The sequence below is a fragment of the Phanerochaete carnosa genome (genome assembly GCF_000300595.1).
Source record: "Phanerochaete carnosa HHB-10118-sp unplaced genomic scaffold PHACAscaffold_4, whole genome shotgun sequence".
Lineage (NCBI taxonomy): Eukaryota > Fungi > Basidiomycota > Agaricomycetes > Polyporales > Phanerochaetaceae > Phanerochaete > Phanerochaete carnosa.
The window spans coordinates 469,114-536,564 of NW_006767631.1; the positions used below are offsets into that span (position 1 = coordinate 469,114).

The 67,451-nt window shown below is 51.0% G+C and overlaps 14 protein-coding genes across 14 annotated transcripts; 7 read left to right on the forward strand and 7 right to left on the reverse strand.

Moving 5' to 3' along the window:
- Positions 1-594: 594 nt before the first annotated feature.
- On the reverse strand, positions 595-1,330 carry PHACADRAFT_253417 (uncharacterized protein). Its single transcript, XM_007394140.1, has one exon. It carries the CDS (start codon positions 1,317-1,319, stop codon positions 831-833), a length of 489 nt encoding a protein of 162 aa, XP_007394202.1. The 5' UTR covers positions 1,320-1,330; the 3' UTR covers positions 595-830.
- Positions 1,331-15,317: 13,987 nt separating this feature from the next.
- Positions 15,318-16,497, forward strand: PHACADRAFT_183060 (uncharacterized protein; the record flags this gene model as incomplete). The annotated part of the gene is made up of 2 exons (XM_007394141.1): positions 15,318-16,010; positions 16,135-16,497. 2 exons carry the CDS (start codon positions 15,318-15,320, stop codon positions 16,495-16,497), a joined length of 1,056 nt encoding a protein of 351 aa, XP_007394203.1.
- A 351-nt stretch (positions 16,498-16,848) lies between these two features.
- On the forward strand, positions 16,849-18,952 carry PHACADRAFT_183061 (uncharacterized protein; the record flags this gene model as incomplete). The annotated part of the gene is made up of 6 exons (XM_007394142.1): positions 16,849-17,314; positions 17,486-17,928; positions 18,001-18,078; positions 18,131-18,311; positions 18,345-18,560; positions 18,621-18,952. 6 exons carry the CDS (start codon positions 16,849-16,851, stop codon positions 18,950-18,952), a joined length of 1,716 nt encoding a protein of 571 aa, XP_007394204.1.
- A 627-nt stretch (positions 18,953-19,579) lies between these two features.
- On the reverse strand, positions 19,580-22,000 carry PHACADRAFT_193970 (uncharacterized protein; the record flags this gene model as incomplete). The annotated part of the gene is made up of 3 exons (XM_007394143.1): positions 19,580-21,215; positions 21,474-21,556; positions 21,614-22,000. 3 exons carry the CDS (start codon positions 21,998-22,000, stop codon positions 19,580-19,582), a joined length of 2,106 nt encoding a protein of 701 aa, XP_007394205.1.
- Positions 22,001-24,429: 2,429 nt separating this feature from the next.
- PHACADRAFT_193971 (uncharacterized protein) lies at positions 24,430-26,079 on the reverse strand (the record flags this gene model as incomplete). Its single annotated transcript, XM_007394144.1, has 1 exon — positions 24,430-26,079. One exon carries the CDS (start codon positions 26,077-26,079, stop codon positions 24,430-24,432), a length of 1,650 nt encoding a protein of 549 aa, XP_007394206.1.
- Positions 26,080-29,172: 3,093 nt separating this feature from the next.
- On the reverse strand, positions 29,173-32,310 carry PHACADRAFT_27236 (uncharacterized protein; the record flags this gene model as incomplete). Its single annotated transcript, XM_007393981.1, has 4 exons — positions 29,173-30,987; positions 31,020-31,770; positions 31,827-32,251; positions 32,308-32,310. 4 exons carry the CDS (start codon positions 32,308-32,310, stop codon positions 29,173-29,175), a joined length of 2,994 nt encoding a protein of 997 aa, XP_007394043.1.
- A 4,972-nt stretch (positions 32,311-37,282) lies between these two features.
- On the forward strand, positions 37,283-38,252 carry PHACADRAFT_91681 (uncharacterized protein; the record flags this gene model as incomplete). The annotated part of the gene is made up of 3 exons (XM_007394145.1): positions 37,283-37,448; positions 37,644-37,777; positions 37,983-38,252. Coding segments are annotated over 3 exons (570 nt in total), but the record flags the coding sequence as incomplete, so codon positions are not given.
- A 5,027-nt stretch (positions 38,253-43,279) lies between these two features.
- Positions 43,280-43,627, forward strand: PHACADRAFT_140967 (uncharacterized protein; the record flags this gene model as incomplete). Its single annotated transcript, XM_007394146.1, has 3 exons — positions 43,280-43,346; positions 43,409-43,443; positions 43,501-43,627. Coding segments are annotated over exons 1-3 (207 nt in total), but the record flags the coding sequence as incomplete, so codon positions are not given.
- Positions 43,628-45,629: 2,002 nt separating this feature from the next.
- Positions 45,630-46,884, reverse strand: PHACADRAFT_253426 (uncharacterized protein). The gene is made up of 5 exons (XM_007394147.1): positions 46,792-46,884; positions 46,693-46,735; positions 46,426-46,633; positions 45,954-46,371; positions 45,630-45,906 (listed from the first exon to the last, which is right to left on the reverse strand). The coding sequence occupies exons 4-5, from the start codon at positions 46,237-46,239 to the stop codon at positions 45,710-45,712; spliced, it is 483 nt and encodes a 160-aa protein (XP_007394209.1). The 5' UTR covers positions 46,240-46,371; positions 46,426-46,633; positions 46,693-46,735; positions 46,792-46,884; the 3' UTR covers positions 45,630-45,709.
- A 2,941-nt stretch (positions 46,885-49,825) lies between these two features.
- Positions 49,826-50,209, forward strand: PHACADRAFT_207613 (uncharacterized protein; the record flags this gene model as incomplete). The annotated part of the gene is made up of 1 exon (XM_007394148.1): positions 49,826-50,209. One exon carries the CDS (start codon positions 49,826-49,828, stop codon positions 50,207-50,209), a length of 384 nt encoding a protein of 127 aa, XP_007394210.1.
- A 1,957-nt stretch (positions 50,210-52,166) lies between these two features.
- On the reverse strand, positions 52,167-53,710 carry PHACADRAFT_207614 (uncharacterized protein; the record flags this gene model as incomplete). The annotated part of the gene is made up of 9 exons (XM_007394149.1): positions 52,167-52,562; positions 52,624-52,656; positions 52,714-52,771; positions 52,828-52,843; positions 52,903-53,021; positions 53,176-53,270; positions 53,322-53,428; positions 53,477-53,538; positions 53,655-53,710. The coding sequence occupies 9 exons, from the start codon at positions 53,708-53,710 to the stop codon at positions 52,206-52,208; spliced, it is 903 nt and encodes a 300-aa protein (XP_007394211.1). The 3' UTR covers positions 52,167-52,205.
- Positions 53,711-59,202: 5,492 nt separating this feature from the next.
- PHACADRAFT_253429 (uncharacterized protein) lies at positions 59,203-60,137 on the forward strand. The gene is made up of 5 exons (XM_007394150.1): positions 59,203-59,440; positions 59,495-59,547; positions 59,604-59,619; positions 59,744-59,913; positions 59,969-60,137. The coding sequence occupies exons 1-5, from the start codon at positions 59,361-59,363 to the stop codon at positions 59,989-59,991; spliced, it is 342 nt and encodes a 113-aa protein (XP_007394212.1). The 5' UTR covers positions 59,203-59,360; the 3' UTR covers positions 59,992-60,137.
- A 432-nt stretch (positions 60,138-60,569) lies between these two features.
- On the reverse strand, positions 60,570-64,848 carry PHACADRAFT_172085 (uncharacterized protein). The gene is made up of 12 exons (XM_007394151.1): positions 63,890-64,848; positions 63,566-63,829; positions 63,271-63,507; positions 63,127-63,222; positions 62,688-63,074; positions 62,535-62,626; positions 62,271-62,470; positions 61,864-62,217; positions 61,355-61,810; positions 61,204-61,303; positions 61,126-61,149; positions 60,570-61,065 (listed from the first exon to the last, which is right to left on the reverse strand). The coding sequence occupies exons 1-12, from the start codon at positions 64,433-64,435 to the stop codon at positions 60,777-60,779; spliced, it is 3,045 nt and encodes a 1,014-aa protein (XP_007394213.1). The 5' UTR covers positions 64,436-64,848; the 3' UTR covers positions 60,570-60,776.
- Positions 64,849-65,916: 1,068 nt separating this feature from the next.
- On the forward strand, positions 65,917-66,889 carry PHACADRAFT_253434 (uncharacterized protein). Its single transcript, XM_007394152.1, has 5 exons — positions 65,917-66,097; positions 66,150-66,174; positions 66,231-66,316; positions 66,374-66,472; positions 66,554-66,889. The coding sequence occupies exons 1-5, from the start codon at positions 66,087-66,089 to the stop codon at positions 66,687-66,689; spliced, it is 357 nt and encodes a 118-aa protein (XP_007394214.1). The 5' UTR covers positions 65,917-66,086; the 3' UTR covers positions 66,690-66,889.
- The last annotated feature ends 562 nt before the right edge of the window (positions 66,890-67,451 follow it).

The window sequence follows — 67,451 nt, forward strand, 5'->3', positions numbered from 1 at the left end:
CCGTGAGGTGTCTGGGGTACTGTACTTTTACAACTGTACTGGATGTCACATGTCACACTGCTTTTCCGTGGACACTGCCAATAATATTCTCTCGATTTATGGCGATTTTGGTGAGTTGTCTGAAAAACTCATTTTGGGCACTTTCATCTGGTATAGTCATAAAAGTACAGTACGCTTTCGTATATAGCACACTATAGAGTACTTGCAGTATATAAGACTCACTATGCCCATAGGCATCAGGAAAACTGCAAGCGCCCTGAGGTGGATTAACTTTAACCAGGGAGTCTCAGGCCTAAGGCTTTCAGGCTGTCCAGTGTCAGCCGGCTTCACAAGCATTCTCACATCAGGGAAAAATGACTTTGCTACATAGTATTATGAAGCCGGTGTAGAGGTCGAAGTAGTCGAAGAATGGTCCCCCTTTCAGTAGCAAGCACCAAACATGTCCCTGCCCCAGAAGCACTCTTGTAATAACCCCTAGCCTCAGGAGCACTTTCATAGCAACTCTGAGGTATAATTGTAGCTTGCCCCATGTAAGCAATATTGTACTTGGTATGGTAGCATTGATCACCAATCACTTGTCTCATCCTACAAGTATCATCAGAGCATTAATATTGAATGGCATATTGACTATTTTACAGAGCTGTATTTACACAGAATGTCTTGTACTACCACTTGAATGAGCATGGGCAAACATTACATTAGTATGTATCACCTTGGGCACACAGCTGGATGTGGCACGCTGAAGTAGCGCACGAGGACAGCGCTGGACTGCGGTACTCCAGGGAAGAGTGCCGCAGACAACACAAAGTCAGTGCCGGTGGCAGACACGTTCATGTAGTTGAAAAGTACGAGCGCACGCACATGCGCCATTGCCTGGTCATGAATGGTGCAGCCACATGCACGGCACTGTAGTTGCTTTGCAAGCTGTCTATGTCAAGGTTAAGGATACGGCTCCCATTCGCGCTCACGGGTGCCCCCACTACAGTGAGCACCGCATAGAAATTCGTATTCATGTTTGCGCTAGCCACACTCGCACTGCCCGCGACACCCACCAGCAGCTTGAGCAGGTTGTACAATACACCCAGCTTGTGCGTGCGCAGGTACACACCCAAGTAGCCGACACTTGCCATCTGCAGCACATAATCCACCATCCAAAGGCTGACAGCAAGCCTATTGGACCCGGAGATTTCACCGCAAGAGGCAGGATCAAACTCGTCCATCAGTAGGGGCTGCGCTGGTTGGACGGCATTGAGACGATGGCCTATAGGTCTCAGTGCCAACTCCGGTGAGCCTTTGTACATAGTACCTGTGCGAGCCATGCTTACCACTTGCTCTCCTGCCACTCACGGGCCCGTTTTCACCACTCAATGATGCGCCACTGAGCCTCTTGCTAGTATTCATGCTTGCTGTTTGACGACAGGCACACCCACATATTTCCCAAGCAGCCACACAGGATGCTGGTCATTGTGCCTGCCAACCTGCCCACCAGCCTGGCACCTCCACTGTTACCTCCACTGGATGACTACCTACCCATTTTGCATGGCCACCTACCTGGTATCTGCCACTCTTCCTTCACCTCTGTCCCAGTGCTGCACAGCCTCCCACTTCTGTTGTGACTGCTCAACCGCTCCACCACATTGTGGCAACAATGAAGAGCTGTGTGGCTGCAGTGCGTCACATCAAAAGTAGTCAGTGATAGAGCCCATCTTCAATCTCAGAACACTTACTTTGCTCATAGTATATCACCCGCTCATCATCGCAGGGCAGAGTTAAGAAGGGGAGAAGAACTGAGATGCAACGAACTGATAGCGCCATCAGTTTAGGGCTGGTGTTGACAGACTTGGACAGTCGTGCATCGCTCCAAGTGCCCGCACAAAGTAGTGTCTCATTCTCATGTGCAAACTTTCTAAATGACTGTAGTACTAGCTAGTCGGTTATAGGAATCATTATATTACTAGAAAATGAGTAATTGTGGCTATAATGAAAACAGAAGGTGAGCCTCTACTCCGAGGCCACTACTGCAACTTCTTGTGCTATGCAGTGGGCAGCTCTGTGTGCCGCTAGCTTCGGATGCTTCAGAGGCTTTGGTAGTGAAGCTCCCACTACGGCACCAAACAGTGTTTCCTGATGCAGTGGTGAGACCTAAAAATCGATGGCCACAGCCAAACTTCAAGCCACCCATTTATAACAAAATTTCTTGGCCATTCTGTGCATTCAGAGATGCGCTCTTAGCTGATACAAGATTGAAAAAGCCAAAATTGCATAAAATGTGTTGGTCGTGACTCGAACCCTTGCCCAGATGTGCCGAAGAGCCCTAGGGGCCCTGATTAGCTTAATCAGGGCTCTCAGCACTTTCAGTGCATGTCGATGGGGCAAATTAGATCTCTCTTTACTTGCCGCCCCACTTGTTAGTATGCCAAACCAACTTACAGGCAAATACTGAACGCTAGCATTCTCCACAGCAATATCAATGTTAGAGTGAATAGGTCGTGTCATAGGCAGCATGTCTCTGTCAAATATAAACCTTCTGCCAGTGCCTGAGACTGTACTGGTATCTTTTTATAGATTTTCTCTCCCTAAACCCACCTACTTTGCAACTGACATTTGCCATACATATTTAGATTGGAGGACAGCTATGTGCTGACATTGCTAGTGTGTAAGTTGCAAAATTGCTGAGTCTCGTAGTATTAGGCTGAGTAAACTCTTCCACTCCAGGTTTTGTAATATATGAATTTGTCATGATGTTCAGTTAAGAGATCGTTGTGGTGTGGAGAAGAGAGTTTATGATCACCTTGCTGCTGCTACTGAGCACTTGATGGTTCACGGTTCTGGGCCCAATCTTGGCAGCTGTACTTGGAGATCAACCACAGTGAGTCTGTTGACGCTATAGAGACTTACAAAGCATTGGAGCAAGCTTTCACAATCTTATTCTGCAGGTAGTAATGTGCGAGCCCAAGCCCAGCCTGAGCCCAGCCCAAGCCGTAGGCTTAAGCCCAGGCTTGCAAAGCTTAGGACAAGTATTTGTATGTAATAGGCTGCTATTGCATGTACTCACTGTACTGAAGCCTTCAGAGAGCACGTGACTGCGCTACAAGCCATGTTATGATGAGGTTCACAAAGGGGCACCTACAGTGAATGCCAGGCGATGGTGCACAATTGCGCCTAGTCACACTAGCAGGGACCGCCCAGCCTGATAAGTCAACCTTTTGTCTCGTATGTGTATATAAAGTCGCTTTTACCATGTTTTGAGCCCAGGGAATGGCAACACATTTGGTGCACCCAAACCTGGGCTTTTAGGCTGGGCTTGGGATTGACTACGTTCCAAGCCTGGCCTTGAGCCCACTGCCAGGCTTAGCTTGGGTCAGGCTTTTTGGGCTGGGCTTGGCAGACTCGTGGGCTTTGAGGCCCGGCCTGCACATCACTATCTGCAGGCATATACTTTATGACATTCTCTGATCATTCAATATACCTGTTATAAGATGCAATGTACTTTATATAATGACTGCTGTGGCATACTTTGTAAATGTGGGCCTGGTATTAGATGAGTCCTGAGTACACTCATCATTGATTGCATGTGATTAGACCAATCTTCTGTGTAGTGTTCTTGGCTCTGCATGTGTATGCACTCTGGTAAGGGTCAAAATTGAGATACACCTTTTTTGCAATCATATTCATGCTTGGAACAGCTCCAGCCAGGGTAAATATTGTGCACTGTCTTTATCAGACTGCAATTTCGCATACTAACCCTCATTAGTGCTTTTAGACATATAGCATATTTTCACATGTGGATGGTCCACAGTGGCTCAGATGTATTTCTTCTTTCAATATCCCATCAAATATGGGCACAGAGTATGTGCTCGCCTATTGCACCACTTGAACCTGAGTATATGATAACCGCTTTTCTTAGGTGTACATATGGCATCCTCAACTATGCACTCTTCATCAATGGACTTAACACCCATGCAGTGCTCTATCTTGCAAAATGCACTGTGATAGCTTCTGATACCGCTGTCCTTGTGCTGAAGCTAACTAAGTCATTCAAGCACTTCCAAGAGATGTGGCTGCTCAAACTCAGTCCGTTTAGTACTTCTGCAGTGCTGCTTCAAAATGGTTTGTGCTCCCACTTTTGCTCATATGTACATCACATAGCTCATGAAGTATTGGTATAAGTGCTATATATTTTGTGCGAGCTGGATGTTGTATATGATACTTTACAGCAGCCTCGCCTAATGTATGCACTTTGAGTGCCCTTCTTGTGATGAATATTTCACAGCTCCTCACACGTTCGAGAAGCAGTGTCTTTGTAGTGATTATTTCCTGTATACAATTCTATCTGGGGGTGTTCTGACCTTCATTTTACAGGAAGGCTATGCGAGCTACTTTGTGCAATACATGGTAATTATTCTCCAGGCCCTAATAGTGGAGTTATCTTTCAACTAAGTGCTGTATCTTTACAGCCCCCTGTGCTGGTGCAATACTTCATGCTCAATCTCTGTCAATTTAGTAGCCCTTCCAATGGCAGCAGCTCGAGCAAGCAGTGCTCCTCTCGCTTTTTTGTGAATTTTAGGATGCCCTCAAATTTCCTCAGAAATATGAGTGAGCCTTTGCACCACAGCCAGTCAGAGCAAATATGAGATGGTGAAGATGACAGCGATGATGATCATGCTGCAGAGGGGCCACAGGATCAACCTGGAGGGGGCTCCACACTATAGGCTGGCTTGTTAGGCACTGTGCACTGGGACAGATCACTGATGATGTAATTTAATACCACTCCAATACCACAGCAACTCGTTGAGCACCCACCACTCAATAATTAGGTATGTATTTTGCTCCATTACATCCTAGAGGAGCTTAGCCTGAATGATCTGACAGGCCGTGGTCAATCTATGATCTCCAGTGATATTGGATTCTCGAGCTGCCTGACTTGGCAGTCTAATGGACAGCCATTTCTTGTCTTGTTACAATCCAGCTCACATGCATTGCCTGCCGTAATCTTTCTTCCATGACCTGTGTATTGCAGGGACCCATATCAGTTATCCATTGTTGTGAATAATAGTGCTGTATTGACTTTTACCCTTGACTAAGCTGTAGTATTAGCAGTGTTACAGCATGATACTGGTTATGAGCATGAGATGGAGTGTTCCGAGCTGTGCTTGTAGTTTTTCTCCTCAACCGCGCGCAAAATAATAAAGTAAAAAGGAAAGAGTGGGAGCACTATTGTCCAGTTCATGTAGTATTCGCTCAGTGGTAGTAGCAGCACTGTGCACATCCTGAACAAGACTGTGGGGCTTGCACTCTGCATGATCTTGCAAGGTCTTGAGAAGTATGTAAGTGAATGCAATCCAGCACAAAACTGCTCGGAAACTCACAATGCAGAAGTGACCTATAGATGCACCATATTAGTGTTTGCATCCAAGCACCATAGTAGGCTATAGAGTACTTGCTCAAGAAAGGTGATTCTTTCCCCATGTAAGTAAATGGTGCTTGAGGTTCTTGCTGTCATGGTCCTCGGTATAGTTGCATGCACAGATAACCTGTCAAGGGAGACCGATGAGTTCAAATATTAACTATCCTGATGGCCACAACTGCAAGGCCAAAGCCACAATGCTTAGCGCTAATACCATGTCAATCCCAAATTAGTCCAATGGGCCTGCATTTTTTGCAGCCTTGTAGAGCACCCAGATGTGCACAAGTGTGGAATAGATCATTCAAGATTGATGGCGCAGTGTAGACTGTATGGTACCAAGGAGCACTTGGTAGCTGCCGAGATATTTTGCATAAGCACCATATCAGCATTGGTCTTGTGGATATACAGCAGAAAAAATGAACAGAGGAGAAAGGTGCGTTCTCGCCTTGTGGTTGGAGTCTTTATAGCTACAACTTCGCCACAGTGACTTTTAAGGTGACTGCCTATCACAGAGGGCCAACAACCGATATGATGGCCCAGATGGCTATTCCTGCAAGGCAGAGGCAATTGCACCAGAGGCACAGCATTCATTTGTTGTCAAGGATAAGAAATCCAAAGCTGACTGTGAGAGCATTTAAAATTGCATCTGTATCCCTCCAGAGAAGCTTTGGGTGCACATATGACATTGGAGTGCATAATGCATTCATGTTCGAACATAGGCAGTAAGCTCTGCACACACCAGTCCTAGGGTATATGAACCTCACCGATGACCTTCGCATGCCGTTGGGCTTATCGGCGGGCTTAACGAGCTTTTTGTTGCTGTGGACAAAATGCAAAGATAGAACAAAAATTCTGAAGGTCACATTTGAGAACATGATAATTAGGACAGCCTGAAAAGCAGTGTCAGCATAAAAATCTTAGTGCAGTGATGAGCTGCTCACAATTTAAATGGCTGCAGAGACAGCATAGAGTGGCTCAAATACTGATGGTGAAGATAATGTCAGACCTAGCGACCAAGCTGAGCTTGAAGACAATCATGAATATCCTTAGTATCCCGCCTTTGTCCTTCTCAAGTGGCTAGCCAATTGTCATGGCCTCTGCATAGATTACAAGAGCGCTATCGCAATGTTGAGAACGTCACTCACAATAAGGAGAAGCAGATGAGTGCTCTGCACTTGGAAGCTGTTATGACCCATGTAAATAGCTGGGATTGTCCTCATAAGCCTGCAGGAGAGTATTGAGATATCAATAGAGCGGGGTAGGGGATTTAGTCAGGAGCTTCTCCACGGGCAATACTGTACTGCCATGACCAACAGTGCATGTCATAGTCACAGAGCCTTTGAACAGGCCAGGTTTGAACAGGTGGTCACAGTTATGGTAGGGCAATGAACTGGCTGCATCACCATGACATAGGCGCTTAGAAATATACTCTTCATTTTTGCTCAACTTTTGGTTATCAATGCACAATATTGAGATTGTAGTGAGGGCATGTGATATCAGCATACCCAATAACATAGATATCTATATTACACTGTATTGTTGAATTGCCTAGTGGCTCTGGCTCGGTGTTCCACCTGGCATGGACTTAAGGTGGACATCTTAGATTAGGTGCTGCTAATACATAGATAGTGATTGGACAATCATATGTAGTGCTTCCATGCACAGACTTCTTTATGGCAGGCTTCTCCATTCTAGCAAACTTTCAATTTGCTTCCTTTTTGTATATAAGAACTCCTCCCCACATCTTCACTCTGTGTGCTCTTTCCCTTCGCACTCAGAGTAAGTCCTCCTTCATCACCCTTGCAGTATGCCCACATGCTTACCACCCTGTATAGCTAATCCCCCATGTGTATTAGGTTGGACTTATACAGTGTGCTCTTTCCCTTTGCACTCAGACTAATCTTCTGTGTGTATTAGATTGTGCCTGCATGCTCCCACTAGTTTGCCCTTGCACAGCCCAGACAGTCGTCACACGACAATATGTGTGGCATGTCATCTACTTCATCAGGTTCATCTGCACAGTCCATGTACTTGACATCAATGTTGTCAGGCCAGCCGACATCCATTGTGGTGTATGTTGCTATTGAGGAAGTGTTTGCTGGGATTGTAGACAATATCACCAAAACATATGGAACTCAAACCATGTGCCACATACAGTGGCCGGTTGTCCTGCACAGTACATGCAATAACTGCTTGTCCTGAGACCCATGCACCATCACGTTGTGTCTTAGCATGCTACTGACAGCAGGCATTACCTAATTTAGCTTTCTACCTGCTCCAGTCATGGTTCAGTCATTGAACTATGGTCACGCATCATAGGGGGTGCGTGAACTGTGAACTGACCAGGTTTCAAATATCACAGGTCACAGTGTGTGAACTGTTGGTCATAGCGGTACAGTAATCAGGAAGTTTGAGCATGTCTGAGTCATGGCACCAAAGAGTGAGAGATCAGGTCTGGACTCGTAATGCATGATATATTATTGGAAGTCCAAGTCTCTCTGGAATGAGAGCCAGATATTTGGAAGGATGGGTATCAGCTGAGGAAGAGGTGTCAGCAACAGATCTCAAAAAGTCCTGCTGCGGTGTTAAACATGTGCTATGGTTAAGGGTTGGTGAGTAATCACCATAAATCTCAGTAGTATGTGACTTACCTCCATGTTTGAGCAGTTGCCTAGCGTGGTCGATTCATGTGCCGATGACAGGACTTTTGTCACGTCCAAAACACAGCCAGTGGTTCAACAAGTGTTGAATACTTGTGTGGAACAGGCTAATACCAGAAACTATTTGTGCTTCACTGGCATTTTCAGTCCTTGTCCATTCACGTCAACTGTCAAGATCTCACACAGAAGTTTCTCCCACAAATTTCTCCACACTCAAGACTTCAAAGGCGTGCATTTTATATGAAAGATGTGCTGTTAGCAGGGTGGATCCGGGCCCTGGGCGAGCTGGCCTTGTCACAAATGGTGTAATACTCGAAGCACCGGATAAGAATGACTTTGTACTAACTCCAGTGTGGCAACATGCTGGTGGGCAGGTCTCGCTTCGAGTCCACATGCTCGACAATTGTACTGAGCAGCTTGATAGGCTGATGTCTGAATGAGAGCTGCGACTTGGTGATGGCAACAACAGACCAGGCAACAATAAGCAGGTCCACCAAGGGTGCATACTTGTTGAGAGCCAAATTGTATGGCAATCTGCCAAGATGCATTGGAAGAAGGATGAGAAGTTTGATTAGAATGTTTGGCATTATGTCTGGATCTGCGAGGCTATATGCGCAAATTTTTGTGTTGAGCGTGGAATTTTTAAACACTCTGCTAGTACTGCCATTGTCTCTCGCAGCTGGCCACTTGCATGTCAAGGAGAAGAATTAAAGGGTTCGCTCATATAGACACAATGGTATCTGTCAAAACCACATGTATGTATGCATTTGTGGGCCCAGCCTCTGCACAGAGTCAGCAATAAAGTATGGAAAGTGTGCGAGAAGCAGCGCGCCTGCTGAACACTCTCTCTTGGGAGTATCCAAGTTTACGTCTCAGTCTTGCTGTTCAGCCCTCAGCTTCCAGCTCCTTTAACGCCACCTGCCGTTATCCAGAGAACTCCTTCATACAGCCTTGAGCAGCTTCTTCACATCCTGCTACACTTGTCTCTATGGCAGTAGCTCTGCTCAAAAATTCAAACTGTGTAAATATGATGGGAAACTGCAAATATGAGTGAATTTCAAGCCCAAACAACTAATACTGTAAACTTTCCTTGTGAGACTTGCTTACTGTCAACTTTGAGTGTGAAATTTTGAAACCTGACCATAAATGTTCTGCATGAGGCCTGACCATGTACTTTCTCTCCTCGTCATTCTGACAGGTGCCCGGCCCCATCAAATAGTAATGTGACCCAGCCCAGCCTATCAGCTGTCTTTCCTCAGCTATCTTGCTTACCTGCTGCATGCATTCATCGTTCCTCATGTGTGCCCATCACTTCTGCCCTCGTGCTCGCTGTCTGCCATGACTTCCATGCTTCTTCCCCCACATCTCAGCCATTTCTTTTTAGTTTTCTCTCATTTTTGTTACTTCATGTAACATTACCTAATAATGATAATGTAGAGTATATTGCATAATTAAATCTGTACTGCTACCTTCCCTGGTGTTCACACAAAGTTAAAGTAGATGGAACACCCTGGGAGCGTGATGCAAAGCACATTACCATTATATTTATGCCATTAGATACTTGAACTACAAATTATACATGCAGTGACAAAAATTTGCGAAAAATGCAAAGAAATAGCTAAGATATGGGAGAAGAAGCATGGAAGTCATGGCAAATAGCAAGCACGAGGGCAGGAGTGATGGGCGTGCGTGAGAAACGATGGGTGCATACAGCAGGCAAGCAAGATAGCCAAGGACAGACAGCTGATAGGCTGGGCTGGGTTGCATCACTGTTCGATGAGGTGGAGCGCCTGTCGGAACGACAAGAAGAGAAAGTACATGGTCAGGTTTCAAAATTTCACACTCAAAGTTGACAGTAAGCAGGTCTCACAAGGAAAGTTTACAGTATTTGTAGTCTGAGCTTGAAATTCACTTGTATTTGCAGTTTCCCATCATATTTACACGGTTTGAATTTTTGAGCAGATCTACCATCATACATCCTGTCTGTCAACTGTCTCTGCCAATGATAAAATGTGGTGCTGCCCCATGCAAATTATCACTTCATATTGCAGAAGTATGTTCTTCATCCATCAGCAAGTGGTGTTTCGTGGAGAGAGCATGCCAGGCATGTGCTCTGCTGATCTTGTGCCTGTGGTGCAAGATAAGAATTAGTGAGATGTATAATATCAGAAAAATGGACTCACGCATGTTTTTGACTCCTGCGATTGCATTCAACTTCAACATAAGCTCTACCGTGCTCGTGATGGAGTTGGATGCTGAGTGCTCGAAAGCTTTGGCATTGCACAGCATCAAGTTGAAACAGTCCATGTATCTGGCCCTGGAATTCAATTGATATGCTTTACACTAGCACAGTACAGTGTGGAGACCTTCAGCGCAGATAGCAAGGCAACAGTTTAGCTCTTCCAGGACATTGCATTCTTGCAGCGTGGTGACTGTGTTTTGCAGAAATTTGGTCAGCATTGTACAGTGCTAATCAAGGACAAGGTCTAAGTTATTTACAAATGCAGCTGTAGTCAAGGCAGGCCAGCCATTTGCATCAGATGGACACATGCCAGTGTTAAAGCAGGGTGTGAGAAATTGCAGCAGCAACGCAGAAGAGCAGAGGTGCAGAGTACGAGTGTGGTCAAAAATAGGCAAAAGGCAAACTGCGAGCAACATATCATTGAGCTACTGCCGGGTTCAGCAGCATAGGAGAACAAGAGGTGGGAGTGTATGGGAGTTTTAATTGGAAAGGAATGGGCCAGAAACACCACAAGGACAGCGCTGATGAGCTGCTCACGTGCATTATCACGTGCATTTTTGCACCCGATGGGCCCAGGGCCATGCGAATGCTGAGTCCATACCTTTTTGCATCTCTTCGCGCAACCTTGTGGCTGGTGTCTCATAGCTGCCTCATACCCCTTTTAGAGTACTGCCCCCAGTCTGGTTCCTCTCTGGTCTATCTATCTAATATAATAAAACACCCGGGCGCCAAAGCCTCGAGATAAAGACGCTCTTTCATTAGCCACTCACAAAGCGCCTTTCACAGGAACACTGCACGTCCAGCCAACCGAAGGCTGGTGATGAGCAGTGCGTTCTTCGATCCAGCTCTCATTCAATTTCTTTTCTTAGTTCTCTCTGCCCATGCTATGCATGGACCATCCTCTCGTTTCCTCTATGTTACCTCATCATATCTTCGGTAGCCCTTCTAAGGTTTAGGCGTGTGTCAGCATCTGCCCACACATACAACACAGAAGACCAAAGAGTAATGTGCTCTATTAAGACTAGAATCCAAGTGGTAGTGCATGATGCAGCCTGCAAGCGCCACAAAGCCCGCACCTGTGAGCTTTCCACGTGGAGGCCGACGGCGGCCTCCGTCCCATTTCCGACTGATGTGGCATTCTCACACTCAGGAAGCTCTACTCAGCCGCACTCTTTGTGAGTTTCAACAGCCTGTCTTGGATATTTGGACTGCCGCGAGCTCACATATTGCAGCTGCACGCGTATCTCATACATGGGGCGCTTTCGTTAGCCAGTCCTGTGAGACTGCATTTGTTCCGGGTGCCATTGCAATACTGAATGGCGGCAGTAGGCATTGAGGCAAAAGACATAGATGCGTCCAATGTCGGCCCATTTTTTTTTTTTTGACATATTGCCAAGCCATGAATGAATATTTGTTGTTGGTGTTGGGCTGCCTGACGCGAGCGTCAAAGAGGACAGCCATTTTTGCATTCCAGTTTGCATGCTTTTGTCAGTCCTAATATTGCCTCCATTGTCTGCATTCTGCCAGGAACTATAGAAATTGTGGATTGCAATGAGAAATAAATGGTACGTCCCATGTTGTTTGGTGGCGGCGCCGGCACTACTCCACCTCGAACAAGCTCACCGAGCCCGCCTTTTGCGCAGCATTTTCAAGCCCCTCGAGATGCGTGGGCATAAATGTAGACTCACCAGCCAGCCCGCTTGGCAAGCTCTGTGGTTTTCCACGCGCGTCCTCTTTTTTTGTTTTGGACAGGGAGTACGCGAGCTTGCAAGCAGACTGGGCAATCATGTCTCCGAACCAAGGGGTCCCTTGAGCGCTTAATCGCACAACTTCAGCTTCGACGAGAGAACAGCCTCCTGTTCCATCTAGTGATCTATCCAGCTCCATACAACATTTAATAACACTTCTACAACATTAGGGCTATCACATATACAACTGAGAGTCTCGCTAATCTGAACATTCTGGCTCTACCAGCGAGGGTTGATGCTTCTCAACTGTAGTGCCCCCAAGACCACCCACCGTGGTCGCAGGTGAGTGCAATCCTTGACCATATTGGCTGCAAGGTGGTGTAGGGGGTTTTGTAATATGATGAGATGGAGAAGAGTGGAAGAGAGCACCTTGGGCAGTGGCTGTGGCAGATGACCGCCAGGTGAAGGCCTGAACTCTGGGATGCATAAAAACATCATCTGCCAAGCTGTAAACAGCAGGCAAGCTGCCAGCAGACATTGCATATCTAGCACTGTCTCCTGTTGGATCAACCGAAGGCAGCTGCAGCTGTAAGAATGTGTGTGGTGCCGGACCTGTGGACCCTGTTGATGATCCTGCAGCTGGTGTAGCCTGAACTTCTGGCTTCCATATGCGGGGCTTTAGACAGTTGGTATATGCTTGAGACAACAGCTGGCCAATGACATCTGGTCTCAGAGACAAGCTCGCCTTGCTTGTGAGAGCAGCTGGCTTGAGACGTGCTCTCTTTCCCTTTGAGGGAGCTCGAGATGATATACTCCGTGGACGCTTCACCTTCTCAGTGACCATCTTGGTGCTGAGAATGATACTTGGCTGAAGGTGAAAGCACAGGCTGGGGTGGTGCTGCTGGAAGAGCCTGCGCTGTCAGGAGTGGTATCTTGCAGTGACGCAGACAAGGGAACAGAGCCGTTGACCTCTGGCTCTATGAAGCACATATTCCATGCTCCATTGTCCTGCTGAGCAGCGCTGCCTTTCTTCTGCTGAGCCGGAGCTTCTGCAACTGTTCTTTCTGATAGAGTCTGCACAAAATCATGTAGTTGCTCTCCATACATAGACCACCATGTCCAATGCGACGCAAGCAGGATCTTAAGCTCATTGTATGTGAGGCGCCCATAGCAAGCCAGAACTTCAACAAGTTTGTCATCCAGGACTGATGACAGAGGCAGAAATGTGTCAGCAAATGTGTCATCATAGAGCTTGTTGCACCACGCTTCAAGCCCATCTCAGACTTCTTCATCAAGTTCACCCTTCTTGGGCAGATTCTGCTTCTTGGCAGCTGGTGGACACCCAGGACGTGTGCAATCGAGCAGTTCTGGATGGCAGTTATCACAGCATAGAACACCAGCAGGACGTGTAGCTGTTTGCGTGGTGCACTAGTAAGTACAATAGCATCATTAGTCTTTCAAGTCAACTTACGAAGATGCTCTGAGTTGCTATCGAAGACCTCTGCCCACACCTTCCATTGGCATTGTATTGTCTGGACAAATGCACAAAGTCCCTCGTCATTTGCAAATAAATTCAGTGGTGTCTTGACCTCAGCAAACACGGTGTCGTGCTTCTTTAAGCTGCCTCGCTCTGCACCATGCTAGTGAGCATATGCTTTGTTGTTATGGCGCTCTGCTGCTGTCTTCTTAGGCGGAGATTGCTGACTGCCTTGCTTCTCCTTGCTTTTTTTCCCTCGCTTTTGCTGCTGCTTTCCGGTAACAGTCTCGCTGAGGATTATCGAATAGACAGATGGCTCAACAAGCAAGACTGCAAGTCTTTGTCAGTCTGACCCTCTTGCTGCTCAATCTGTGCACTGAATGAAGTTGGACAGAGTACCAGGCAGCTTCCATTGCACGACTATGTCAATATCTCGGATATTACAGCCCTGGCGTGCATCACAAGTAAGTCAATTATGTCATGCAAGCCAGAATACTGCGCTCACCATGCCTGCAGCATCTGTACAGACCATAATTCAGACTTCGTGACCCTCCTTAAACTTCTCCATGCATGCCTCTCGGTATTCACTTGACATTGTAGCATTGAAGGGGCGTACCAGCTCGCAAGGGCTCCAATTAGCCGTGCTATTGGACATACGCTGCTCGAGGAGGTTGCTAAGGTAGTCAACCATGTTGTTCCTGGTATTGATGTTATCAATATATATCCATGTCTTTGGTATTTCAGCGGGAGTTGAGACTTCCTTGGGAATGATGAAATCAAGGTCTGTGAATGTGTTCATCATGTTATGGCATGCGCGTACGACGATTGAGACATTGGAACGATCATTCCCATCATTCCAGTACAGGCTGCGCGATCACTGGAACCATAGCTTTGACTGTACATTATAGCAAACATGCCGCATAAGTATAGCGGAGAGTGCAATGACAGGGGTACCTCAGGACAGGAAAGCATGTGCCATTCCAATTGACTGATATTTCTTGTAAAAGTCTGCACCCCAGTGTAAAATGCAGCGGGCCTCATCAACAACCATGGACAGAACGCAACACGTGAATAAACAGTTACGAAGAAGCTGTTTGATAAATGCCAGAGATTGCGGCATTTCTGGTGAGGTTATAAGGACTTGGTACTTTCTGCTAAGGATGTCCTGCACTCGTTCCACAGTGAGCCCTCTGTTCTGACTGTGGATAGCAATCACTTTGAGATTGAAGTAGTTCTGAAAAGTTTTCACCTAAACATGGGGCATTGAATATTGTTACATATAGCTATGGGTATAAAAACATGTACCATTTCATCCTCCAGCTGAAGTAAAGGGACTATCATGAGCGTTATAATGTCCTTCTTCCACAGATGTGGTCCAGTCACGATGGCCGTCTTGCCTGCACCAGTTGCAGCCTGAATGATCGCATCCACCCCCTCGAACTGTGCCTTCACACCAATGGTCTGAAACTGCTTTGCGTCCGCATTCCAATTGTACGCAACTCGCATTCGTGGTCCAATTTCTTTTGCATCTGCATCTGTCAGGTTCTGGTATATGGTGGGAGATGGAATATTGGGACGAGATTGTGGATTCTGAGTTCTGTAAGGTGCATGGCAATGCACAGAAGATTTGAGAACAGGCATTAAGCTATTTTGTAGTAGAGTAGGATATACAGGACAAAGCAGACGAAGCAATGAGAGGAGACAGCGAGAGAGACATGCTGCAGTCTTCAGAAGTAAAGTGATCAGCTTAAGTCAGCCTTGAAACTGCTCAACAAGCTCCCTTCTCTCCTCCTGCAAGTACCTCCCATTCCTCTGTGAATTTCGATGACGTGCAAAGTCAGCCATGAACGATGTTGGCGACAGAGATATATACTCACAAGTTGCACGGCTCTTTGGCTCGAGCCCACTCAGCTTGCCAATATCCTCCCCACTCCGACCTCTTCACCCCTCCGAGTACAAAAACTCATCACCCATTGGCCGCGGGAATCAGTACCGCACGGTTGCAGATGTAGGGATACTTCATCCCACCAGCCATCAAGGCCTTCTACCTGCTCTGCCCACTATCCTTGAAGAGGCCGAAGCAGATTCTGATGATGGCCGTGGAGATTCAGAGGCGAGCAGCCATGCAGACAACAAGGAGAACCTGCCGGAGCTCGACATCAGTGCTCTGCAGAATGTGCTACAGTATATTGAATCTCGTGGACTCACTTGGAGCGATGTCGTCAAGTATATCTCTGATCCCAAGTACAAGCAGGGTGCATCCCGGTATTATGGGTTCTTTAGAGACAGTGCTCGTGTCAAGCAGGTTTTGTCTTTCTGGACATCTTGGCAGAACAGCACAATGGGCAGAGAAGTGTTACATGAGTGGACTCTCCAGTATCTCTGCAAGAAGATCAGTTTAGAAGGTCAAGCTTCGACTAAAGACAGATTCCTTCAGTCGCGACTTCAGCCAATTGATGAGACCTTTATTCAGGGCTTCAGCATGCCATCCATATATACTCGCATACAAGAACTCTGTCCCACCTCTTTGCAGCTGGTTCAAGCCTTTAGCACAACTGGGAGGCAGCTGTGAGAATTATCACCAAAATCCATGCTGCGAAAGCAAACAGTGAGCTTTACTCACATATATGATGTGACGTGCTATTGATACACTGTCACAGCGAGTTGCGTCCACCATCCTGGATCTGCTTGAGGAATGCAGTCAGCTAAACAGCTGGAAGAAGCATATACTTGGCCTTTTTGCATATGCATCAGGCGTAACTTCGCAGATGATCACTGTTTTGAATACCTTGGGCATCTGCAGCAGCTATCTGACACTTACGGGGACACAGAAGCGAGCTGGAAAGCTGCTGTTCAAGCTTAGATTGCAGGATCACTTCTCTGTTAACAATATCCTCAATCCAATGAGAACAGTGACTGGTATACCCCCTGCTTGCACCTTTAGAGAGTTGCAATCAGATGCCGAAACTGATTTGGACTCTGAAGATGAAGATCTGCAAACTGACCAGCATGAGCATGGTTAAGAAAATGTAAGAGAATGCACCCCAGGTACCTATCTGCAGCATGCGGCTGATTACCAACCACTCTATAGGATGCTTTACCTGAGGCTACGTCTGGTCGATGTCAAGCCTTCGTCGACCCTTTGCTAAGCTTTGTGGGGTTGAAAACATTCTGAAACCTTGGCCTTCTCAGGACGATTTCACTGTCCCATTGAGTGGCAACTAATCAACTTGTGTGCGAGCAGCCTGTTGAGCATGTCTACAACAACATCAACTTCATGCGCTGAACAGAAGAGCAGACCGTCAGACATAAAAACAATAGAAAATGGTACTTGCGCCACCATTTTCCCATTGTATGAAGCAGATCTGTCAGATATGAAGGTTGACACAGTTCTTGCAAAGTTCAACACTGCACCACCACTCACCATGAAGGATGTCCACTTAACTCTGACCAACCATTCTCTGTTTCATGCATGCATGTGCCATAACATCCTTTGCATCATTCTCGCATTTGGTGAACCAGGTTTCTCACGGTTTTGCAACCAGATCGCAGCCACACTACCGCACAGTTCACGCTGTATTGGCTTGCATGTCATGGAGATTTTCCCACTGCCATCCATGGAGATTGACGAGAGCTCAAATACTGGCGACGCAGAGGTTGTCGATACGATTTTCAGAGAACTGGAGTATAATGGAGACGATTTGCACATCATTTCGACTGGCACTGTGAAGATTATCAGCGGTGACCAGCTCTCGATCTCATGCCTACAATCAGTCATGCACAACTATGCAGGTCACGACAATCCAAAACAGTCATATTTGGACCCAGTGTTCTCACCTGGTTTGTTCCACACACAGATGCACGCTGTGTTCGGTGTTCTCAACATGCACTGAGATTACCTGAACCTTGGCCTGTATGACCCAGGCTCGCTCACCTTTCACAACTCCATCCTGGAGTGAAAGCCCATTGTTCTCACAAGTCTCCCACCTTACTGCACCTGCCGAGACTTAGTTTTTGTCTCTTTGTATGCGCGGGTGCTGCACTGCTTGGAACTGGTCTCGGGGAAGTCACTGGCGGAGTATATTAAGGGCGCCTCTTTTGATGAGCTCGAAGCTCATGCTGCACTCATTTACAAGCGATATGCAAGTGGTGCCACTGTTGATCGCATGTGCCGAGACCGTCTCAGAGAGCTCCGCAAACATGGTGACCAGGCTATGCAGGAGAGCCTGTTCAAGGGCAACATGGTGGTAGAGAATGTGATTCTCTTCCTTCGTAGTTTGCTTATTTTCCGTGAGTTCTGTGATGAAATCAAAGTCGGCAACTCAGGACGGGTACTTCTTGTGCTGAAAATGTTTGCTCTGATGTATCGTGGGACCGGCCGTTCAAAGTACGCCTATGAGATGCTGCATCTCATCCACAATCTGACACATGTCTGGCTGGAAGAGCTGCTATATGTAACCACACAACTGAACCTATTCCCTTATTCTTTAATAATGTGCCCTAGAGAAATCATCATAAAAAATTAGCTAGTTAATCCTACTGGGCATCCAAACGGCTTCATTCCTGTCAACTTACTCCAAAAACACTTGAACCTGTATATTAAGGTGTGTCCCTCAAACCTCTGCATATATTGGTGTCCTGACCTGCACCTCACAGACCTTGTACAAAGCCCATGGAAGCAATGCTTTATGGGAATGGCTCAAAATCATCTCACCATATGTCATTCAACTGCAGAAGCTCGCTACACAAATGCATGAAGTGTTTGGGTCTGCCCAAGGCAGCAAGCATGCTCCACCAGATCTGATGTATGATATCAGCTGTTTAATGGATTCCATGCGTGAGTATAAAGTGTATACTCTGCATTTCCAAGGGTGCATCATCAAAGAGAACAAGGCAACTGTGGTGGACGTCCTGGCAGTTGGTGCACAGCAGCTTATTGGCCCTCTTGCAGATTATAACAGTCTGTTTGAGTGCTTGCGCCGGCATCATCACCTGCGACAAGTTGTTGGAGATCCTATCCCTGTGCTCTCAGATTATCCAGCAGTTCAGGCTCCTGCAGGTGATCAGTCTGTCAGCGCAGATGAAAGTGAGTGATTGTTCTCTGGTGAACTCAAACTGTCACCTGATGCGTTATGTCAACACGTAGCCTTTGAAAGTGCCCCCAAAAGCACTTCCGTGCAACTCACTACCACTGCGGTTCACAAAACTAATTCTGTCAAACACGAAAAGGATGAGCCCGACCATGTGAGCACCCACTTGGATAGCTCATCTGTGACTGGCACAGTGGTCAGTCGCATTAGCTTGCCAGTGGCTCCAGATGGCTCAGACAGCTCAGGGGCATCAGACGAACCTCTGAGTGATGATTTCGATGATGTCAAGGGTGAAGAACAGCTGCCCTGGGAGCACTTACTTGATGAGCCCCTTAAGAAGGTTTTCTCCCTTAATAATGAAGAAGATGTTAATTTATATATGTATTGACCTCCACTACATTCCTTTGTTATTTATATATATACGGCACTCGAGTATTGAGGCTGGAAACATCAAATTAGAAAGGCTATGGGAACCTCTTGGTCAGAGCCCATGAATGCCCAGCTGGTACAGTCAGAGAGCCTCGAGCACTTGCAGAAAATGGCAAAAGTGAGAGAGGCCTGAAAGACCAGACTGGATGGGAATGAGCCTAGTGTAAACAAGTCATTTAATGAGCTGATTCAGTTCAACGGCCCAGACATGGGAACCTATTAAGTTACACCAGACTGGCCATCCAGAAGTGCACAAGAGCAGCTAAGACACACTGAAGAATTTCAGAAAAGCCCAAAAAATGGCACAAGCAGAAATCGAACCTGCAGCCTGAAAGTAACCGCGGTGCACTATACCACTAAGGCATAAGACCTTGCAAATATAAGGTTGGAATTGCCCTATAATACCACTTTTCTACCTTAAAGTCTTAGGTGCAATATTATAGCCAATTATCAGGCATTAAAGCATTGAAATGTAATTGTACAAAGGTATATTCTAATGGCATGGCTAAGACAATTTTTTTTTGAAATCCACATTCTTTTAGTGTGTACAACCTGGTACATGAGCACCTAATAAATACATACTGAACTAAACAGACTGAGCAAGACAAGGGAGGGGAAAGAAAGAAAGAGGGAAAGAAGAGGGACAGAGAAGATGAAACATCCTAACGTGTGAGATAGCAGGCGTCCCAATAGGGTCACCCCTCCAGCGTGCCTGACGTGCCCTCGCTTTGGCCGCAGGGAGCCCGAATTCTGCCTGCAGCGCAACGAGGGTCAACTCATCAATTTCAAACAATTTGGCCACTGCCTCCGCCACCTCGATGGCGTACGATTCGGTGAACGAGGCGAGATCTACACTCGGGTGTGTGGCAACCCACATCTCATACGCTTTCTTGCGCTGCACTATGTGCAGGTCAGCTTTGAGGAGCGCCAGCGAGTCCTCCTCACCCTGTTCCCTATCCGCCAACGCCTGGTCCACCAGCTCCAACCAGGTGAAAGTCTCCACCGCAGGGTTGAGTCGCAAGAACTCAGCGACGTCATCAAGGTCAATCGGGGTCTCCCTCCAGTCCTGCAGGAAGTGTTTGAGCGAGCTCATGCCCGGCGGGGTGGGAGAGAGGAGGTCCAGGGCTCTCAGGGCGTTTCGTTCACCCTGACCCCACCATGCGATCTCGTCATCCGGCGGCTTGTGCTTCTTAATCCAGAGATCGCAGTCAAACCAGATGTGGTCCCGAGTCTTGACATCAGCCGTCCCATACCAGCACCGCTGGTTCTCATCGAAATTGAAATGCTCACAGAAAGCCCCATAGGGGAAGTGCCCACTGGTGAACTGAACTAGCCGCGCCAGATAAGTTGGGCAGTGTTCCGCCGTCCTCAAGAACCAGTTTGCTGATGTGTGCTTGCACCGTTCAAAGTCAGCATTTTGCACCAGGCTATTATGCCCTCGGTAGGCCGGCCTCTGCATGTCTTTCCGCCAAGCTGCATACGCGTTTGCTGTGATACACTGCCTCGCGTACGCGAAGGATATCTCACCTGACAGTTCGGCTGCTTCAAGGCTGGCGTCCTTGTCGATAACTGTATTCCAGTACATGCCGCGGTGACCTGGACACCACCACACGTGGATCCAATGCTCGGGCGAGCAGGCCAGCCATGGATGGACCGACTGGCAAGCCACAACTGACAGCATTTGTGCAGGGCCGGTTCCCGCAGCCAGAATGGACGTGAGTGCAGTCCTGTTGTATGCAAAGACATGAATGTCCGACACTGACTCTGGCAGGTCACGCATGACCTCATTCAGGCTCTGTGCCAGTGCAGCCATTTCTGCATTATACGGAGTGGCCTTTCTGCATCCGAATTGGCCCCACCGGACCTTTTCCCAGTGTTTTACAACCCACGCTGCGCCTGCAGCAACGCCTCCAGGTATGTGCTCTCCTTTCTTCTGAGAGCTGTCCATGAACACTAACGCACATGCCGGGTTGCCCTCGACACTCATGACCATAGGAACAAATACGTTCCTGACCCACCAATCCAACTTGTCACCATCCACCTTTACGGAAGCCTGCATGCTGTCCACAACATTCATATGGAAGGTCACCTGGCTGTCAAAGACATCCTTGACATGGTCACCTGGGCGGCACTCCGCCTCGAGGACAGCAAACTCCTCAGTACAGGTGCGTCCTAGCTGGTCAATATGTGTTATAGGAGTGATACCATCCTGGGTAGGTTTCCTGCACAATGGCATCGGAGCCAAGATACTAAGTGGACCCTTTCACCACAATGGATGGAGGAGCTGTGCCCTTGTGGGATGCCCATCATGGAGAGTCTGTGTGCGTAAGCATGCTTTTTTCATGAACTTGTCAATCTGATGTTGCACTGGAAATAGGCCTGCAGACATCTCCAAGGCTCCTGTTGGAGTGGTGTGAAATCCACCTGTAATTCACCTGGCTGCACAGTTTTGTGCCCGCTGCAGTGATCGATGGATTCACTGCTTCCCCTTCCAGCCTGGGTCCCACCACAGTTGGGCACTATATGTGAGAATCGGGAGGACATTCGAGATATACAATCGACGCTTGTCAGTTGGGGTGAGATCTCTATTGGAGTTTCCCAACATCTGAAGGGCACTGACTGTGCTGGACGCCTTTGTGGCATAGAATTGGACATGTTCACGGAAGGACAGCCTCGGGTCCAGGTAGAACCCCAGGTACTGCATGACATGCTTAGGCTCTACTGTGTGCGACTGGCCATCAACTTGAAGCTTCAGCTTTGGTCCCAGTGGCTCCCACTCGTTCCAAGCTGCATCCCGTGCCCGCCGGAAGTGCATCAGCTCCAACTTGTCAACCTTGACCCCCAGGCCCAATCGCCCCAGGCGTGTCACAATCTTCCCAAACAGATCGCGGAGCAACCAGTTGTTGTAGATCAGCCCGTCGTAATGTTCATGCTGCACAAGCTTCCCTGCAACATGGATCAGACAGTCATCTACGTAGAACTCCAAGGTGGTGTTGCTCTCAAGCATGGTGCTAAGGGGTGCAACCAGGTGCAGCACCGGTGCGACATACAGGCCAGTCAAAATAGGTGAGAGTGCAGACCCTTGGCCTACACCTGTGGAAAAGTCGGTGGGACCAGACTAATGCCCATTGAAGATGAACTCTGTTTGGCGTCCAACCAGATAGTCCTCAAAGTACGCACACAGGCTGCTATGGAAGCCCTGTTTCTGCAAGACAGCTGCCATCATCCCATGATGAATGGACAGGAAGAACTGCGACACATCTAGCAGAAGGGCGGACAAATCAACTTCCCGCTTCCAGGCTTGCTGAATATTATGCACCAGCTGGATACCGGCGTCCTAGGTGCTATGCTGCATAGCACCCCCAAACTGACACGGATGCATAATGCCAAACTTTTGGGAGTCAAACTGCATCCTCCGCGCAGTCATCTTCTCAAGAAGTTTCCCCATGCAGTTGAGCAATACGATTGGGCAGTACACCTTGGCCTTGGAGTAGTCAGGCTTGCTCGGCTTGGATATAACCACGGTACATGACCGCTTAAAGATTGTCGGGTGAATCCCGTACTGAATGCGTGCATTATAAAAGGCTAGAACCCTCTCCTCAACGTTGAAGTGATCATGATCTGGCTGGGGTCTGCCACAGGTACACCCTGACTGGTCCTTTACAATGCGTTTGAGCCAGAACCAGCTAACATTGTCTGGTCCAGGGGCAGAGAAGTTACTTGTGCTGCAAAGAGCCTCGCGCAGCTCATGCGTCGAGAACTGGAGAAAGGTGCGCTTGTCAAGCTGGGGCATGTCATCCAGAATTGACAAGTCCACTGGTCTCGGGTTTGCAGGTGTGAACTATTCCTGGAGCACCTCCACAAGCCACTCTGGCTCATCAACTGGAACCCCTGCCTGGTCAACAAGCCCTGTGGTTGTAGTCATTCTCCAGGGCTTGGTCCACCCGACCAGGTCCCAGATTTTTGATGGGTGGGTTTTCGTAATGAGCTCATCAAAGTGAGTCCGTTTGGCTTGCTGGACAGCTCCCTTCATATGCCTATTCGCTCGATCAATATGACCTGTAACAAACACAATCTTCTTTGTCAGCTGCATCACTGTACGGTGCCAGCTCAAGTCAAAGTTGTGTCCAGTCTGTACCACCAGTGTCTGCCAGTGCTTGCGCTGTGATACAAGCTCCTTACGCAGTGACCACAACGCGCACACATCTTTGACAATCGCACTGCATTCTGCACTCCGCCATGACTTTGAGTGTCGGGTGACATTAGGTGTGGTTGCAGACTCATTCCATGCATTGTCTAACCGGCTCCCGAGCCAGTTGCCAATGTTCTCGACATTTTCGCGAGAGTCATACGTAAGTGGAAGGGCATTGAACAGCAAGCAACACCACCGCACATACGCCACACCCTCCTCTGAGCCGTGCTTGACATTAGGGGTAAGATTGGGCTCGCCCTGTATTGGGAGACCCCAACTCAGCACCGCATGATTGCTTGCCCCACGGCCAAGATCATCTACGTGCAGCCCATCCACTGTGTCTAGTCGCGGGTCAACCCAGACCAGGTCCAGGACACTGTCGCTCTCACCAGTCTTCTTAGTGAGCCAAGTCGAGGGTCTGTTCGGGTCATTGGCCAGAATGAGGCCCAGTTGCTCCTGAGCAAGTTTCTGAAGTCGCGTTTGGGCGCCGTTGTCCAGAGTCCCACTGTGTGTCACACAGGTTGAAGTCCCCTGCCATGAATGAAATGGCTGGAAGCATGTCCACTCAGTCCAGTAAGTAGTTAACGGCAGCAAACGTCTTACAATCATTATAGACATTCAGGAAGGACAGTTCCTTCCCCCCAATGTGCATGGTGACACATAGAGCATCATCATGCTTGACAGCTGACAACCGCAGCTGTGGACTAGCCTTGTGCCATCACATATGCACATAAACCAGAACCATGGTGGCATCAGAATAGCCCAAGCAGATGAAGTTCTGATGAGCTGTAGTGTGAAAATAGGAGTCACCATCCAGATTGGATGTGGATGCAACAGTCTTTATATGCCCCTTGAAGGGCTCCTGTACTAGCACAACATCCGCATCACGATTATTATTGAGTAGGCATCCATGATTGTGAGCACTTTTCTGGACGTTTGCGGACACACACCAGAGGAGCCGGCCAGTGTCACCGCCTACTGTCAAATCCACATTCGCACGATGTGCCGTACCTGACTCAGTCTTGTGGGGCACCGCATCTTGCTGAGCAAGGCGCTGCTCTGCCACGCGACGCAGGGCATCAAGGTCAAGGGGAGGTGGCAGCTCTGGCAGGGAACCTGGCACTGAGCCCGTCTGAGTCATATGAGGCAAACCACTGTGGATTGAAACATATGACAGCGCAGGAGAAGCATCAGAGGGTGTATTACTCATAAAATATACAGGTGACACAAGATATCCTAAGCAATTAAGAAGGCATCACATCGTCCAGCTCCGGCGCACCCTCTACAGCCACCAGAGCCTGCCTGCATTGTCTCTCAGCCCCGACGGCAACTTCTCCATCATATTCCTTTCCACGTTGACGCATATCCTGCGCAGAAAACTGGGCGGGGTTCTTTGAGAACCACTTCTTTGCATCCCGGTCACCCGCGTGGCAGCTGTAGGAGCACTCCTGAGATGACAGCGCATGCTCAACGCTGTCACAACTTGCGCAATAGACATGCTCGCAGAAGGTTTGTGCCTCCATAGTAGAGAGACATGCCTGCTGGCACTGCGGGTGGATGCAGAACCGGGAATGATCCACGTCGATGTGAGGTAGCGAGCACCTCGAGCAAAAGAGCTTGTTCGCCCGGCATGCTCCTCCAGTGTGCTCCCAGTGCCAGCACTGGTTACAGAGTGAAACCCACAGGGCGATGTCGTGATGCTGAATGTTGTGGTTGACCCCGAACACACAGAGCCTCCTCTTGCACCACCCCTCACTGATCATGCCATCGCAATTGTCATAGGCTGCAAAAACAAACATGCCCGAGCCTCCTCTGGAGTCCATCCAGAACGGTTTCGGGGACTGGATGTGGTGCAGCAACCTGTCCGCGATCCATGGGTTTTCCTGCGCGATGGCAGAGACAATTGCCTCTATCGGCAGCTCCTGGTTAGTGACCTTGTGATGAGTTCGCAGGGCTTTCACCGTGATACGTGTAATGGGCATGTAGAAGTTGACTGTGGCTGCACATGTCACTCCAGTGGTGTTTGCGAACCAGTCTGCGCCTTTGTTCAAGGAGTCGTGCATTGCCACCGTCAGGCGAGATTGGAAACGAATGTCTACATGGACGCCACCATTGTGCCAGTTGAGCCCAATGACCTCATTGGGCTCCTCGCCAATATGCTGGAGCCAGTCGCAAACCCATATGCAGACGTCACCCTCCTCGCGACGATGAGCCAGGTTCGTAACCACCGTTGAGAAGACAACTTGCAGAATCTTTGTGAGCTCCCACGATGCCGCTACATGGACCACCAGAGCCTTCAGCTTGGGCTTGGGCTGAGCAGACGCAGCCTTGGTGGGTGCAGGGGTAGGAGGACGAGCTGAGGGCGGCTGAGTTCCACCTGTCTGTAGCTGCCCACTCGTTGTTGCTGCGTACGTGGCGGGGGTCGGCACACCTGGTGGGGGCCCACTCTTCCTAGGGCGGAACTCAAAGATCTTTGTAAGAGCCAACGCCGACTCTGGGGGCATGCAACCCTTGCATGCGTCCATGAGGGGGCCAATAGCTGCGATCTTGCCCCATTTCCAGTCTCGTAGGATGGCGTGTGGGTCCTGGACACGTTGACTCTCGCCGTCGGTGGCCTGCCTCTTAGCAGGCAGTTCACTCGGAGCAGGTGGGTCACTCAGAAAGATAGCCGGGCATTTCTTCCCTCGGTTCTGTTCCAAAGCCGTTCGGGCAGAGGCATGGAGCGAACCTTGTAAGCCCATGGGGGGATGAGCTGGGGCATCGAGAGCCTTCTGGCACTTGTTGGTGAGAGAGGACACCTTTGCTGCAATGCCGCTCAGTTGCTCCATGAGCGCCAGGTTGTCTGAGGGCTTCATTGAGTGAGTGGACAAGAGCCGGCCCTTGAGTTCACGCATGGCTAAGACATTGATGTGGCTAAGACACCAGTGTGGCTAAGACATCAAATCATTAAATATTTGCTATTGATTCTGCTTATTGTACAAATGTATATCCTGATGGCATGGCTAAGACACTGACATGGCTAAGACACACCAGTGTGGCTAAGACATTGGAACATTAAACATTTGCTATTGATTCCACTTGAGTATAGTTCATCTGCTCTGGTATTTTAGCCACACTGGTGTCTTAGCCATGTCAGTGTCTTAGCCATGCCATCAGGATATACATTTGTACAATAAGCAGAATCAATAGCAAATATTTAATGACTTGATGTCTTAGCCACACTGGTGTCTTAGCCACATCAATGTTTTAGCCATGCCATTAGAATATACCTTTGTACAATTACATTCCAATGCTTTAATGCCTGATAATTGGCTATAATATTGCACCTAAGACTTTAAGGTAGAAAAGTGGTATTATAGGGCAATTCCAACCTTATATTTGCAAGGTCTTATGCCTTAGTGGTATAGTGCACTGCAGTTACTTTCAGGCTGCAGGTTCGATTTTTGCTTGCACCATTTTTTGAGCTTTTCTGAAATTCTTCAGTGTGTCTTAGCCGCTCTTAGGCACTTCTGGGTGGCTAGTCCGGTGTAACTTAATAGGTTCCCATGTCTGGGCTGCTGAACTGAAACTCTTGATTTAATAGGGAGGGCGTGACCCAGTACAAAAGTTCGCGACAGCCACAGAGATAGTCTGCCTAGACACCATATTAGTGTTCACGTTCTGGAGCTACAAGAGAAAGAACCATACATATGAGAAAAGTGTGGCCCTGGCATGAAATTTGCTATCGCTTTGGTCTAAACACTTGTCACCGTGGTCCTTGACGTATCTGGAGATTCCAGGTGAGGGTGACCCGCTGCGAGAAGCCAGCAATCAAATGACCGTGAGACCGAGATAGATGTGCTGGCAGTAGCATTATTCACTTGTGGTCGGGGACAAAAACACCAACAATGAGCATGTCAACTATTGCACGGACCGCGCCATCGAACACAGCTCAAACCAGTTGCAGTGAGGGGGAAATGAGTCAGCCGTTTGGCAGGTGAACCTAAGCCGACAACCACTTCATACACATAGACTTGCTATGATGCTTGACAATCATGCCATCGCCGCAGGCGACGGGACGCGTAGACAGAATTGGGAATGCTGAAGTAAATGCAGACCAACGAAGCCTGACAGGCGGCGTCAGTATGAGAGAACCTCCATACAACATTGTGATACTCACGATGCAAGCAGACAAAGAGACAGTGTCGAGCTCGCTGCTGCAACCACTGACCACAAGGGAAATAATGGGTTTGATGCTTGCACCGGGCTGGGAGATGGGCCAAAAACGTCCCTAAGGCCGTGCCTTTTCTCTCATCAATCGTATATGCCACCATCCTCTGGGTGGACTGTAGAGGCACCGCCAAGAAGCCGAGAACATTGCCCGTGAGAATGGAGAGCTAGCAAATGTCTTGCACCTTGGAGCCGCGCGGTTGGGGTGAACAATCGAGAGCCTGCATCCACAGGTTTACAGGAGAACGTCTATGTAAAAGCCGAGGAGTTTGCGGACTTCATCCAGGGCTTCTCTACGAGCAGTTACCAGATGACGCACGTGGGCAGGAGCGACGTTTAGCGAGAGATCTATGCACGAGACGTGCTGGCTGACATGGGCAGAGAGAGTGGCCGCGGCGACTGCTACTACATCCAGGCCCACCTGCGGTGCATACCAGAGAATTCGCAGAGTTCGCATAGGCTGAAGGTGCCGTCGGTGTCTGCAGAGGAAGAGATAGTTGGTGACGGTATTCAAGTAGTTTCGATTGTGCATTCAAGGATAGCGCACTATTAGGTTCTGGTATATCGTCGGTCATCGTTGCAAAACTCAGCGGTGCGCGACTCTCCTCCAACTTCGATCGGGCAATCGTTCAGTACTGTCGACACGCATGCCAGCCGCAGAGCCTGATTGAGTCGAACGCACAGTTGGCGTTTCGACGACTAGCGTAGGTTGGACGTGTAAAATGAAGCAAAGAACAGGCACTGTTCGTACTCCACAAGTATTTCAGGTTCATTGCCTGTAGACTCTAGACCTGTACACCGCCGGCGCGCCGTGAGGTATAAATGAGTTGATGCCGTTACCGAACAGTTCACTGCGCGGTACGTGACGCGCGTCTCCTCGTTACCTAACTGTCAGAAAGATAAGTAAATAACATCAGTGCACCGTTAGGCAAGCTCTAACGGTTAGCTAACGAGATCGGGTAATGGGCTGATCTTTCCATATTTCCGAGATGTTCTGCAGCGGGGTTTGAATACGTCGGCAGTACCCGTTTGAATAAATTACGCATTTTCCATTGAATTTTCGCTCTATTTGCATGAAAATTTGACAATAAAAAGCAATATATTCCTGACGAAACTAGGGAAGATACAAAGCTCTAGGGACTATTACTACGCTACAGTACATGCTAATCTTCCAGACAGACACTGTGCTTAGTGCACTCTTCACATCTGTCATGACTTGCTGAGACTTGCATGGATACCCTGCACAAAGCTAAAAGTGTGAGCCCTTAAAACACAACAGCAGACTTATGAGCTTACATGAGTGACACCTATCATCCGACATGCCAGCTACATATGATTACACATCTAGATAATCGTCAGCTGCGACTACCACAGAATATATGGGGACATACCTGTCAGAGTAGTGTAGGTGCTGCTGAACCAAAGGACATATCAATCAGGAAGCTACTCCTTGAGCTGTAGCACAACCTGATTTGTACCGTAGCTTAAGGAAGATACAGTGAAGGTATACGCAAAGTGAATGGAGAATGGGAGAGGAAGAGAGGACGGTAAGCCCACACAATCTCTTGCCATATAGGGACATCACGTGCACACTCCCGCCATCACCGCCATCACTCCTTATCTCAGATGCTCCTGCCCGGCAGTTTGGCTACCCGCAGGACTTAGACGTGCTCGCGCCGCCGCCAGTCAGCATGTTGGCAATGGTGTATAGTACTAAGTGTGGTAAATAAGTATTGTATATATGTTGTTTTGGTACATCATTGAGCTCATAACATGTTCTAATGGTGGCTGTATGATTCTTTTCGCTTCTGAGCCTTCTCGGGAGATGGACCCAGAGCCGGCACCTTCTTAGGACACTTGGAAAATCCAGATTTTGATGGCGGCGGTGTACCTGGACACTTCTTGAGCAACGAGAGTGAGTGCGCTGCTGGCCCTGTGCCATTCGGCAGGGCGCCAACTTCCGTGAGAAGCCGGGATATTTCCACGAGCATTGGTTCCATTGATGTCCAAACGTCAACGAAGCGGTTGATATCGTCGTGGTTTGCCCTATCGAGGTGCAATGGATGAAGCAGAGGTGCGAGTCTGCTGAGCTTGGGGGCAACGCGCTCGAGATCCATGAGAGTTCGTCCTATAGTTTGTTCATCAATACCCTTCGTATTTGCACGCGCGGATCGTACTGCCGCAATATCAAACTTGTCATCAAGCTCAGCAGTCGTGGCAATACTCGGTTCCCTGCTGAACCCAGTCTCGGAGGCGTCAAACTCAGAGGATGTTGCGTTGATATCATCTTGGGGAATGGATACGCCGTCCTGATCGCTGTCGTCTGATGTACTGCTATTTGCTTCCTCTATATCTGCGGTCCTAGAACCTGTGAGTCTCGACTCCTTGATAACATCTTCTGCATCATGGAGAAGCTCATTGATAGTGCACACAGCATCATTGAGCGGGGCAGCGGGCAGTGCAGGTGGCAGCGTGGGAGCGGGTGCGGTGATAGGAATGGAGAGGATGCGCCTCTTTGCACGGATTTCCAGGGCTTCTTCGACTGTCTTGGGAATATGGACGAATGGTAGCCGCACCCCTGACTTGTTTAGAAGGATTCCGCGCAAGATAGCAGCGCGCATGTGCTTGCAGAAGCCTCCGCGTTTGCTGAAGTCTGGACAGGTGCAAGAAGAGTACCCGTCGAGGCCGAGACTGACAGTATACTCAACAGGATTTATCTCGCCTTGTGTGGCGAGTGCGGAGTAGCATTGGAAGGTGAGTGCCTTGCTGGTTTCATCGAGTGAAGGCACGCTAATCTGCTGGCCAATCACAAGCTGTCCGGCGGCATGCTCCCGAGCTTCATCTGGGACATAGTATGCGAGCGGCTCGAGGGGTGCAGCCGAAGACGCAAACTGGCGTGCCTGAATGAGAGCCTGTCCACCTGGCAACGTTCTCATAATTGCCTCGCGCCGGGCAGCCTCTTGTGCATCAAGCCGCCTTTGCCGGAAGACAGAGGGTAATACGTGGAAAACAAGGATATTGACGAGAACATCTATACGCAGGCGGCGGCCACCCTTCTGATGGCGGTGGAGGAAGCGATTCTTCAGAACATTGTTGAACGATTCAAGGTGATTAGTTGTTGGGATGACGCCGTCCACTGGATGCTTCAAAATGGCCGCTGCGGTGTGTAGCCCATGTTTGGACCAGCTCTCCCACAGTGCCGCTCTGAGCCAGTAGGTCTCCAGATACTCGAGATGGGCGAGGCCACCCTGAGCAGCTTGATAGGTAGGTGAGTTGGTTCCAGCTTTGGCATCCCGCGAGTTCTCCAGCCATTGGCGTTCTTCTGCCACAAGTTGCAGCGCCGCTCCATGCGTCTCTGTTTCCAAGAGCGAGTCCTCAAGGCGTTTTAGCCGTGCACGGATGATAGAGTGGTCAGTTGTGTCTCCCTTTACGGACTTAGCGCGGTGATTCCTCCAGGAATGGCGTAGATAGACACGGCATATCAGCAGGTGTATGTTTGGAAAGACGCGAACAAGGGCCCCTCGCTCCATAAGATCCATGTCCGTAATTGCCACAGAGACGGTGAACTCTTCGCCATTACGAGATCCCATCGACTGCCGCCATGCCTCAAGCAAGCGGGTGAGACCTCGATATTGTACCCCGCAGCTGTATGCTTGTTCCCTGAGGGGGCAGAGAAGAGGAGGAATGCAAGGGGTACGCCCTTCTTGTTCTCGTCGATATCCATGACAATGAATAGGAGGATCTTTGAGTTGCAGACCCCGAACGTCCCATCAAGAAGCACCTGAGATTGGTGGCTGTACTTCCATGCAGCCTCTCGCATCTCAGGTGTCATGATGCAGGCTTCGAGGCGCTCTTCACGGGTTGTTTGAGGTGCGTAGTGGAAGATAGCATTATGGAGGGTCTTGTTGAAATGCGGTGAGTCCAAGTCAAGCCATTCGTCGAGATTAATGTATGCTTTTGACATTACTTTCACATCCTGCATGCGATGGAATTGCCGGTAAAGCGACCGAGAGTCTGTCTTGTTTAAGATCCACCGCCAACGAGAGTGCAAGATGTCATCTGGCATCTCGGGGTAGGTACGAGTATCGTGAGTATCGACCGCCACTCTGTTTGCTTCCATGATGGCATTCATTGACAAGCCTGCTTGTAGTTGACAGAGAGCTGTGCGAGATATGGACGGGTGGACAGGCCAGCTTGGAGCTCGAAATAGCTCCGCTGCTTGACAGGCTTCATTATGGTCAAAAAACCCGCGGATAAGGAGCACCCGGTGAGTTTGCACCTCGTATATGACCTCAGCATGGGCTAAGCAGCCCGTAAATGGAATCGGATTGTAACGCTTTTTGCTTCCAGATACAGTGTGATCATAACCGCAAGAGCTAGAGTGTCGGATTTGAGGTGAGTCAGTCTTATTTTCGATGATTTAGACACACACCACTGGTAAAGGGCCCTACAGACCTCTTCCTTTCCCTTCCCTGAAATAATCGACCACCGAATCTTCCACTTATTCCCTGGGCACTCCCGTGTTGTGAAGTCAAGCTGGTGCGACGCCAGGATAGAGGATGCAGTGAGTTGATCTTCCACATTTTCTGTTGAAAATTCCTGAGAAAATGTCTTCTCCTGGGCGTACAGGTTGTATACTGCTGTCTCTTGCTTGGCAGTGAGCTCAAGGTAATCGAGGTAGATGTCAGTAAGGCTTCGAGAGGCTTTAGGGGCCTTGTGGCTGCTTGCATTCGCCTCGGAGTGGTGTACAAAGCCCCTGAAACTCGATTTGGCACTGTTAGACGGCTTTCTGATAGAGGGTGCCTTCTGAGTGGGTCTTCCTACAACCATGGATGCTTGGTTTACTTTCTCTGGCAGCTGTTGTTGCATAGCGCAGGAATTCTCCAGCACAGAACAAGGGATGTCCAGCTTACCATACCTATGATGTTGACTGCTTATTGTATTTACTTATGTCCTTCAAAGTACTTGGTATCCATTACTTATCATGTTACAGACTCGAGGGTTATATTTAAATGTATCAAATACCGGCTGAAACAGCCGAAGAATACTGGGAGCGGCGGCGCGAGCATGTCTAAGTCCTGCGGGTAGCCAAACTGCCGGGCAGGAACATCTGAGATAAGGAGTGATGGCGGTGATGGCGGGAGCATGCACGTGATGCCCCTATATGGCAAGAGATTGTGTGGGCTTACCGTCCAGGAAGAGACGTGGCAGACAAGAAGCGCTTGAACCACACCGAGAGAATGCCGATGCATGCCGAGCATCAGCGGAGTTCAAAGCTGTCCCCGGCTCAAAGGCTTGAAGCATTCGCAAAGTCAGTCATTTCATTGGACACATCCTTCGTTCGCGGCGAGAAAAATATTTTGGATGAAACAAAGATGCAAGTAAGGTTAGTTACTGCCCTCAGGAAGCTTCCAATATTTTATTAGCAGGAAGTAGGCTCGTAGCTACGGTTGCAAGTTGGAAGAGCTCGTTTCCTCATGCTCAGGAATCTGTTAGGCGAACGGCCAGCCTGTCAGGCACAAATAGTGATGTGCAGGCCGGGCCTCAAAGCCTCCAAGCCTGCCAAGCCCGGCCCAAAAAGCCTGGCCCGAGTCAAGCCTGGCAGCGGGCTCAAGGCCAGGCTCGGAGCGTAGTCAAGCCCAAGCCCGGCCCGGAAGCCCAGGCTTGGGTGTGCTGGCTCCGTTACCGTTCCCTGAGTTCATAATAAGGAGAGAGCGACCTAATATGCACATAGAAGACAAAATGTAGATATTCTAGATGTAACGGCTCCCGCCGAGCACGATTGTGCGTCACCATCTGGTGCCTGCCGTAGGCGCACGCTCGTGGACTTCGCTGCGACTCGACTTGTTCCGCAGGTGTAGATCTTCTGGAGGTTATCATTTAGTGAGTACATGCAGTATTGATCTACTACACCCAAATACATTCCCTTTTGATAGCACCGGAACACTCGTTGTATTGTGAGCAAGCCCGGGCTTAAGCCCAAGGCTTGGGCCGGGCTCGGGCTCGGCTCGGGCTCAGGGCTCGGCTTGACGTCGCCACAAGCCCAAGCCCGGGCTTTGAGCCCAAGCCGGGCCCGCACATCACTAGGCACAAATAGAGACTTAACGGTTAGCAAATTGAATTCGCGCCTGTACTCCTGGCTGTCCGCCGAGTAGCATCAGACTAGTCAGGCGTTTGTTCAATCATTTTGATTGTAAACCGTCAGTTACATACACGACGGCGGTGTATTGGCTGTCAAGCTTCCGTACAGCACAGGAGATTTGTCCGCCCGAATCTTGAAGAACGAGATCAACGTCAACGTTACGTGTCAGGAGTCGATTGATGATGAGATGGCTCCAGACCCTATGCGAGCTGACGTCGCCACGAATGACGCGGTGCCCAAAGTGCCGGGGGATATAACCGTGTCCATTAGATCGTGCAGAAGGGCGGTCGAAGACAAGCGGGGCTGATTTCAATAGTGTTGAGCGGCTCGGTAGACTGGCACTTGAAATAGCGGGAGCTGCGATTTGGTGGCGCTAACGAGGGGCTCGGCGAAGTCGAGGAGGGGCGCCATCGGCGATTTGACCTTCACTGACGTGTGCCGAGACGTATTGCGAACGAGAGGATGTGATTGAGGAGCGTGCTGAGGGCAACAAACGGGCCCGTATAGAGATGTTAGTTCCGATGGCGCAGAGTTTTGGAGTACACTGTTGCCATTGGCAGCCGGCGGCCTGGCTTTCGCAGAGTAGTACAAAGTAATACGTTCATTAAAACTAGGCTGAGATTATCGCGAAACTTTTTTCATGCGTGTAGTCATGGGATTTTTCTCTGGATAATGTCAATACCGTAGAGTGGATGCATCTGAGTAGCGCGCGCACCTGCTACACGCTTCTCCTCGATAAATACCCACGCTTGCATCTCGGTCTCTCCGCCCTGTAGTCTGCCTCCCAACTCGAGTGTCGCCTGCGCTCAGCTCTAAGGCCCATCCTGCTCGCACAGCTGCTCTGATTTTAGCGAAGGGGTGGTGACACAATACCAAGAGACGTACGGCAGGCTCGCTACGCTCATCACAACCATCTTGTTCGTTCCTTGGCACGAACATCAGGTTGCTGTTGATCTCGATGTGATCTAAGGCCCGGTGCCTCAACACGGTCAGCCAAACTTGCAATGTACAGGAGACAGGTCACTCGGTACAGAATTGCTAGTAGAGAATGTGCATAAGGTAGTCATCCTGGACCGCGTGAAGGCCAAAAACTGCTCATGCTTGAGCTTATCGTCCATGACTCTAGATCCACGCCGATGGTTAATATTATCGACGACAGCACCTCCCGCGTAACCGCACTCCCATCTAAGATCCTTTGAGAGCGAGTAGACTGCGCCAGAGGGGTAAGTCAAATATTATGTGTTCCAGAGCTTCAGCAAGCAAAGCTTACGTTTTCGTGCAAGCGCACCCGCGTCATCTGCGCCCAGGCACGAGCAGGTCCTACTTCGAGATGTGTCCGGCGATCGCGGAGAGCATTTTGGTACGCTGGGACGTGAATGAATACCGCAAGTCGGTGATGCCGGTGATGGATTCGATGAGGCCAAGCTGAGGCAGCGGAAGCACATGCTTGTAGTGGCAAGCTTGTACTAACATCAGCCAGGGCGCATCAAGAAGAGATAGCAAGTTTGAGTGATGTGCTCAATGTCGTGAACGGGTCCGTGTGGTCGCTCGTGATGACGCTCATGTCCGCCGAGCGCTGGATCTTAGAGCTCGCCCTTTGGAAAGCAGTAGCTTGCTAGCCGCAAAGTGGTGACAGAACAACTTGCACTTCCAGACAAGCCGGAGTGGTTCAGTTTCTATCGTATGTGTATCGATGAGCATCGCTTTCAGACGATATCAACGAGACGGACACATACATGCGCAGTAGACGCACCTTGACTTCTTGATGTTTTAGTTGCAATCATGGTTCTACCTCTTCACTCTGCCCTCTGCCCTGAATGTCCTAGGCGGTGCCCGCATTTGACCCAAGAACCCAACCTGCTCGTGCGCCATCCTCAACCACTTCCCTCCGTCTAACTGCGCCGCTCAGTCCATCTACCGCCATCACTGAGATACAGGGTGTCTCCATCTTCGGATGATAGTTACATGCCCTCGCGACGTCTTCTTCGTTCCCGATGCGCGGTGTATGCGGAGCAAATACATAGGTGTTTCCATACGTGCATACGTTCCACGAGCTCCTAGGCTTACAACGGAACAAACATGAGCTTCACGGGCTTAAATTCTGAAAGAGAAACGCACCGCTTTGATACACATGCATATCATTATGCCCCGCATGGCTGCCTCTGTGCCAAAGATGGTAATGAACGCTCGGCTGCGTGCTCGAACGCCTTCACGCTGTACACCCGAAATAGAGACTGCTCTTGGGCTTGTCCGAAGAAACATCTCTTCCGTTGTCGCGCTGGTAACGCTGAACGCTGGCGCTGCTCATGAGAGATCACTGATAGAACGACAGCTTCAGCCCGCTCCGATGAATATCGTAGTCTTGAGCGAAGACGACAAAGCACAGCTTTGCAGCATCTTGATGAACCTGTTCGAGAACTTTCTGCACAAAAGACTGCTGGCAACTAGGAGTACAGTGGATGTAAAGACCTTTAGCTAGTAGTTCATGTGGTGCTTGGAAATGCCAAAGCGAGAGGCGAGAGATTCGCGCAACGCGTAGTAAGAGTAGTGACACAGCTAGCATACAAGGAAAACAGAAACCCGTCGAGGGAGAGGCTATGATGTGGATATCACTGTTGAGTTATTGACATTATCGAACCTGGCGACGGCGTAGGTGATGGAAGTAGTCAGGTAAGCGCCACAAACCCTGCGCGCTTTTCCACGCGGGCGGCGCCCGCTCTTGCACTGTCTCTAAGCACTTCCATGCCCTGACTCGTCCTCTACACCACGTAAACGAGTGTCACACATGGCTTCCTCACTACATTTATGACGTTCAACGTCGCGTTCTCGACTACGGGTGCCAATAACTATCGCGACCAGGCCGTACCGCTAACACCGCCGACCGTGTCAGATACCATCGCAATGCACGGTGCGCCCCACATCTGCCAAACTTTACTCATCAGATTATCTCGGGCGTTGATACCCAGTGTCAGCTGCATGGGTGCTCTGGAGACCCGGCTTGTCAGACAGCAAGTCTGCATCTGTTCCAGAGACAGCGATGAGGCTAAATACTACCACAACGGTAATGCGAATAGAAGAACCAGAAAGTCAGGCGAACCCTCAATTAAGTTGCATTTCAAAGATGCTTGTTGGCAGCTGTGCGCATTCTGCGATTTGTCACCATAGTCTCTCATTCGACGTCCTACTAGTTCTTCTCTCGAGTTTTGCCATGCTATCGTCTTCAATGGATAATGATTCCGCGCTATATGACATAAGATCTGCTTCCAAAAAAAAATGCGGCTAATAAGCCCATCTCGAGTGATGAAAGCTCCCACAAAGTTATAGCAGGGTTCAATCACAGAAATAATCAAACTGCAACAATATTCACCATAGGCACCGCATCACACCTAATCTCCTGCTCTCGTAACGGCTAGCAACTGTCAAGTAATGTCTGGTATGGAGGCTCTTTCCGCGATGATCCTAGAGGCTGCGGTGTATATAAATTGTAGGTGAGTGCGCCTGTCGGCCTGCACTGGCCAACGTAAACCTTTCAGCACACCACGAACGACATGACTGAGTCAAGCGAAGACATGCGGCAGCGGTTTTTAGTCACGTACGTATTCTCTCCCTTTAAAGCACGCTGTTTATGCCACTGATTTATACCATATATTCCCAGTCTGACGTCTAACTATATCATAAACTCGGTAGCCTGTATGCTGTGGTGTTATCTAACTCCGGCAGTGGTTCACTGAAAAACTTTGTTTGCAGGCCTTGTAGTCTATGAATATACTATAACGCTGGGCCAAGAGGTCGCCGTAGTTTGGAAAAGAAGGTTCACGGCCACCTCGATGCTGCTGCTTGGTATTCGGTGGTTCATGCTTCTCGGCTCGATTCTGGATGCTACACCCCCAACATACATATGGTGTGAGTCCAGTAAATTATAAAAGGTAGCCTAGACTCATATTATTGTTATAAAGGCGAACACTCTATTCTGTACAAATCTCCCTAACGAATAATTGCATCTGGCACAAGGTGCATCCCAGGATATATGCTAGGTATGCTTGTGTACTTGATAGGCACAGTGTTGCTCTCATGTGAGTATCGCCATAATTGTTGTTTAATTGCAAGAATTTTCACCAATTGTTTGCCATGTAGTGTTCTCTGCTCTGCGTGTGTACGCACTCTGGCAGGGTTCACCAATGAAATATGTCTGCCTCGCTGCCCCACTCATACTCGGAGTAGTTCCCGTTGGAACAAATATTGTGCGTCATTCTTTAGCAAGTCATATAGTATTTATACTGACTTGAGTTCAGTTCCAGTGGGCGCGTACTGCACATGTATACGTGGATACTCCACTACTTTCCGCATGTGCCAGTGTTGCCAACATTTCATGGAAGCTGAACATAGAGTAGGTGTAGACTTGTTGTACTACTTGGTTCTATGCTGACTGCTCTTCTTAGGTGTGAGCCTGCCTTTCTCATATTTACACTGTTAATTGTCATTTCAATGTGTGCAGTACTCTATTTCACCAGATGCAGCTTGATTGCTGCCGACATCATTGTCCTTGTGCTGACGTGGATCAAGTCATTCAAGCAGCTCATAGAGATGCGACGAGTAAACCTCGGACTGTCTATCTCCACCGTGCTTCTCCGAGACGGCAAGCGCATCTCTCTCTCTCTCTCCTGTGCGCAATGTAACTCATACAATGTTATTCTAGGCACCCTCTATTTCCTGTAAGCTACTTAATGTCATGAACCTTCCTAGTGACCCACCCGGGTTCTGTCTGAAACATGAACTCTCAGTGCCCTCCTGGCCATGAACATTCTCAACCTCTTGACATACTCTGAAGACAGTGGTTTTGATGTGACTGATGCCAAAACAGACTTATATTATGGATGTTTCTGATTCCTTGTCTACAGGGCACCTATGCGAGCAGCGTCATAAGATACATGGTAACTATCTACAACTCGGAAGGGCGAATATGCTCATTGACTAAACACTCTTGTTTATAGCCCGCATTGCTGGCTCAGCGCTTTCTACTCAACCTCCGTCAACCCAGCTACACCACCAACGAAAGCAGCTTAGATGCACAGCACACCTCTCGCCTCTCTGTCAGCTTCAGAGTGCCCTCTGATTTCCTTGGAAGTATTGGAGAGTCTCTGGACCATAGCCACTCGGGCCAAGATGAAGACGATGGAGACGACCACAACTGGGGTGCAGATGAGCCACAAGATGAATTCGAAGAGGGTTTCGTGCGCCAGACGGACACGTCGTTTGCCTATCAGCACGGGTCGGTGGAACCCGGCGGCGTTCTAGTCTTGCAGTCTGCTGAACGTGCAAGTGAAGAGGAAATCATCGGATTGCCCGCTTCCTCACGTGAGGTGGTAGCCGGGCCTTCCCCATACGCCTATTAGGCAAGTATCAGTGTTTGGTACCCTATCATGAAAGCTTAATGTTATCTCATCCGAGCAGACTTTGCCACACACCCGAGGCATGAATGTGAGACGCTCGACAGCTGTGGATTGTTGGGCTACCGGCCGCTACCTGACGCTGGCGTTGGGAAAGAGTCTAGGCGATGATAATCTCCTATTGATTATGTCTCGAGTTTCATATGTACCATCTGTTCAGATCCTCTTTCGCTGTCCGCATTCCTGCTAGGAATTATTTATTGCTTTAAATGGTTCGATAACACGTCTGATTGTATAAACTCTGTTCGACGTTCGTTCAACACCGGCAGCGGCACCGGTACTACCGCGCCCACCCGAACGAGCCCTCCGAGCTGGCACCTCGCACGGCTTCGTATAACCCATCCAGATGCTCGAGCACGAACGAGTCGCTCGAAAGCGAGGGCGTAATCTAGCACAGGAGTGCCCGGTAGTCACTGGAGCGGTCTGCATAGGCGCCATATCAGTTCACGCCCTGGAGCACAGCAGAGAAAGCCGCACAGATAGAAAAAGCACGGCCTCGACCCTGAATTGTCTGTCAACATAGTTAAGACGCTTGCTGCCGTGGTCCTTGACGTAGTTGGGGTCGCAGGTGAAGGTGACCTGTCGCGAGAAGCTGACGGCCAGCATGAAGGCCACCCGAAGAGTAGCGACCGCCAAGCTGAGGTAGCCGCGGTGACGGTGCAGCCTTCAATCCTTGTTGGGGACCAAGAGGCCAGCAGTGAGCACGTCGACGATTACACGGACACCGCCGTCGAACACAGTCCCATTGAGAAGTGAAGGATGATTGCGACGAGTGATAAACAGGGCAGCCTTTCAGTAGGCGGACGAAAACCTGATGGCAACTCCACGCTCTTGGGCTTGCCGTCGTGCTTGATGGTTGTGCCATCACGGACGATGAGACGCGGGAACGTTGAGGTTATGTAAATAAAATGGAAGTTAATAAAGTCTGAGAAGCAGGGTCAGCATGAGAGAATTCCAGTGCGCCCATATGTTGCTCACAATGTAAGCCGACGTAGAGACGCCATCGAGCTCGCCGCTGCAACTGTTAGTTACAAGGGTGATAATGAATTCGATACCCGCGCTGAGCTGGAAGATGGCCCAAAAGGCCCCGAGGGTCGTGTCTTTCTCTCATCGATCACATATCCCGCCATGACGGACCTCTGGATGAACCGTAGGAGCGCTGCCGAGAAACCGAGGACGTCGCCCGCGAGAATGGGGAGCTAGCGAATACTTGGCACCTCGGAGCCGCGTGGTTGGGGTCAACGACCGACAGCTTGCGTCCACAGGTTCATAGAAGAACGTTGAAGTTACGGCCGAGGAGTTTGAGGATCTCATCCAGGGCTTCTCTACGGGCGTTGACCGGATGACGCAGGGCGACGTTGAGTGAGAGATCTACGCGCGAGATGTGCTGGCTGACGTCGACGAAGAGGGCGGCCGCGGCGACTGCTACCACGTCCAGACCCATCTGCGATACGCATCGGACAATTCGCGGGGCTCGCATAGGCTGAAGGTGCCGTCGGCATCCGCAGAGGAAGAGATAATTGGCGACGGAGTTCAATTAGTTTCGATTATGTATTCAAGCAAAGCGCACTATTAGGTTATGATCTGTCGTCGGTCATCGTTGCAGAACTCGGCGGTGCGCGACTCACCTCCCAAATTCGATTGGGTGATTGTTTACCATGGTCGACAAGCATGTCCGCCGCAGAGCTTTATCGAGTCTAACGCACGGTTGGCGAGTCGACGACTAGCGTGGGTTGAACATGTAAAGCGAAGTGAGGACTAGGCACCGTTCGTGCTCTCCAATTATTTCAGGTTCATTACCTGTGGACTCTAAACCCGTATTGGCTGCCAAGCTTCCGCACGGTCTGGTCTCCCCTGCAGATTTTCCCGCTCGAGCCTTGTATGTCAAGGTTACGAGTGCCGAGGCATATAACCGTGTTCATGAGATCGAGGGCGGAAGAGCAGTCGAGGACAAACGAGCCTGGTTTTAATCGCGTTGAGCGGTTCGGTGGGCTGGCACCTGATATGGCGGGAGCTGCGACTTGGTGGCGCTAACAAGGGGCTCGGCGAAGTCGAGGGGGTGCGCCATCGGAGGAAACGAGAGGGGGTGGCTGAGGAGCGTGCTGAGGGCAACAAACGGACCCGTGCGGTGGCGTATATAGATGTTACTTTCGATAGCGCAGAGCTTTGGAGTACACTGTTGCCATTGACCTGGCTTTCGCAGAGCCGCACAAAACAACACGTTCATTCAAATATGCTAAGATTATCGCGAAACTTTTTTCATGCGTATAGTCATGGGATTTTCCTCCTGGATAATGTCAATACCGTAGAGTGCATGCATTTGAGTAGCGCGCGCACCTACTACACTCTTCTCCTCGATAATACCCATGCTTGCATCGCGGTCTCTCCGCCCTCCCAACTCCTCGAGTGTCGCCTGCGCTAAGCTCTAGAGCTCATCCTGCCCGTATGCCCCCTCGATTTGCTCCTCTGTACCTAGCTTCACCTACCCCGTCCGCTAATTGATCTTGACGTGATGTGAGTGCGAAAATTCGAACTCTTGGTATCATCGACGTGTATCCATCGTTTCTCCGCGGGTAGTGTGTGCACGACGATAGCGCAGTCAGCTCGTTGTTCGCACACGCAGTCATGCACTAATGCTTCCATCTGCACTACGAGATCCAAGTGAGCTTCATGAGCTCATAGAGGGATGGAAAGACGCGCGCATTTGTCAACAATCCGCGCCTCACCTGGACTCTGTTGCCCTGTAACGAGAATACGTGCCGCGCACTCTGATGCCTGCATACGGTATAGAGCAAAATCGAGGTTAACCTTTCGCGTGACTTCCAACACTGCCCGTTCTGGTGCTCTACTGATGCGTTCGAGCGTAGATGCTGCCGGTACAGTCGGTGAGATGACGGCTTGTCCCAGCCGTGATATCGCGGTCCTGCGTGGAGGCGACGCGTTTTTTTGTGCCGTCTTGACAAACCTCGTCAAAGTCTCTGACGTTGTCAACTTGTGGTAGTCACGAGTATAACGGTCCTCAAGGCCCTATCTAGTCATCCATGTTGGACCAGAAAGACATGAGAAGTCGGTACGTCGCGAAAGAGTGGGGCACAGTGAGACCGATTTCGGCACCTAAGAGACTGCGAGTTAGATAGCGTAGATGTAATGACGAGCTGGGCGGCGGCGGAGGTCAAAACGCCTGTGGATGAAGGTCGCGGCTGGAGAGGAAGAGTCTGCAGACGCCGGAGCCCGCGCCAATAGGTTTCCCATGTGCGGATCATGGCGGACGGACCGGCAGCAGGGCTTTGACGCCGCGCTTTCGTCTCAAGATCTCACCTCTAGGCAGGCTCCGCAGAGGCGAGGGTGGATATGCGAGTCGACGAAGGTGGTAGTAGTTGTTCAACGAGCAGCCTGCAGACGCCACACTGAAGGCCGTGCGAACGGCCCGGAACCCCGACGCCGCTCTCACCTCGCTTCGCCAGTGACTTTCTGTGCTCCTCTTCGACCCGCGTGCTGTGCGCGCGTCACGAACACAGAGCTCTACTCGAGCACACCTTATGATTCTTAGCAACCCTCTATGATTGTTGGCGGTGGTATGCGCAGGCTGGACACTGCCGACGCTACCGCCTATCAGTGCGGGGGCGTCCCAAGGCGCGCAAAGGCTGTAGTGACGGCATGCTGTTGGCCAGGCTCTGCCCCGCTGAGATCAGTCACAATTTAATGCGGCGATGCAGCTGCATGCGTGCTTACAGATGAGGTGTTTCAGTCAGTGAGTCTGTAGCTGATCCGGGAGCTGCGACGAAGTTAAATGGCTTTGGTAGGCCACCGAGGCGAGCGACGGGAGCGACTAAGGTCGGACCCCGGCGGTTCACCTAGAATTGCTTCATCAAACCCTACCCGTTTCGTGTGATTGGCTATTGAACTCGAGACGACAATCGCAAGAAGCTGGTCGGTCAGATGGGTGGATCCCCCCTGGCTGTGCTGCATGTTTGCATGGTCGTACGTCCCGTCGTCCGTCCTGGCCACCTTATCCGCAGTACTCGAGCATGTGCATCTATAACAGTTTTTGATATTCTTTCGGGACGGTCCCGCAAGCGAGATGGTTGAAGCCTCAACTGAGCTGCAGCTCAAGCTGGTGCCTGTTCACAACAGCGTACAATCCGCAATGCGTCTTGGAGATCTCTCAGACTTGGAGTGCTCCACTATTTCCAGAGCCGTCAAATAAAACTTGATATGAAGTAACTCCGCTACAAACTGCACTGAGTAGCTAAAGTATATATAGCTCGTAGATGAATTTGCTGCTCACTGACCTGTATCCTCTCGCCACAGACAGCATGGCACAATCGAACGAAGATCAGCAGCAGGAGATTCTACTGTCCATGTACGCCTCCTCCTTCAGATGTATGCCTCACTCTTCCACTGATGCCTATCATATGTGCCCAGTCAGATAGAGGACTATGTGGTGTACTCGATGCTGTGTATGCTATGGCGTCGCCAAGCCTCCGCGTCACCAGGCTGAACACTCTCTGTTTTAGGTCTTGTGGTCTACGAGTTCGTTATCACACTCGACCAAGAAATTGCCGTCGTATGGAGGCGGAAGTTCACACTCACCTCGCTGCTGCTGCTGAGCACTCGATGGCTCATGCTACTGAACCCTATCCTGTCAGTTATACCTCCCACGGGACAATCCTGGTGTGAGCATGTTGGTGCTAAATAATGTTTAAGACTGATTTGACGGTGCCGTTCTACAGATGTATAATCCGCTCTCTCGAAGACCATCTTCTGACAAGCCTCCGCGCCCGCCACAAGGTGCAAACCGATTGACATACTCGGTACACTGGTGTACCTGATGAGCACAGTCCAGGTTTCATGTGAGCACTGAGCATATGAATCTATGAATTGTTTGAAGTCGGACTGATCTTCTATGTAGTATTCTCTGCTCTGCGTGTGTACGCACTCTGGCGAGAGTCGAGGGCGAAATACATTTTTTCTGCCGTTGTACTCCTGCTCAGTGGGGCGGTCTTAACTGGAACTAACATTGTACGCCACCCTTCCATGAACTTAATGGTTTTCATTTAACTTCTTTTTAGTTCAACATGGTGCGCGTCATATTTACATACGTGGACACTCCGCTGTACTCTGGATGTGCGGACTTTGTCAACATCTCGCCAAAGCTGAATACAGAGTACATGCTGGTTATCTTTGTTATCCGGCTATACGCTAACGACATTCCCTAGGAGTGCGTCTGCTGTGCTCCCATTCGAGCTTTTAATCATGATGTATCAGTGCTCTTCCTCACGAGAGGCAGTGTAATTGCTGCTGACGTTGTCGTCCTCGTGTTGACGTGGATCAAGTCGTTCGAGCAGTTCCAGGAGATGCGACAGCTCAACCTGGGTTTGTCTATCTCGGCGGTGCTACTCAGAGACGGTATGTATGCCATTTTCGCCTGTCTGTGCATGATGTAGCTCACGGAGTGCTTGTGTAGGCACGGTATATTTCATGTAAGCTAGGAGTAACGAAACGATGTAATAACCCCGCCAATGACGTATTTGCTCTCAGTGTCCTGCTAGCCATGAGCATCCTGGAGCTCCTCACATACTCGGAGAGTAATATCACTTCAGTGAGTCGCGCCAGGGCCGGATGCGCCTCTATCGTGGGCAGTTCTAAGCACCCATCTACAGAGCACCTACGCAATCTCCGTCGTCCAGTTCATGGTAATTTATAACGAAAGTTAATATCAGACACATTTGTTGACCAAGCGTCAATGCCCACAGCCCCCTCTGCTGGTGCAACGCTTCATGCTCGACCTCCGCCGGCTCAACCGCGCTGCTGATGAAAGCAACTCGGACGCGCAGCACTTTTCTCGCTTCTCCGTGAGCTTCAGGGTGCCCTCCGATTTCCTCGGGAACATCGGGGAGCCCCTGGACCATGGCCAGTCGGAGCGCGAAGTTGAAGAAGGCGACGAAGACGAACATTATGTGGCAGGAGAATCTCAGACGCGACTCGAAGAGGGTTTAGTGCAGCAGCAGAGCGCGCGGCCATGTGATGAGCCGGCAGGCACCGATCCTGCCTCGGTGTTATCATCCACTGAACACACGAGTGAAGAGAATAGCGTCACGTCGTCCTCTTCCGCAGTATCCAGACCTTCCACGTCTGCTAATTAGGTGAGAACTATACTCCACGACTTGTAAAGGCAGCTTGACATACGTGCTTCCCGAACAGTCTTGATAAACGGCAAACTTGTAATTGCGTGGCTGCCGGAGGTCATCGAACACCGTGCTGCTTGACGCCTGCGCCAAAGCAGCCTTTCTTTTTGCGTCGTACTCCAATTCTTGCAGATAATACTATTCGTCCCCACGCCGCCTCATTTGCCTACACGTTACTAAGAATCTCACCCAATTATTTGAGCTGCTTGACTGACGCGTCACTGTGTTTTATTCTGAAAAGAAAGAAAGAATCGGCTTTCTCAGTGGTGCCTCAGACGTCGAATATGTCAAGACTGGCTCTCGTCAATGATTTGATAACACGCAAGACGGCGTGTCCTGATGTGCTTGCGTGACAAATTTCGAGTAGTAGCATTGCACATCTCTGGGCTCCACACCCGACGAGCGACGGAACAAGGCATCAAAGGCGGGATCGAGACTGCATAAATGTATGGCATGACATGACAACACTATGGTACAATTTTCTCAGAATCTAGAACAGCTCAGAATTTCAGAAGTTTGCGAACACGAGGGCGCGGGATCAAGAGGGAAGGCCAGCAAGAAAGCGACGGGATAGATAAGCCGGTAGCGTCCGGGGGCTATGCAGCCTCGACCACATTCGTTCTCTGGTCGTCTTTCTCCTCGCTTGCTGCTCCTTCTCAAGATGTTCTCCCCTGACGTCATTGACGTGCACGACCCGCACATCTGTATCGCTGACCGTGTGTGGGACCAAAAAGGCTGCCACAGATGAGACGAGTAGCGTCCAGAGCACTTCAGGAACGTACTTTTTTCGCTGCAAGGCATACAGCAGATAATTGATTGAGTCTCAGAGCTTCGGCGAGGGGGTCTTAACGCGGATGACACGGCACACAAGGCGCCGGGAAAACACATTAGCGTGCGGCCGCTTGCATGAAGGTGAGAAGGCATTGTTTCAAGCTGACGCGCCCTGCAATCGCGGTCGAACAGCTTGGCACGCCGACACGCGAACGGGTCGGTGATGCAAACAAAGGGCTTGGCGATGCCGAGCCAGGGCAACGAGTGCGCTTGTTGGGAAGCAACCTGCACCAGCATCCGCCAAGATACACGGAAAGCGGAACGAAGAACTTGAGGAGCGGGTGAAGGGCAAACGAGTCTGTGCGATCGTACATCGAGGCGGACTGATGTTTGGGCTGTCAGAATTCGCTGTGCGTCCACTGATAGACTCTGCTCCCGAACAATCTCAGTTGCGTGATGTATCTGTGTGTAGTGAGTACGCACACCTTGGTCCCCCTACGGCTTCTTCGCGCTTCGAGTTGTCAAGTGCTGCCCGCGCTCCGAGTCAAACTAGGAATGCGCCTTGCCAGTATGGCACCTTTAGCTGCTCCTCCGCGTTTTTTTTCACACCCGCTCAGCCGTTCTATCTGCTTCTTGTCTTTGCTGGATGCAATGAGAAGTGCTTTCGCATGCACGAGATCGTTCCGAACCGCTGCAGCAGTCTTCTTTACCTGGAGGGGTAGTGTATGTGGAGGGAAAATACAGGCTTACCAATTTGAACGGATACGCAAGCGTGCTGTGTGAGTTTCTGAGTCTGCAATGCAATGATAAGAATGCACACCGTGCTTGCTGGCCTAGGGATGTACGTACGTCTGTGACACCCCATATATACCTGTGTCCCATAGTACCAAGGCCTCTACAACTAGGGTGATAATCAACGTGGTGCACACAGGTGCCTTTTCGCTGGACAGCCCAAATTGAAGCGTCCTGAAATGTCAACTTCGAAAACGCTAGTTCCGTTGCCCTACTGACAGAGATGAACCAAAGATTGGGGGGACGACAGATTCGACCCGTCCGGATCTTTCGTGCGGCGACTGCGACGTACTTTGCAGCATCTTGATGAGCCTCTTCGGGGACTCCCGTTGCAGCTGAGTTGAGGCAACCGCGAGCGCAGCAGCGGTCACGGCTAGATTGAAGTTGACCGTTCGTGTCAGATTGAGAAATACTGCAGAGGTGAGGAATCTACGGAATGCAGATGAACGGAGGCGGTGTATAAGTGAAACAAGGACTTGGCACAGCGCAGGAAGACTGCAATACGGATAGTATCAAACGATGCTGGTGGTGGTTGCCAGGCAGGCGCCACAAAGCCCGCGTCTGCCGGCGTGCGCTTTTTCACGTGTACGTGCATTTTCGTTGGCGCTTCGCTACCATCTCCTGGCTACTGCAACGCTGCTATGCCTGAGCCACGCTGCCAGGTGGTTACGCAACCTTTCTCCCTCATAACATCTGTGCACTGCTTTAGCCGGCTCTGAATTACTGGGGGCTCGGACCTGATATGGACAGCCCGTCTATCCGCCACCGTCCAAAGTGCCGCGCCGCTGCCAAGGCCGTCGCGCAACGACGGTCAGGCTCAGGCTCAGATTACCTTGAGCCCATCAGCTGCTGATTCACTGTTGCAGTTGCATGCATACTCTGGAGATGGGCCCCTCAGGTGGTGAGCCAGGCTCCACATCCAATTTACTTAGGGGCCCGGTAGAGAGGCTGAATGGTGGCGGTAGGCTAGCTGCGCGTTTGTAAAGCTGAGACAATTGATGTCAGGCTGTAACGAATCTGTCCGAAACATGTACTCTATACCGTGCGTATTAGAGTCTACTCTTTTTAATGAACACTTAACAATTCCGACGGCCATCCCAGTAAGCCAGCATATGATCATAATAATATATCGGACGATCGAGTCTTCGAATAGGCCACAGTCCGGGCAGATAGTTTTTCACAGGAGTTTGCACATTCCGTGAGCCCTGGTAATCTTTCCTTTCGTGCTCTTGTGGCTGCCGGCAGGCCGTGGCTTCTGTCTTCGTGAAACTTGCCAGGGTGCTTTCGGTTGATGATCTATCTGTGGGACACAGGATGTCTACTTCCGCCAGAGGAGCAGTCAGCCAGCCTTAGGCATACAACCACCTTAAGCGGGTGGATCTTACAAACTTTTACAATAGTGTTTGGTCCGGGTAATAATTGCACTGGGATGCCTACATGAAGTGTTGCATCATCCTTACCGCTCTCCTATAACAATGGCTAGCAACTATCAGATGAACATTGGTATGTGGCACTGCCATCTCTATATATTCCTAGAGCCTACGTTATATGTAGCTTGTGTGTGTTTTCATTTCTCTACACCTGATAACCTGCACATTCCCACTGCAGGTAACATGGCTCAGTCAAACAAAAATCTGCAGCAAATGCTGTTCTCCTTGTATGATTCATTCTCTCTGGAATATGCCGGCTCTGACGCTAACAACTGCGTGCATGCAGTTTAGATGAAAGTTATGTGGAATGCTCGCTGTTTTGTATGTTGTGGGGCCGCCAAGCTCTTTCAACATTAATTAATCTCCTCTCCAGGTCTCGTCGTCTATGAGTTTATCATAACGCTAGACCGAGAAGTCGCTGTTGTATGGAGAAGAAAGTTCATGCTGACCTCGTTTTTGTTACTGAGCACTCGATGGATCATGCTCCTGGGTCCGATTATGACAACTATCTCTGGGGGACAAGCCTCGTGTGAGTCCACTAAAGCCTCAAGATAAACTGACCTCATAGTTACGTATTGCAGGTGTACACTCTGTTCTTTCATAGAATCTTCTCTCATGTTTCTGTATCCGTCGCAAGATGCAGCCCAGTTCACGCACTGAGTTTATTGAGCTACATGATTGGCACGGCTCTGGTCTCATGTAAGCACCGACCACACCTTTGGGCCTTTGCCGTTGCTGAACCACATGAAACTCGGATTGATCCGATCTCTCATATAGCATTTTCGACTCTGCGCGTCTACGCGCTCTGGCAAGAATCGAGAATGAGATACGTTGGTGCTACTATTGTATTTATACTTGGGACAGTCCCGGTTGGAACAAACATTGTACGCTATCTGTCTGTTATTGTGCTTTGTACAAATATCTGTGCTGACCGTGACTTTTATTTAGTTCAACTGGACAAGGACTGTATCTATGTATGCGGACACTTCACTTTATTCAGGATGTGAAGATTCTAGTGATATCTCACTGAAGCTAAGCACAGAGTGTGTCAGCTTGTTGAATTTCTTGGCTGTTTTCTAACTGCTGATTTTAGAAGTGCGTTTAATATACTTAGCTTTATGCTATTAACGACTCAATGTATATGCATACAGTGCTGTTTCTCACGAGAAGCAGCGTGGTCGCTGCTGACGTGCTTGTCCTCGTGTTGACATGGGCAAAATCGCTCAAGCAATTCCAAGAAATGCGACGGCTCAAGCTCAGTTCCTCTGTTTCAGCTGTACTAGTCCGAGACAGTATGTATGCTACTGTATTGCTTGCACTTGTACGACCTGACACATTGAATTCTGTTCTAGGTTCCCTGTATTTCCTGTAAGTTAGAAATCACGAAACATCTTCATATCTCCGCAAAACTCACAGAATTTGAGTGCTCTTCTTGTCATAAACATTGTAGAGCTCCTTACATACTCAGAGAATGGCTCGAGTATCCTTTGAGTGATTGGTGTTGCACCTCCATCCCGGAAAGACGCTGACTATCCTCCTGCAGGGTACCCAGGCGAGCATCTTTGTGCAGTTCATGGTATATATCCTATGAGTCCGAATGAAATAAATGCCTATATACTAAGCAGCAACATTTACAGCCCCCTTTATTTGTGCAATGCTTCATGCTCAACCTCCGCCAACTCAACCATGTCGAAGGTGAAAGCGGCTCGAACTCAGACGCACAGCACTTTTCCCGCTTCTCCGTGAGCTTCAATGTGCCCTCCGATTTTCTTGGGAATATTGGGGAGCCTCTGGACCACGGTCAATTGGAGCGGATGAAAGAAGATGACATTGGCGACCTCTGCGTGGCTGAAGAACCTCAGGGCGAGTGCGAACAGCATTTTGAACCGCAGGCTGGTCCGTCGACTACATGCCGAGATGAATCAACCGAGGTCAGCGTCGCCGGAGTGCAGCGGTCTGTCGAACGCGCAGGCGAAGAGGAAGATATCGAGTCATTTGCATTTCCGCGCGAAATGGTGGCTGGACCTTCCACGGCTGCCCGTTAGGTGAGGACTCTGCTCTGTGCTCCACCAACGCGGCTTAGCGGAGGCGTATCCCAGACGGATTGCAGCACACCATTGAACCACGAATGCGCAGACACCAGCAGCCATCGAGTACTGGGTCACCTGGTGCTGGCGTCGAGGGACCAGACGTCTCTCATTGCAAAGTGCTCGAATTATTATAGGCCTATTATTCCTATTCCGCTCCCATTTTATAGATTCTACCAAGAGTTGTACTAATTATTTATTGCTGAAAATGGCACAATGATTCATTTTACGCACAAAAATACCTCCTGAATCTATGAGCGATGCTCGTAGTACTGTCCCATAACACGTGAGCACATGAACAAATCTTCCTTGGGTGCAAGTATGATCCAGTGCAGGAGCGCCTGGTAGCTTATATCGCGGAAGTCGCCTATAGCCTAGACGCCACGTTAGCATCAGCACAATCGAAAGTGTAGTAAAAGAGTGGGAAACGCAAAAGAGAAGAGCGCCCTTAGCTTGCCTGATAGTTGCCGCTGTAGCAGTGGTGAATCGCTGCGATGTACATGGCGTAGTTGCAGCTTGCCATGTGAGGTCTGTCGAGGAGACAATAATTGCCTGTGCGGCGACACCTACGAGGCTATGCTGGTGGCACGCCATTCACAATGACATTGCGGTGGGAATCCTTCGACGTTTATGCAGCCCCATAAAATGCTCTGCATATGAAGCCTGATCGAGCATGTATCTGCCGAATCACGCCGTCAATATCAGAGCTGCGCTGGTGGGAAGCTCTACCAAATATACTGTAAATCTTGGTCCAGTCAGATTCTGGAAGAGCAGGCTCGGGTGCGAGGGAGGGAGGAAAGTCTGAGCCTGGAGGCGCACTACGAGCTTCATAGGAGCCCCAATGGTTAGAGCTGAGAAGAGCTTGTGCAAAAGCAGTCGGATAACGCGGATCCGGTACAGTGACAGCGAAGAACAGAACAAGCGGGAACGCTGCGCGTGCTCCTCAGCCACGTATGAAGGTTGGTCATGGAAAAAAAAAATAGGCACGTCGTAAGCTGGAAACATGACAAAACTCGATTTCAATTTTGGGTGCGCGCCCACGCAACACAGTACCTGTGAGCGTCCAACAATGCACACAGATGCACGGACACCGGCATGAACGTACGTGCACATACGTGTACGCGCGTGAGCTAAAGTGTAACGTCACTGCACTGGAACTGGCCGGCGGTGTAAATCTCAAACTCATATTAGCGCTCCCGTACGCGCCGAAGTGCACGTACGTGCACTTTGGTGCACATTGGTGTCCAAAAGGGTACCTAATCGAGCTTATTTCGCATGATTTTAAGTTGTGCGATTGTAACATTATGCACCAGCATGCACAAAGGTGCACTATGGCACAAGCTTGCGCACTGCCGTCATAGCCGCCCAGCGAGTTTGACATGGATGATAGCGAGTTTGCATGGACGATAACGAGTTTGCCATGGACGGTAGTGCACGTACGTGCACTTTTGTACACGGCCACGCACCACCATGCACATCAACGCACCAAAGTGTGCTAATGCGCATAACAGTGAGCGTGAGACTACACAACCTCACTCACAGCCAATCATGCACAGCGAGAACCAGAATCTCATTGTGAGTTTCTACTTTTGTCCATCATAAACTGTGATTGCCACAGCCGATCACTGCCACAAAGTTGAACGTCTTTCTCCTATTGAGTCCGTATGTGATCGTACAGATACAATGGCGCAGTGTACAATATTTATGTCATTCTATCGAGATAAACACTTTTTGGACGTACTCTGCAACGGGACCGAGCTCAGAATAAGCGTCAGAGAGAAATCCAGGCATATGTAGTACTAGTAACTTCAGCGCAGAGCAGCTTGAGGGATTTGTGACAGTCGTTGTCCACCTGTTTTTTATCTGCAAAGCGCACATGTTGAGTTGCTCCAAGATAGTTTGGGTAGGATAGTCTGCATACGTACTTGATCGCCAAGCTTTTTTTCTTTTGGCTTCAGACGCCTCGGAGAGCAATATCTTGGCTGGGCGAGCCAGTGCTGTCTTTGTCCCCTGCATGTTCAGTGGACCGCGACGCTGGGGCAACGCCAGCTTCCATGAAATTATCCCAGTCTGTGCATGGTGTTTCTGCAGTGCTCTCTTCATGTTGATCCTCCGTCGTAATGTCACCATCCTCATGGATTTTCTCTGATTGGCTGTAGTCCAGAGGCTCCCCAATGTTCCCGAGGAAATCGGAGGGAACTCTGAAATTCATGGAAAGGCGTGAAGAGGGCTCTGGGTCAGAGCTAATCTCACCAGAAGTGTGGCCGAGCTGGCGGAGGTTAAGCATGAAGCGTTGCACCAGAATAGCAGGCTGTAAACGACGGTGATTAGCCAACGAGCGGTTCTCCCACTAATCTTCACTGGACGGTCACCATAAGCTGAATAAAGACCTCCGCAAAACTGCCCTGAAGTCATGAGATCAGGGCTTGCCAGGATACGGGTGCATCTCGACTACTGCTTACATGGAAGGAAGCACTCGAGTAAGTTAGAAGCTGCAGAGTATTTGTGGCTAGGAGGGTGCTGGTAGATCATGCGTTAGATGATAGCATCGCGCAATCTCAAGAACTCCAGCCTACATGAAATAAACCGTGCCTAGAGTAGGATACTTGATGAGTTGTGCTCCGAATGAACGAGCAAAGTGCGATGCATACCGTCTCGGAGAAGTACAGCCGAAATGGACGTGCCAAGTTTGAGTCGTCGCATATCTTGGAATTGCTTGAAGGATTTCGTCCATGTCAAAACGAGGACCAGGACGTCAGCAGCAATTACGCTGCTTCTCGTGAGAAAGAGCACTGGACAAGTGCGCTGCATTAGGGTTAATTAGTGCATGGTCGAATGCTGGAACATACTTCTATGGGAAACAAGTAATGCACAATAGTGTGTCAGTACTTGGATCAACGACACAGGACTAGATCAGAACTTACTCTGAGTTGAGCTTCGGTGGGACATTGATGTAGAATTCGCAGCTAGTAAACGGCGGATTGTCCAAGAACGCAGCCACAGTATGTACCCAGCCAAACTAACAAACGTTAGCTTTGACCACTGTACAGTTCGTAGAGGGACGGCGCACAATATTTGTCCCAACTGGGACCAACCCAAGCATGAGCACAATGGCGGGGAAAATATACTGTATCCTTGACCCATGCCAGAGTGCGTACACGCGCAGAGCAGAGAACACTGTACATAGGATCAGACCAAGTAGGATGCAATGGCGAGTAAGCATACCTGCAATCACGGCCGTCAATGCCAGGAATGCCAGCGTATTCACTATGAAAAGCGGCGCGCATCTTGTGACAAAAAGATCAACACGTCAGAAAGATTTTACAGGAAAACAGAGCGTGCATCTGCGCGTGGGTGAATACCGTGAAGTCAGTCTGCGCCTGAGCGGCATGAACGCACTCACACATAGATGATCCCCCTGGTACAATCCCTAACATCGGACCCAGAAGCATAAGCCATCGAGTGCTAAGCAGTAGCACTGAGGTCGCTGTAAATTTCCTTGTCCAGACCGCGGCGACCTCTTGATCGAGTGTTACAATATATTCATAAGCCACGAGACCTGAAAAGACAATAAGACTAGCTCGATGTTGCTGGAACTCGGTGACACTGCAACATACACAGCAGAGAATATGCCTCATAATCTGCTATCAGACTAGATGCATAGGAATGATGTTAGCGACAAACAGACATGTTTCAGACAAAGGAGAAGCTCGTACACTTGTTCAAATTCCTGGTCTAAAGCCTTATTTGACTGCGCCATGTGTTTGTGGTGAGAAAGTGTAGTTGTGGGGGGGGGGCTTGTACGAGGCGGCGAAGTGTGGCGCTTGTTTTCGAGTCGTGGCAGAGCCAGGGTAGGTGACCAGCGAGCCGTATTTGTGGGAACAAGATGTTCAAGGCTCTAGCGGCGACGCGGCGTCCGCCACTGTCCGACGGCGTGAACAATGTTTCGGGTTATGTAGAGGGATTATTCGATGCCTTTGTGGCAGCTGGCTGTTGACGCAGACTACAAACAGTTGGGGCAAAAACAAGATACCGATTGTAGGGGCTCAACCCGTATTTACAGGGTCTCAAGGTCCAAATGCTATGTACAGATCAGACCGTGGCCATGCATATGCGGAAAGAAAATGATGCAGAAGCTAAGACGAACCAAAGATAGCGGGAAAAAGGTTTGCGGCGATTGACACTCGTCTGCGAGTCTTTCTAAACCGCACAGCCGTCTCACAACATGCGGGCGGGCATAGGTATGCAATGCAGCGTAATGTACCCAGGTACATACCAGCGTAGTCTGTGTCTATTCATCAGCGTGGCGTCTCAGTTTATAGAAAAGCAGATACCTGGACAGCAGCTGAAAGAGTTCGATGTTGTGTTCTCGTATCTTACCGACTAAGCATTGCCAGTGACACTGGAAGATCGTCCGGATTAGGTGTATTGATCTGTTCTACTGTGAGAATATGTACAGCAGTGATGCGCGAATGTTCATTTCTGCAAGGCTGGACATAGCTCTATCATGATGACTCCACGGCAGCTATGCGAGGGATTCAGGAAACGACGCACGGGCGTGTAGGCTGTTATCAAATACTGCCATGTGGAACAGAGGTCCATCTTGATCCAAGATCAGCGAGAGAAGCTGTCCAGTACTCTTGCACAGCCATCCATCCGGTTGAAGGAGGATCCACGTTGATGCAGCGATCGCGCACAGCAATTTTGAATGCACATTAGATGCTATTGCAATGCGAAGCGTTCGTCACTCTAGCATTGCACTGCACGCTCCGCGCGGTTCGTTCTGCATGCAGAAGCCCATCAGTTATGCATCTTCTGTATAACGTTGTTAGTGTAGAAGCCGTCAGCACGAAGAGAAGATCTTGGACAAACCACATCTTTGCGCTGCATCAGCCCAGTCCTTGACGCAGTCGTGCGTAGCAGCTAGAGGGCGGGTAAACTATCAGTGCACATCATAAATGGAGAGTCGAACGGGAGGCCTACCGTCTTTCAGGCTGCGGTTTCGAATTTCAGCTTCCGCTTGGGGATCCCATCTAGAGTACCATTCTCCACTCCCGCAACAGTCAACAAGATTCAGCATGTGTAAGCGGTGTTCTCATTGAATGAAATGTGAACGAGGAGTACGGGCATGACCCAAGCCTAATCACCTGTTCATTCCTGACGTAGGTGTTTCAAGATCTGGGACGCTCACCAACCTCCACCCACGGGACAGAACGCTACTTCTGATACGCCAGTTGAGGTGTAGATGGAAGAGAGGCAAGCGGAGAATGCGTGATATGGCGTTCCGTGATTTTGCACTGGTCCTGTCACCGAAGCACAGAATACTTGACGGCTTTGCCTGACGAAGACGTATTAGCACACGTGGCAAGAGTATTTGTTAAAGCACATACCAGTCCTGCTCGCACTGGATGGGCACTGAATCTTGTTCCCGCGCTCAAACGTTCACGGTCACAATGCATATGTTGGTCTACCAGCTGACAGCACTTAGCCGTTACAACAAGAAGAAGATAGGGATTACACGAGCATTGCGATAGCTTAGGCAAAGGATGAAAGTAGGTCGCGGTGCTCAACTGCCCGCGGTAGGTAGCAGTTTGGAGACATGGTGGTTGGAAAGAGAGGTGGAAGCGCGCTTCACGCAGGCTCACCTCGACGTTCACGGTTCACCTACCCGCGACGCTTGTCCTGTCTCCTCATCTGCCGCACCCCGTGCTCTAACCCAGATACTCGCCGTCCGCCCAAACGTCCCTCTCAGCGTCACTTGAGACCAACAACACGCATTGCCGCGTCTTTTGAAGGTTGGGTCCCTGGCCTCAACTTAGCTGGTTCGCATTCATGGAGCTCCGCAGCCACTCCGGGAGAGAGGTTCTCGGCCACTGCGCCACTATAATTTGTGAGTCGTTTTTCAACATTTTCGCGCTGTCATAGCCGACTTGTTATTCTAGATTATGTCGATCTGTCGAAATGTCGGAGACTGTGCGGGCCTACTCACCGAAACGATCGAATGTTCCTTTTGAAGCCAACTCTCGTAAAGTCAAACAAGCTGATTCTCAGCGTGCGGCAGACATCGCGAGTCTGATCCTTTCCACCTCGCCAGATGAAGTCCATGAACACAGGAGGGGCTGACATTGCAACACTGGTTGTCCGTCGTGCCCACACACCATGCCGTCGACATCACCGCCTTCTGGTTGCTGCAGGCCACCGACTTACTCGTTCCAGCCTCGGACTCACCCAGCGCGGCGCTCTGACGTGCTGCGCCGCACTCGTCCCGCTGGACGGATGTCAGTTCGAGCTGCTCGCGTTCTCCAAACAACTTTCTACATGTGATGGGATCTCGCGCGTAAAGATTTAAAAGACGAGGATAGGGTATGTGTACTGTCCGCCCGCATGGAAGAGGCCGTACTGACTTTAATCAAGCTATTGCCTACGACTTTTTTGAAATCTGCCTGAGACGAGGAGCAATGCGTCTCCAAAGCGCACACTTGTGATGTGGGTCTTCGTCGCAGAGATCAGCTGGGCCCGGCCTGCTCCATGTTGAAAACATATCTAAGGACGTCGTCTCTGCCGCCGGTCTCAGCAAATACACCACTACCATACATACTGTCTTCGGCGGACCTAATCTTGTGTTATCGGCACCTCGGCCTCTATCCCTACCTTCTGCCATCTCCGCTCACTCGCCGACCCTTCCATTTCTGCAGGTGTCCGCAGCTTCGGCCCGCCCTCTGCCAGTTCCTTGTCTGAGCCCTGCGCTCTTCACCGACAACGGTCGCACTCCTTCTGGCATATATCCACCTGAAATGCACGATGACACGTTCGCGCACGCGAGCAGTGCTTCGATCACCCATCCTCCTGCGCCCACCTCTCCTCGATGAGAAACGGCCGACTGCCTTTCGGACTCCCTAAGGATAGCTTGCGAATACAAAATTAGACTCAAGACTCGTCGGGGAAGAACAGGGTTAGCGGTGAGATAGCTGTTGCTCGTTGCCCAAGGTTCAGTGTATGATATTCTTCGATGTCATCGTGTTCGTACGAAGAGTCAGGTATATAACGACCGCATCCATTCTTTGCATGCAGCACCTCGTCAATCCGGCTCAATCTGCAACCCAAGTCGGTGTGTAAGGTTACGCGTGTTGCGGTGATCGCATGGGGCCCTACGCATCAGGCCACCGGCCGCAGAGCTAAAGTCCTCGCTACACTTTCCAAGCGCCACGAACGCCCTGTCGTCTTTTCCTCCCTTCCCCCATCTGTTGCCATTCAACAGTCTCATATCTACAAGCTCATTGCTCACATCGTTCTAATACGATTCTCCCAGTTATCCTCGCTGCCTTTCGATGTGGTAATGTCCTTCTTGATTGCATCACCCTCCTCTTCAGCTAAGCTAACTGCTTGCCCTACTTAATTGTCCACATTGCCTGCCAATGCTTATCGTCACGCTTGATGGCACATTGCAAACCAGCACCTCCGCTTTAAGTTAAGCTCCCTGCTCTCTCCCTAAGTGGCAAGTAGTTTTTGTCTTGACTTCGTGCAGTGCGCTTCGCGATCCGGATCTGGCCCTCCACACAGCCATGTGCTTGTACCGGCCGGTAGGTAAATGTTCAAGAGGGTATTTGAGGGGAGTTTACATCACAATATTTGCCTCTCATGCTGCTTGTTTTAGCTGTAAGTATTTTGGTCAGCAATAAATTCTCACGGTGAAGACCAGGCCCTATTCAAGAACACTCACCTCTGTGCGCCAGCCTAAAGCCTCTTACACGTGCGTCTGCACCGTTTTATCATCTATTGGACGTCTCAGTAGTGCCACATCTCGTCACGATGCCTGAATATTGAAGCCGGTCGACTCAGTTAAACTGTTTCCGATATTTCCCGAGCCGTTCTCAAGCACGACCGCGCTTGAGCTATGGTGTCGGCGCTCCAAAGTAGGTACATATTTGAACCCTGAATGAAAGTTAATCTCAGAGGCCGTTCTGTTCTATACGCGCGCGGCAGACGAAGGGTCTTCTCCCGAGTCATCTATCGCGCGCGTCCCAGGCCCGGCCTTGTGTCAAAGCTACCGCCGTGCCCCCCTGATATCTGGCCAGTTTCCTTTGCAAGGAGAATGGCCGCAGCAGTGAAATTTTCTTCAAGGGCTCTGAGAGTTTTATGGTCACAGTATCGATGACCAGATCCTTCACACGCGCTACGCAATTGCGGCGCTCCACTGTCTTCGCATACGGCACCGCTTGAAGAAGAAACTCTCTGTACCCCTGCGCAGCCAGATTGATCCGAATCAGATCGGCCAAGTTTTTTGTCTATGGTGAGAGGACCCACACAGGAGGAGCGCGCAGATATTTACTTTGAGGTTAAGTAGCACGCCCTCATCAATAACTCTCGCAGTTTTGGGACGAGAAAGGGACAAGAGAAAGCTGCAAGCAGAGTGCAAAAATTGGCTCTGCTCTATGCATTGCGGAATCAGCTCGATTCCAAGGCGGTACGGTAAGTACTTCCCAGCGCGCTATGAATATGTCCTTTCGGCTCCAAAGATACCACGGTCATCACGGACCCGCGGCTGTGCATGGGAATACTGAATGCATATTAGATGCCATGGCGGTAGGGAATTTTCGATGCTGCGGCACATTTTCCATGCAAAAACTAATTAGACAGCCGCCTTCTAAATGACTCCGTCGGTGTAATAGTACGCCCGTGAGAAGATCCTTGGATGCGACCGAATGAAGCAAGCAAAATCTCGCATTTCCGTGCAACTCAATTTGTGCAAATCGCTGAGTGCGTACGAGTTTAGTGCGCTGCTTTTCACTCGCTGGGAGGTTTGTGATTTTTCTCGGATTCATATAGACGTAATAAGGAGTCGATTGACCTGATGATCCGCCGTGTTAGATGCACAATTGACCACAACATTCCTTGCCCATCACGAGGTCCCAGTTTCAAGCAGCCTCCTGTAAAGCCCTAATATTTCCGCAAAAATGACCTCACCAGATAGCATTAACCGTGGCCCTGAAAGTTTAAAATCCACAGTTATAAGGCTGGTGGTTATTCCTGTTACCTTCCAGGTTTGTCGCTTCCCGCACATTTGTGCTTTCCATCGTCTCGACAGCCCCTGTTCACGAACTCGCACGCGATGAAGAACGCTCTCCTCGCTCTCTTCACTGTCTTCGCATCTGCTGGCCTCGTCGCCGCGCAATTCCAAATTAACACTCCGTATGTCGCTCACGCTTGGCTCTTGCGCCGTAAACTAATCTCGCTCCCGCTTAGGGACAACCTTATTGAGTGTGTTCCATCACTCATTACTTGGATCAACGGAGATAGTAAGTCCTTCACAGCACCCAGCCGGCCGTCTGTCAACTGATTATCGTCTTTTAAGGTCCCTTCACTCTGGTACGCCGTCTCTTCTCGAAGCCGGAAATCATGTCACCATTTGACGTTCACGTGCAACGCCGTGTTTTGTAGCTGTAAGTCTGTGGTGATCGTACATGTCAGACATTCGGCTTACGGTGTGTGCAGGATCCACGAGCCCGACGCGAACGGCCACATCATCCAGGAATTCTCGGACCTCACTAGCCGCTCCTTCACCTGGTCTACTGATGTCTCTGCTGGTACCACCGTTGGTTTCTCTCTCCGTGACAGAAGCGGTGCCGAAGCCCAGTCTGCCCCCGTTACCATCCTGGCTGGTTGTGTGTACTCCACGTTATTGGTATCAGACAGCTTTCACCTAATAGTTCTTCATAGCTTCTACTAGTTGCATCGCCTGAAAGTGCAAGATTTCTTCAGCTTCGTTTGGCTTCAGCCTGAGGCTTGGTGCATGACTCGAATACATTGCCTATCATAGATAGACTTGCGAGCCATCCGCCAGTGATGGTATAGTATCACGAAAATATGTGCGAAAAACTCAAGTTGCTACTGGTACGAGGTGGTCTGCACCGTGTGCGTCTGAGCTCCAGAGTATCATGATAGATTTCTGGTGTATGGCCTCCTCCCCTGCGGAGGAGAAACATCACTGCCTGCTCCTAGACAGGTATTTGCGTCGTTCTGCATGACATACATACTCTAGAGCAGCTTTCCAGGCTTCGCGTACGTGAGCAAAATGCGCCGACCACTCTTGCCGCTCGATTCCTCAGGCACCTTGAGGCCAACTGACACCTGACGAACCGTGATTTCCAAAAATGCCGAGGTGCGTCACAGGTGAAACAAACGTTCAAGTTGGATAGGTCCAGGTCAAGCCTTGCATGGAGTAGAACATCTGGCACGCTTGTTCACCAAATTTCCACGACGCACGTGCACCCTCGGCACCGAGCGCCACAAAGGCGAGCGCTCTACCGCTATTTCTCCCCGTCCAAGTCTCGCCTCGTTCGACCAAACTGCAAGACGCAAGCACCAACGCAAAAATCATTATATAACATGAATTGATTATTCCAGAATACAGAAAATCGTGTATAAGTACAAGTCCATTGCTGAATCGGCGAATCACAATCACAGCCCAAAGTACCACTTTTCTTCAAGTTCGTCTCTATCGCTGGTAGCTTACCTCGCCTGCACTTCACGCCTCAGCCTCGACAGTATTCCCACGATTATTGTCGCTGTCGCCTCCGCCAGTGATCTTGCCCTTGATCTTCGACACGCGCTTCTTGAGTCCCTCCTTGCTCCACTTGCCCGTCCGCGCCGCCTGGTACTGCATCACGCCCCGGTGGCGCATCGCCAGCTGGTGCTGCTTCTCGTCCTCGAGCTGTTTGCGCTCGCCCTTGGACAGGTCGTCCTTGTTCTCGATCTGCGCCGTGCGCTCGGCGATCTGCGCCTGGCCCTCGACGCGGTCGTACGCTTCGTAGCGGCTAGGACGAGACTGCCAGTCAGCGGTAGCACACAGAAGATCGCAGCTGGAGCAGGCTTACTGTTTGTCGGGCTGAGTCTTTTGGCTGTGGAGCTACTGTCAGCGTCGGGAGGGCTTTTACCATAACACGGCAACTTACAAGTCTTCGTGGTCAGGATCCAACCCCGAATCGAGGACGACCGTCGCCGTCAGCCATCCAACAACCTCATACTTGTGCGTCTGCTTCGTCTGCTCGTTGACTGAGCCGCTCGTGAGCACCATCCTACCCAAAAATATCAAGGGACACGCACTGTAATTCTGCCTGAGCTGCTTCAGGTGCGGGCTCTTGATGACCGGGACACGGATCTGCGTCTCCTCGTCGTCGGGTACGTCCTTGAACCAACACGCGGCCATGAAGTCGCACCCAGACCCTAGGGGCCCGATGCCGCCCGAGCCGATCTCGAACACGACCGCGCTCGAGTACCGGTTGTACACCGGCAGCCGCACCTTGTCGACAGGCGGGTCCCAGAGCACGGCGCCGTTCTCGACGCGCGCCGCCGACGACGGCACCTTGTACGAGTCGTCCGTCACGCAGATCTCGAGCTTCTTCGTGTCGAAGCCGCCCCCGCCCCCGCCGAGGCCCGGCTCGGGCTCGATGCGGATCCCGCCGACGACCTCGAGCGTGCCCGTCTCCCAGCCGAGCAGCGTCCGCGGAAGCGGCGTGGCCACCTGGCGGAACATGAACGAGATGTTGGCGCGTCCGTAGCCTGTGCGACCATCAGCCAACGAACGGCGTCGTTCCCGCGCAATAATCACTCACCGACACCCTCCTGCAACGAGAACAGCCGTGTGACCTCCGACGAGTTCTTGAACAGCTCCGAGAGCTTCACCGTCACGATGCCGAGGACGGGGTCCTTCTCACGTTGACGCGAGTCGCGCACTTGCACGCGGACGACGGTCTCACGCCAGTCGCGGATGAAGCGCTCGGTGCCCGCCTCAAAGTACGGCATGCTGCTGTACTGCTTGACGCGGGTCTTGTAGATCATGTCGTCGTTGACGATGATCTCGCAGTAGCTCGACGGCAGGTTCTCGCTCTCTTCCTCAGGCTCAGAGGTATCCTGCCCGGCCTGACCTTCGCGGCTGCCAGAGGCACCCTTGATATCCTGACGTTCAACTACAAAGATAATGAGCGCATTCGCAAATTTTTGCCCTGTGTACGATACTCACGATTGTTAATCTGGTGAATAGTCACGCTAAGAATACCACTGGGGATATTCGGGTCCGGAGGTGTCCTGAGCGCGTCAGCCTCTTCCTGGGAGTCGGCGACGGTAGGCTTCTCCTGCACCTGCTCGTGCTTCTCCTTGGCGACGGCCGGGACGTTCGGGCTTTCTTCGTTCTTGAGCGCCTTGTTAAGCGGCACCTTCTCGCTTGCGCGCCGCTCCCGGTCAGCAAAACGCTCCCGCAACACACCTGGCAGCGCTGAGTACTCACAAGTAGCCGATCTCCCAGTGCAGCGTCCCAGGCATGTCGTTCGCATCCTCGAACCCGTGCAGCTTGTCCGTCCGAGCATGCATCTTGCCAGGCTGTCACCCACCACACCAATCAGCAACCCGCATTTCGTCCTTCTTGCCCCAGCGCACTCACGTCCTTCATCAGCTCCACGACCGGCACCGTCACGCGCCCGACGAGGTCGTCCGCCGAGCGCTTGTCCGAGTCCCAGAGCATCGCGCTCAGGTTCTCCTCGCCCTTGACCTCGTCCTCGGTGAGCAGCAGCACCGCGGTCTCCTCCCAGACGGGGTTCAGGTCGCCCTGGACGATGCGCGTGCTGTGGAGCGGCTTCCCGAACTTGGCGTACGCGAGCACGATGTACGGGTCGCTCTTCCCGTTCGAGTCCTGCGCGTCGAGCCCGACCGCGTGGTGCACCGTCACCACGATCACCCCGAGCGCCTTCGTGTCCTTCTGCACGCCGTCGCCCACGAGCATCTGCGCGAGGTTGAGCGTGAGCGACTTGGGCGCGATGTATTCGGCGCACTGCGAGGCGGGTCAGGTGATGTGTCGCGGTGAGAGGAGAAAAGACACGGACTGCGGCGGCGATACCCATCTCTACAAACTTCTTGATCATCGGCAAGTCGAGGACGTTGGGTAGCTTCTTCGTGAACGGCTCAACGCTGACTTCAACCTATGCAACTTGTAAGACTATCCCTTCAAGCGACACGGTTGGACTTACCTTGGGAACACCCATGAGCGTAACGGTCAAATTCCTGACGAACGGCGGATTCTGCACGAACTGCACCCTGAAGCGCGCAGTGGCCACGAAGCCCTCGACCATGGCGTAGATCGGGATGGGGAGCTTGAACCAGTCCCACGCTCCAACGAAAAACTCGAGCATGAGATGGATGTTGTGGAACCGGAGCTTCTTCCGCTGGCCCGGGAGAGCCTGGTAAGAAAGCGAGATCTCGTAATTCTGCGCTCCGGCAGGTCAGCCTCCGAACGCGCTCGATGCTCGACGCAACAAAACGCACCAAATAATCGCCAGTCTGGTCCGTGTCAATCTGCTTCGCAGGGTCCTCCGAGTCCCCGGACTCGGCCGCCGCGGCCTTCTTGCGGCTCGCCTCGTCCTGGTCCAAGCCGACCCACTCTTCCCGGGGGTAATCCGGGTGTCCTGGCTGATCCGGCAGCGCGCGCATCGACACGATGCGCACCGGGTTCGTGCCCTGGCCGATGTCCGCAATGCGCACGGCGTCGACAAAGGACGGGAGCGAGGCCTGGAGCGTGTCTTCGACCATCTGTGGGAGGTGCGTTCAGCATGGGCACGTATCGCTCCGGAGGCGCGTGCGTGTGCTCACGTCAACGATGGGGACGAACATCTCGGGGTTCACGAGGCCCCAGACGAGCTTGACGATCGCGTTCAGCCACTCGACGGACTCGGGCGTCGGCGGGCTGTGCACGGCCGCGCGCTTGTTGAGGAGGCCGAACCGGACGCGGTCGAGCTCCTTCTCGACCTTGCGCACGGCGTTCTCCGCGCCGACCCACACGACGGCGGCCGTGCCCCATATGAGGCCGCTCCGGACGCAGAACGCGAGCCAGCCGACGTGCTTGCTGCAGGCGGTGGCGAGCCAGGTGAGAGCGCAGAGCGCGGTGGCGCCGAGCGCGCCCGTGCGCAGGATGCTGCGCGCCGCGGAGAGGTCGGCCTCGTCGACTTCGGGCGGGAAGGGCTGGTTGCAGATGTTACCGGGCTCGGCAGGGGCAGGGGCGGGCAGGCTGGGGTCCATCTTCGAGGGCGAGGGCGGACGGCGTGCGGCCGTGCCCGTCTTGGGGTGGGCAGGGTCCAACGCCTCGTTGTCGAGGCCCCTGTCACGGAAGTCTAACAGCGCGTGTTGGCCCACGCTCATTCAAGGAAGCAGCAGCAAACACACGCACCTTTGAGATCGGGGTCGTGGATGAGGACCATGCCGCCAGTAACGGGGTCCTTGGCCCAGCGGTCGCCCTTCTGCTGCGCAAGGTCGGTTGGCTTCGAACCTTTGGGGGGCTTCATTCTCTCCATGAGCTCCTTCTTCTCATCTTGGCCGGACTTCTTCGGCTTGCCTGCGGGCTGCGTCGTTTCCGAGGAGGTGGCAGGAGGTGGGTTCGCGGCTCCGTTGGCCGGAGGAGCGGAGGAGACGGCAGGGGCAGGGGCGGCATTGGCGTTCGGCTTCTGTCCGCTTACGTTTCCGTTGACCGCACCATTGGAGGTATTGGGTGCGGGTGTTGGTGGCAAGGCTTTGTCCGCAGGTGGGTTAGTTCCCTGCAAAGCTGTAGGGAGGTCAGATCAAGACATGCACGCGAGCGCGGCGCGACGTACGACTTGGGTTGTCTTCGGTGGGTATGAGGCGATCGCCGGCTCGTACGGCCGCCATAGCTTTGAGCTGGTTGTGAGTGTGATGTCGTCGCTGTCGTGGTCGTCGTGACTGCTGGAGGCGTCGACGGGGGTGCCGACGGTGTTGAGGGAATGGAGGGAGGGGGAGACGCGGAAGGCGGGTAGTAATACGTCAAGGACGGAGGACATGACCTCACAGGGACGCACCAAGCCTATCTGACGGGGTCCACCCGCCGCGGCGCACCGCGCCCCTGCCCCTCAAGGTTCTACGATGCCCATAGTCGGAGAGATTTGCCAGGAAGTGCGGTCCCGGAGGCAGACTGACGTCACGACGTGTCTCCGACAACTCCACCGCGCCTAGGTGGAAGCAAAAACAAACACGTGCATGACGCGGTCTGGCTGTGGCGGGGCTTGTGGCGAGAGTAGCTGTGAGGCACAAGCGCTCCTGGACAAAGTAACCGCGATCGCCGAGGTGTAAGAGTCATAGGCGACCGTTGCTTGGATTTCTAACGCAGCGACAACTCATTGCGTAGCAGTATGTAGTCTCGCACCTCAGTCACAAATCCGCCCTCTAACCGCACCGCCACTGAGCCATGATGCGATGCAACCAACAGCGCATTTTCAGAGATCGTAGTAGAGGGCTTGAGACAGATCCAAGGCTTCTGAAGCTTGATGAAGCTGAGACGATGCAAAATGTAACAGTCGTTACTCGCCGAGGTAGAGCCAAGTCCACACAGATTCAAATTTCAGGCTCAAGCTCATGAAAAAAGCCTCATACAGAGAGGTATGTGAGGCGATGTTTGGGTGCGGTGACAAAGACAAGCTCAAAGGCGATGCGCAAACAGCGCAGCGCGCAGTGGTTGAGCGTTTGATGAGGGGCCCGGAAAGGCAGTTCTATGATGACGATATCTGGGGCGGTGACGAGCGCGCTTTTCTGGATCGGCGCGCCGTGCGCGGCGCAACTATATCAAGTAGCCTGCTCCTCTCTATTCATTCTCTCTCCGCCTCCTATAATCTGTCCCCCTTCATCCTTGTCCCTCTCCTTTTCCTCTTACATAGCACTCGGAGCTCAGCTCATATCTCATCGACCTCTCACGCACTCACGACCCAGACATCATCCACTTGACACCCGGCTTGGTACCAACTTTAACAACTCGTCTCGTTCTCGAACCCCGCACTCGCAAACTATGGCCAGCTGGTGAGCTCCCACGTTAAACAACCGAACGTACCTGCTCACGTGTGCTCTACAGGACTGACTACCTTTCCCTCACCCTCGTATGTCCTATCTCTCTACTTCACCCTGCGTTGTCTCTCACACTCGTCGCCTCCAGACCATCTCCTTGATTGCCTCAGCAGTCTACGGCGTCATCTACCTCCGGGAACAACTTCAGAAGGGCATCCGCGCCTCCAAAGACAAGTGCGCCTCGTCTCTCTCCGCCGCCCCGTCCCTTCCGAAGCTGATCGTCCTACGCAGATTGCACGACCGCGGCATCGACATCTCCGCGCAGGGCGCGTCCGTGAAGACGCACTCGAAGCTTGCGGACCGCGAGAACTACTTCGACGCCACACAACGGTGCGTTTTTCTTGCTCTTTTCTTTTGCTTCGGTGGTGGTGGTGGTGGATGTTGTTGTTGCTCACGCGCGGGATGGGTCAGGGGTGTCATGAAAGCGCTCAGCAAATCCTCCGTCGGCCGTGAAGACGGCCCCGAGACACGCTCGTCACGACATGGCTCCTTCTCGAGCCTGTACTCGCGGAAAACCGCCAGTGCGAATAGCTCGCCACGAATGTAACATACGTACATCAGGAATCTCAAGTCAAACACGAGCGGGAGGGACGCGAAATAATTTTCTATCTGTTTGTTTAGGTATTATTGAAGGAGTACCTTAGGCACGCTTATTGTGTACAATAACAAACACTGTACAACTGGTGCGCCGGGTGTGTGCTGTTATCAAGCACACGTCTCGCCGAAATTATAATCGCCATCCCCGTCACCGAAAAGAGTGGGAAGCACAGAGAGCCAGGTCCTGCCCAGCGGGGAGACCCTGACAGCACGCTCGATTTCTTCCCAACAAGTGGCCTCCGCCTCCTATGCACAGGTGTCGCCTCCCTATTGTGCTGACAAGCGGTATGGCAAGCGGCTGGCACGCGCCGGAGGGGCGCCCATCCCAGCCCTTTCCAGCTCGGCCACGAACCGCCGTGTCAGTGCCTCCGGGTCCGCGCCCGCGCAGGTCGAGTCTGCACGGTGCTTGGAACCGGAGCTCGCGGAGGGCCAGAACGGGTCCGGCGAAGGGCGCGAGAGGAGGGCGAAGGCGATGTATTGGCGGTAGGTGAGCGAGCGGAGGCGGGTTGCGGCTCTGGAGGAAGGCTTGTTGCATGGAATGGGTCGCCTGCGCGGTCCTGTACGTATTGCGCGCCGTGGGTGGGTGCGAGCGACGGGAGGGAGGCGGGACGTCTGGGGCGCGCGCAGCAGGACGAGTCAGACACGGCTATTCCACGGGGCCAAATCCAGCTTCAGACGGTCGACCCGTACTGGGTTCGCCCGTCAACGCGAA

Coding starts and splice junctions, on each gene's coding strand:
- PHACADRAFT_172085 (XM_007394151.1), bottom strand. CDS start 64,435: ATGAGCGTGGGCCAACACGCGCTGTTAGACTTCCGTGACAGGGGCCTC. Junction 63,508..63,565: donor ACCAGACTGGCGATTATTTG/GTGCGTTTTGTT, acceptor GCCGGAGCGCAG/AATTACGAGATCTCGCTTTC. Junction 63,223..63,270: donor CGCTCATGGGTGTTCCCAAG/GTAAGTCCAACC, acceptor CAAGTTGCATAG/GTTGAAGTCAGCGTTGAGCC.
- PHACADRAFT_253429 (XM_007394150.1), top strand. CDS start 59,361: ATGAAGAACGCTCTCCTCGCTCTCTTCACTGTCTTCGCATCTGCTGGC. Junction 59,441..59,494: donor CAATTCCAAATTAACACTCC/GTATGTCGCTCA, acceptor GCTCCCGCTTAG/GGACAACCTTATTGAGTGTG. Junction 59,914..59,968: donor CGTTACCATCCTGGCTGGTT/GTGTGTACTCCA, acceptor AGTTCTTCATAG/CTTCTACTAGTTGCATCGCC.
- PHACADRAFT_253434 (XM_007394152.1), top strand. Junction 66,175..66,230: donor ACTACCTTTCCCTCACCCTC/GTATGTCCTATC, acceptor CGTCGCCTCCAG/ACCATCTCCTTGATTGCCTC. Junction 66,317..66,373: donor ATCCGCGCCTCCAAAGACAA/GTGCGCCTCGTC, acceptor CGTCCTACGCAG/ATTGCACGACCGCGGCATCG.
- PHACADRAFT_253417 (XM_007394140.1), bottom strand. CDS start 1,319: ATGGCTCGCACAGGTACTATGTACAAAGGCTCACCGGAGTTGGCACTG.
- PHACADRAFT_253426 (XM_007394147.1), bottom strand. CDS start 46,239: ATGCTGGTGCAGGTTGCTTCCCAACAAGCGCACTCGTTGCCCTGGCTC. Junction 45,907..45,953: donor TATGCCTTGCAGCGAAAAAA/GTACGTTCCTGA, acceptor CATCTGTGGCAG/CCTTTTTGGTCCCACACACG.